The following is a 72,089-nucleotide window of genomic DNA, read 5'->3' on the forward strand; positions in this document are numbered from 1 at the left end:
TTTTTGTTTTACGTTGCAGAAGTCAAATAAAGCAATAAATTACAAGAAATTACTTACATTTGCGTTCTTGCTAAAAAAAAAAAAAAAAATGTCCACGTTCGAAATCGCTGGTGGTCATTTCTGTTGTAGACAATAGCTACTCCTCCTTTTCTAAAGTTGTTTTCTTTTTCTTTTCCTTTTTTTCTGCAATACACTCTTACCTTGATTTGACTTCAAACGAACGCCCCCAAACATTCAGCCTGGATCCGCCCCTGGCTCAAGTTAAGAAAAACAGTTTCAAAAGTTATTGAAGTTATTTGCAGAACATCTTAAGCAACAACAAAAATACACCCTCCATATTAACTTGCGAACAAACTAGCGAGCAGCGTTTTACAGGCTGTCTCTGTTTTATATTGACATCGAATAAAACGTAACCAATTTTTATACAATCTGCTTAATACACGGTAGAAGCTCACTGGATTGTCAATTGTGCTATGTTGTTCTTAAATTGGTAATTTCCATTCATATATCTTTTCACAATACATCTACATTACTGCAGGAATGGTTAACTACAACCAAGTAACTTACGGCGTTCTTTAGTAAGTGGAAAGAGATTAGGATATGCATAACATCTAAACTGCAACTTTTAAAAACCGTTGGATATACTGCAAAGTCAAACTCTCCGCCCCCTGTCCCGCCGCGCTAGCCAAGAAACTGATGTAAACACAACAGCAGCGCCATCCTCCCAAAACCGCACTGCTATCCTGGTCAGGTTATAGTGGGTCGCAGTGAGTCACGTCCTGTTGACCCACGACCCATTGACCCACTCCATCTCTCCCCAGAAACATTCACACCAAATGGCGAGAGAGTTGGCAACAATGCTACGAGGGATCATTTCTTAGTTCCATAATATAGAACTTAATTAGGATAGATTTAAATATTAGTTTCACCACAATAAGTACAGTAGTACAGTTCTCGTACGGTGTCAAAATTTTTAGGTTTCCAAAGAAATTACTCATACTTAATTTTCTCGAAAACTACGCATGAGTTTTTACACTCACCCACAGCATTTTGTTCAGCTAAATAAGTTATATCTATTAGTATATATCTCATCCTTGCATATTTTTATTACCTTAAAATACGTTTGTTCCAGAATTTTAGATCTCAATTTTTATTTGCTCATCCTAAAACTTAAATCTTAAATTCTAGTAATTATCTACACACGTATGAAACTTGGAATATAAACAAGAGATAAAAGAAGAAATATTAATAGCGAAATTTCCATTTGAGAAAAAAATTAGTAAAATTGATTATATTTTTAAGGTATTTAGAAATCTACCCATAATTTTGTAATGACTTAATGTCAGTTATCTAGATATTTATGATATCGCTGGAAGGCAAGGTACAAGCAAAAAAGTACAGCACATACTATTTTCGTATCGTACTATCCTACTTATTATTATATTATAGACGTATTACTTTGGTCTCCTCCGGGGGCACTCTAACAATTCCGGGGGGGGGAGTGCCCCCCAAAATCATGTCTGGTAGAAACACTGCTCACAGAAACTTGTTTAATGGCCCATGGAATCTATTAGAGGTCCAAGTCTCGATGCACTGAATAATTCGACAAACTGGAGACGAACCCGTAACCGTTAACATTGGGAGTAGGCCTAATCTGTTTAGTAAGTACCTCTTTGTATTTTTGAGTAATAAAATTTACTATGATAAGTACAAAAATAATCTATAATTTTTTCAGCGTTTGTAGTAAAGAAGGAAGCAGTAAACTATATTGACTTTGGTTTTGCTCTGGTTGACCTTTGTCATTACACAAAGATAACATTTTAAAGAGTATATATTACGTGATAAAGAAGGAAAGATAAAACTGAGAAATTAAATAGTAAAAAGAAGATAATTATTGTTTCAATTTGTATTATCTTAATGTGTTGCCTTGAATGTGGTTTGTGAAGGTTATGGTTATCGTGTTATTCACAAAGTATTTACAAATTGACAAACATGGTAAGTTATTGCATGAAATTTTATTAATGCTAACATTCTTTGCCTTAATTCAGAAACAAATCACTTACCTTATATACGGATATATAAACAAGACAACGTTAATATTATCAGAAAAATACACGAAAATCTGACTGCTGGACTGCCGGAGACTTAATTCCTGTTTGCCAGCTTGCAATGCGAATCTATCAGAGTCGATTCACTGTTTGCAAAGGGCCGCGGTGGCTCAGTCGTAGCCCTCCTCGCTAGTCTAGTGGCTACCACGTGCGCCTTTGGTGTGCGAGGTCCTGTGTTCGATACCCGGTGGGAGAGCCTTTGTGATTTTAACTGTCCTCGATGTTTCTGTGTTTGTGTGCCTGTCGTTCTAGCTGATTGGAAAAAAAGTCAAGTAAACGAGTAAAGCAAGTAAAACTAAGTAATAAGTAGTCCAAGTAAGTTTCTGAGACACGTTCGGTGAGTCAGTTAACTTTAAAAAAGAGTGGTAAACCGTTCACCTCTGGTGCATGGGGTCCCTGGTTGGATCCCAGCTCGTGCCAAGTGAACTTTGTGATGGACAAATACCGTGTGCGTGTGTTTCCTCGGTGTTCTCCTGTTTCCTCCCACTTTCTTCATTCCACCATTTCCTTCCTTCATTTCTCATAATCTCCGCCTCCTTTAGCTAGCCGGCATAACTGTGGGACGTATAACTTGAAGATTTCATTTCAGGATCACATAGGACGTTCATGGTTTATCTACCTCTGTCAGTTAACTGTGCAGATTTTTCTTTGTTTCTCCAATACATACATTGTAGCATCCTTTGCTTTGCTTTTGAAGTGATTAATTTAAATTATCGTTAACCACGTCCTAGTGTAGTATTTGCTGAATAATAATAATAATAATAATAATAATAATAATACAGCTATTCCATACGTTTACCACGACTAAATTGAAGACACATAGCAGTTAAAATGTAGATAGCTGTGAAGCGAAATATTCGAGGAGTGATCAGAGAGTAAGGTTACAAAGCCCAGGGGCGGATCCAGGGGGGGCGATCGGGGCGATTGCCCCCCAGAAGAGGAAACTTTCTTATTTTATATATATATATATAAATAAAACTCATCCCAAAGTTTGGAGTCCTTATAAGTAGCAGTATGACAACCCACCGCCTCCCCAGAAGTCGATCCTGGATACGCCCCTGGCCTGCAATGACAGTTGTATATACTATTTCATACAACCAATACAGCCAACAGATAGTACATACATTAGGTTATTTTTCGACCTGCTCTCCATACTAGTAGAAGCACTTATCACATCGTAAGATGAGTTTGAAGATTCCCTCCTGGCAAAAATGCTGTCATTGCATGTTCAGCCACGTTGTCACAAAGTGTTTCATCTCCTCATCTAGAGCGAAGCGACGGCCTCCTAAGTGCTTCTTCAAGTGCGGGAACAGGTGAAAGTCGCTTGGAGCGTAACGTGATCCTACTGTTGTCCTGAATCAACTCCTCCACGCGAGCTGTGTTCAAATTTGGTGACATTTTCTCTATCACTCGCAAACTTTCGACACCATTTTGCGATATGTTGATGAGACATTACAGTCTCTTCGTAAACCTCTACCAGCTGCCGGTGAATTTTAGCCGCGGTTACATGTTACGCCCACAGAAATCGAATAACTGACTTCGCGAGACCAGCTTTCTAAACGAGTTGCCATTTGTGTTTACCTACAGCTAGCGCCGTAAATGGTTGAAACTCTGCACAGTTCCCAACTTCATGAATTAAAATTACCGCACACTCCTAATCCCTGTATAGCAGACAAAACTCCAGAAATATCGTCCTTGTAATCTTGTTTTCTTATCCTTCCTCCTATATAACCAAATATATCGTTAAGGAAAAGTAAAAGTAAAAACTGTCCTATAAATTTACAATTGGTTTATTGAAGAGATATTTAACTTGTAAACCTTTGCACGGCCTTAGTAGGAAGGTGTAGACACTACTGACTATGGATGATTCCATACCGGGATCAAGTACTACCATGAGCAAAATAAATGACGCGTCTCTTTATTTTGAAGTTTTTTGAAAATATCTCCGTTTTCTATATATGTTCGAAATTTCGGAAGGTTTCCCCAGCAGGACAGGTTAATAACAAACCCGTTTTTAATATTTGTGTTAGATATTAGCTTAAAATAAAGAAATTAGAAGCAAAAAACATTAAATCGACAGAAATCTCGAGAATTACCAACTCTGCTAAAGTGGGAAATTTTCAAGAACACGAGGGAATTCTGCAGTTCAACACGAAGCAGCGACATCTATGACATTGAGAGAAATGTGGACTAAATCTACAAACTAAACTTTTAACGAATATTTCTAGTATGTCTTATTATATGCATTATCTGCAAACTCCAAATATATGAATATATGCTAAGTATTAACATAAAGATAGAGCAAATAGTGGAAATTATCTATGGAAAAGGACGAATTGGTAGGACGATCGTAATGAAATATCGTCTTTACCGGAACAGGCTCAGTTCACGTAAAAAAACAAATAGCTCAGTTAGTTAAAGCAACGAGTCTGTATGCTGAAGGTGGCGGGTTCGATCCCCTGGAAGTACCGTTATCATTTTTATCACTACACTACGGTTATTTTTTTTTATTTTTTTATTTGGGAAAAATCAAATTGTAACGTATGTGTAAAACTCATGACGATACCAAAAAAAGAAAAAATGCTGTTGTCGCACTTGCAGTAGCGTCCTTAATTTTGTTTGCAAAGTTTCGTAATTATTTCCCCTGTGCTCACTGCTCACCATATGCTCGCTGGCGCATAACGAATGTTTCCCAGTAAATGTTAATTCTAATTTGGAGAATTTTATAAAGTTTCACAATATTTCTCACTAGATAGTCTTCTATCTACGTGTTTGGATATTTTGATAACAGATTTCCCTATTAAATGTTTAATTTTCCCTAGATGTTTAATTACGGAAAAGTTTTACAATGTATTTGTATTGAATTGAAATTGTTTTGAATTTACTACATAAGGTAAGTAGACCGAAGGAGGAGAACTCAAGTAATTGATATTCTACGTAAAAGCAACCTATTGTAGAATGATGATGCTTCTTACCTTCAGCACATAATCTTTACGTTAGAGAGTCAGACAGAGAAAAATCCTGGTTTTTCCTCCTCTATGACCACCCATCTTAAACCTCTACATATCATTGTTCGTCTCACAAAATTTCGGTGCTCCAAAAACATTCAAATAATAATAATAATAATAATAATAATAATAATAATAATAATAATAATAATAATAATAATAATCCTGAATATGCCATCCTTACATAATGTAGGATATCTTAGTTTCCTAGTTTAAATCTTAAATATCTTAGTTTAAAATGCTTTCTTTAGTACTTATTTGAGCAACCATGTAGGAGGGGGTACGACTTTTTATTTTGCCCCTCTCATTTCAGTAGCCTTCCAACAGAAAGTAATTTTTGATAAGCAGGACAGACAAAATGAATAAGAAATATATTTACAGCATCCTCTCCCCTTTCATGATTGGAATATCACGTAATATTTTTTATTCTACGAAAGATGGCCCTGTGCGGTTAGGGGTAGGTAACTAAAAAAATACCTAATATATAGCGCCCCTTGATTGTAATATTACCGCTTCTTTATTTGTACGAGGGAGCCCCTACACAATCAAGGGTGACAAAAAGAATAGGAAGAGTGTCTATTGATTCCAGTGGTGGATCCAGCACGAACTCCTGGGGGAGGGGAGGGGAAGTGAAACATTCTTTTGATGATGTGAAGCTGTCACAAATTACCACTTAACTAAACTAAACAATAGTGGGGGGAACCGGAACCCAGTCAATTTAAATTGATGTAAAAGTTTAATTTTTGGCTTCATATTAAAGTTTTGGTTTCAAATGAGAATTTCAGTCCAAGTGGTCAATGATCAAATCTCGTGGGGCTCTTCAGTGTAGGCTAATACGGCACCCTTATGAGAAAAGGCAAAATTATTAACATGTTTATAACTTTCGAATTTTTCGTCTATTTTAAAGAAATATTTTGCTTCGTATTAAAGTGTTGGTTCCAAATGACAAATTCAGTCCGAGTGGACAATGATCAAATCTCCGGGGGGGTCTTCAGTATAGGGGGCTACGGCTCGCTTATGGGAAAAGGCAAAAATATGAAAATGCTTATAACTTCCGAATTTTCCGTCTATTTTAAAGAAATTATTGGCTTCATATTAAGTCTTGGCTTCAAATGACAATTTCAGTCCGTGTGGACAATGATCAAATCTCGGAGGGCTCTTCGGTGTAGGGGTTTCGGCTTCTTTATGGGACAAGATTCACGTAGTTGATATTGCAAAATTGTTTTGTATATATAAGTGGAAACTTGCACCATTTGGTTAATTTTACCTCTTATGTTTTGCAGATTCATATTCCAAGCAATAGTTACTTCGCAGAGCTAAAAGAAAGCACTTACTAGTTTCATTAAAATGAAATGTCTTTTATGAGAGGAGCAGACGAACGAACAGGCACCCAAACGTTGGTTGAGTCGTACGGTTGAAACTCGTTTAGCTCGCTTCAATTATTATTATTATTATTATTATTATTATTATTATTATTATTAATAATAATAATAATAATAATAATAATAATAATAATAATAATAATAATAATAATAATAAAGCATTACAGGGACCTTTGGTGCAGGGGGTTCGTGGCTCGATTCCACTTCGTGCCAAGTGAAATTTGAGGTGGACAAATACCGTGTGCATGGGTATTTGTTTTCTTGAGATTTTCCATTTTCCTCCCACTTTCTTCATTTCACCATTTCATTCATCATCATTCTCCCTTAGCGTAAGTGCATAATCGTCCAACGTTAAACTAGATATTGCAATTTCAATAATAATAATAATAATAATAATTAATTCAACTGAAAGGACTGTAATTTATGTGGACAGCAATTATCATAAATATGCAACCATTATAAAAACAATGCTTTGAGTTGAAAGATAATCCTTCCCAAGTGTTAACGAATGCGCACGAGATAAGACATGTCTCGAGAAAGAGACAAGACGCGCTTTGTGACATCCAAGATAATACGAGGCAAATGTTTTGGACACGAGATAGCTTGTAAAATGTCTCGTCTTGTCTGGAATGTCTCGAAAACAAAAGTCTAAGTTTTAAAATTATTTTTCAAGATCTATTCTCTCAGAAGTAGTTCTCTGCCTTAAAATTAATAACGACATTTGTGATTTAAAAAAAGATAAACAATGCCTAAAGTTAGTAGTTAACTTTTCGAAAAGAAGCTTCATTAAGGGTGAACCTGAAAGATGTCCACAAACTTCGGGAGGTGATTCGTGACATCAAAAGGAGACAAATGGTCCTCTTGCAGTTTTCGAATTCAGCTTCGTTGTCGAGATACAGGGTTGCCAACTGGTCGTGTTTGAGAAACTCACTGGGAATAAATTCAAGTCCAAGAATAAACTACTACTCATATATTTTTCAGGTCAATTGACTTATACCATGTTGTAAGGTCAAATATTTATTTATGAAGTGTGTACAAAATTCGCCAGGGTCTTTTCTGAGAAAATCGTCGAGAAAAAGTCACCTCCAAGAATAAACTACCCCTCGTAAATTTTTCTAAGAGAAATATCTGATACTGCAATATAGGGTTGTTAATTAAATATTGATTAATGAAAAATAAAATTGTTAAAACCATTTTTGAGAAAATAGCGTTTTTCGATTTTCGGCTGTTTGTAAACCACATTTATTTTAGGTGGTAGGAAAAATGGAAAAGCTCCTGTAAGAATACTAAGTAAACCCTAAGTTTAAAATTTGGTGTAGATAAGTTGAACGGTATGGCCTCTAGGCGAGTGCATATAAAAGTGTGCCGAACGGACGGACCGGAAGGACGGGTGTCGAAAAGTCACATATTCGATATGTAGACGCAATGAAACACGTAAATCCGTTGAAATCTGAATTTGATATTATTTTCACAATCACTATATTTTCTTCTCTCTTTTGTCGCTCGAAAAAGAAAAGCCTGAGTTTACCACAAAAAGCTAGGGAGTTTCTCAAAAAATATTCAATTACAGGGCCACCGCACTAAACTTTTTCAATTCAATTTCTTAACTGTGTTAGGCCGCAGTTGTTACTGAAGTGTGTATTTGGATAATACGAATAAAATTATCGTATTATTCAAATACATCGAATGTCAGATTATCGAATAAAAAACTTCGATTGAAGAAAATCCATACTACAAAACTAACTCACACTTTGAGCACATTTTCATTAGACATATAATAGACCAATTAATGCAATCATTGTTTATGAAATATGAAAAAAATCAAATGAGTCACTTTGGGAAAGTCATTCAAAAAGAACACGTCAGGAGTAACCTACCTCTTGTGAATTGTTTCGAACAATGAGTTAAGGTATACTTTTGGTTATTAATGAAATATTTATTTGCGAAATTTGAACAAAATCGCCTGTCGTTCGAGAAAATTGTCGGGGAAAAAACTTTGACCCCAAAAATAAACTATCCGTTGTAATTGTTTTTCATAGAAATGACTTATACTAAAATATAGGGTTATTAATGAAATACTTATTTATGAATTATCAATAAAATTGTCCGAGTAATTTTTGAGAAAATCGTGAGGGAAAAATAACTCCCCGAATAAACTATCTCTTGAGGATTCTTTCAGGGTAAGCGAGTTATTCCATATTACTAGGTTTTTAATGAAATATTTATTTCTGAGTACGAACAAAATTGCTTGACTCATTTTTGAGAAAACGGTGGAGGAAAAACACCCACAAGAGTAAACTACCCATCGCATATTTTTTCAGGACAAACGAGTTTTGCCATATTGTTCGGTTATTAACGAAATATTTATTTTTGAAATATGAATAAACTCTTTTGAGTCGTTTTTGAGAAAATCGCCCAGACAACACTCCACCAAGAATAAACTACCCCTCGCATTTTTTTAGGACAAACGAGTTATGCCATATTGATAAGTTATTAATGAAATCTTTATTTATGAAATATGAACGAAAACATTTGAGTCCATTTTGAGAAAATCACTGAGAAAAAACTCACCCCCTTAGTATAAACTACCCCTTGTAGATTTTTCTCAGATAAATGCCTTACACCACAAAATAGGGTTGCTAATTAAATATTGATTTATAAAAAAAGAAAGAAAACAAGATCGTTAGAGCCAGTTATGAGAAAATATTTTTTTTTTATTTTCATCGTACAGGAAACTACCCTTGTTTTGGGAGTAGGAGAAATAAAAAAAAAACTATAGGAAATACTATAAAAATCTTAAACTAAAATTTGGTGCAGATAAGTTGAACGGTATGGCTTCTAGGCAAGTGCATAGAAAAGTGTAGCGAACGTACGGACGAACTGATGGACATGTATCGAAAAATAACTTTTTCGGTGTTAGGGGCTATAATACGTGTAAATTCGTTGAAATGTCAAATTTGATTTTTTTTTTGAACACCATACTTTCTTCTCTCATTTGTCACTTCAAAGTAAAAGGAACTCAGAACTACAGATAAAAGACACCTACTTTTACACATAGACATTTATTGATTTAAAACTGTTTTAGTTTGTGTCATTTCACTTCCAATTGAAAGGTTTTACAATGATTAACGGCATACCAATGACGAGACGGAAGTTTTCAGGAAGTAAATGCATTCAGAAGTCTAGACTGCATTACAGCCTGTTTTTATTTCTGCAATTGTTAACAGCTGTAATTTCGTCCAAACGCTACATGAAATAATTTTTGGTTGACGTCAATGTATTACTATTTTAGTATTGTTCTCTTCAGACTTGGTTGAAGTTTTGTCTTAACGGTTATACATTTTTTCTTTCTTATTTCATCGTTACACATAAGAACAAAATGTTATGGTGAGTGTATATATTCGAACCTACGAACATTGAGTTTATATTCTTCCAACACTTTACCAATGGACCAAGCTTTGTCTTCACGTTAACGCCCGGTTACAGGGTTTACTACGATTTAAATAAAATGGCTGGCTGTTAGAATTCCCTGCTCACATATTTCGATAAATAATTTTCATTGCTTCGGAGATACGTAGAGCAATGTTTAGATACACATTTTAGGAGAGTGAATGTTGGTGTATATAATAATTTCATGCCAGGTAAAAGCTAGATAAGTTTCGATAAAATGTTTCATATGTAGTTCTCAATAATAAGCTTGCTGTTCGGAGTGAAGTTCCAAGGTTCAGCATTGCCTAGCAGTTTTTGCTATTAATATCCCTTCTAACAATATTGGCAGTGGACAAAAGTTAGCCCGTGTTGAAGCTTTTTGCTCCTAATTTAGTTATTTTACTTACTTAAGGAATATATTGAAAATTGTCAGCAGGCACGTATGCAGTAATTTATTTCGGGAGAAGTCCGACTTCAATATTAGAATAAATTATAATAAAATTTAAAAGATAATCCTTAAATTTAGGCTAAATTTACAGAGAAGTTGGGATTTCAGAGGGGAGTCCGGACCACCTGGACCCACCCCTAAATACGTCCTTGTTTGTCAGTAACGTTTCCTCACTTTGAAACCCTCAAAAACTTCGGATATATAAAGGAAAACGAGTTATTTTCGATAAAATATCACTTCAGAAGACGCGACAGTTTTATTGCACATGGTGGTATCCCAAGTTCACAAGGGCAAGAATTCATTAATTTTGATTCTCTGTCATTGTGCTCTATCGAAAGGTTAGGTTTGTAACATATTACTCCTACGAACAAGCATGACTGGCAGATAGGAGTACTGAACACAACTCCAGAGAAATGCATGCTGAACTCTACGCTTTGGTGATTTGCCCTCAAGGTCAATCGAGTGGTAATTCAGTTCCGTCTCTGTTCTTAAGCCATGTTCGTATTACTTCGAACAGTTTTGATAATGAAAAGCATGCCTCTTAATATAACAGACTTCTTTCTCGTAAGAAATCGAAACTCAGTTGGTCAGAGCAACTAGTCTGTAAGAATTAGGTTGTTAGTTAGTTAGGAGCCCAGTACGAGTAAGGGTTTTTATTACTATTGTTTTTATCTTTTTTATGTGAGGAAAAATCAAATTGTGACATCGCGATATCAAATGTATTTGATTAGGTAGCTTTGTCTTAGCTAAACTTTAAACATCAGTAATCGTCGAAATTATTTCACCAACTGATCACTTACTGAACATTTCAAACACGTCAAACCAGTGGCATAACATGAAGGTTAACCTCTCCTCCGCAGTCCTTAGTTATGCGTCCGTACTTTCAAGGGCGGACTAAGGGCCGGGCGACTGCCCGGGGCGCCAGAGAAAGAGGGGCACCAAAACGAGCCTCAAAAAGTAAATTTTATAATGTGCTTTCTACTGACGTTTTTGGTTTATATTCTTGTAAAGTAGTGGCAATTATATGATATTTTTCCATTTCACTATGGAAGAAGAGAGTTTCATAGTACTAAGGGGGCTGTATCGAAAAATTGAGAGATGGCATGTAGAATAAAGAGTGTTAAATAATAATAATAATAATAATAATAATAATAATAATAATAATAATAATAATAATAATAATAATAATAATAAATATGAATGTCTTTGGAGAGCCGAAATTATGTGAGACGAACAATGATATGTAGAGGTTTAAGATGGGTGGTCATAGAGGAGGAAAAACCAGGATTTTTCTCTCTCTGACTCTCTAACGTTAAGATTATGTGCTGAAGGTAAGAAGCATCATCATTCTACAATAGGTTGCTTTTACGTAGAATATCTATTACTTGAGCTCCCCTCCTTCGGGCAACTTTGCTTATGTAGTAAATTCAAAACAATTTCAATTTAAGACAAATATTTATAGAGAAAATTAAACATTTAATAGGGAAATCTGTTATCAAAATATCCAAACACGTAGATAGAAGACTATGTAGTGAGAAACATTGTGAAACTATAAAATTCTCCAAATTAGAATTAACATTTACTGGAAAACATTCGTTATGCATCAGTGAGCACAGGGGAAATAATTACGAATCTGTTTGCAAACAAAAATTAGAGACACTAATGCAAATGCGACAATATTTTCTCTTTTTTTTTTTTTTTTTTTTTGGTATCGTCATGAGTTTTACACATATGTTACAATTTGATTCTTTCCCAAATAAAAAATAAATAAAATAACCTTAGTGATAAAAATGACAACAGTACTTCCACGGGATTCGAACCGTCTATCTTCGGTATACACACTCGTTGCTTTACCTAACTGAGCTATTTGCTCTCTTACGTAAGCTGAACCTGTTCTACAGTAAAGACGATTTTTCATTACGATTGGGCTAACAATTCGTCTTTTTCCATAGGTAATTTCCACTATTTGCACTATCTATACGTTAATACTTAGCATAGATTCATATATTTGGAGTTCGCTGATAATGCATATAATAAGACATACTAGAAATATTTCGTTAAAATTTTCGTTTGTAGATCTAATCCACGCTTCTCTCAATGGCATAGATGTCGCTGCTTCGTGTTGAACTGCAGAATTCCCTCGCGTTCTTGAAAATTTCCCACTTTAGCAGAGTTGGTAATTCTCGAGATTTCTGTCGATTTAATGTTTTTTGCTTCTAATTTCTTTATTTTAAGCTAATATCTAACACAAATATTAAAAACGGGTTTGTTATTAACCTGTCCTGCTGGGGAAACCTTCCGAAATTTCGAACATATAAAGAAAACGGAGATATTTTCAAAAAACTTCAAAATAAAGAGACGCGTCATTTATTTTGCTCATGGTAGTACCTGAGGAAAACCTATACACCGTTTGAAAGCTCTTGCCATGAGAAGTACAAAACCGTTTTCAAATCATGGGCAAACTCGCTACCTGACCCTATAAGGGGCCAGTTTATTGGTGTTTATGACCCTATGTATGACATATTTGACACAAGTAAAAATGAATGTTACGATGCATCATGCGGAAGCGCCTAAGCCCATCATGTTCCTTTATGGCTCATTGTTAGAACGTGATTCGGGAAAGAGTTTGATAATATCACTTTGCACTCAGACATACCCATTTGGTCAGTGTTGCCAACAAATTGTAAATACAATGTGCCAGATGGTTTCTGTACCACCGGATGTATATCCTTGAAACGTGGCATAAACATCATTCTTCACCAGAGAAAATATATTGTGGGCGCATTCCTCTCTCAAGGATCCCAGTTTATCAGTGGTGCCAAACAAGTGTAAAAATGAGAAATTGCAAAACAGGTTCTGTACTACAGGTTCTGAAACGCTTGTACACCAAGCTTAGCAGAAACATCACATTACACTATAGCTAAAAGGCGTTGAGAGTGACCATCTCCCAAGCATTCTAGGTTGTCAGTGTTGCCAACAAATGTTAACATCATAATGTTGAAAATGGCGTGCGTGCCATTGAACAAATATATAATGAATGTGACAGAGCAGCATTGGACAATTGAAAACATAGTGTCTCTGTCTCTCAAGCACCCCAGTGTTGTAGTTTTGCCAACCAATGCGAACATTCAAGATTTTCGCATGAAGTCTGCCGCATTGGCGGACATAACTGGCAATATGAGTGTTTGTGGGTTTACTCTAACATACTACAAACCTAGTATGGGCCACAGTCTAATTATGTCCGCCAATGCTGTAGACTTCACGCGAAAATCTTGAATGTTCGCATTAGTTGACAATACTACCACATTGGGATGCTTGGGAGACGGGAACACTCACACTGTTTTCCATTATCCAATGCTGCTTCTGTCACATTTGTTATATATTTGTTCAATGGCACGCAAGAATGTGGCCATTGTTAACAATGTGATGTTTACGCTTGTTGGGAACACTGACAATCTAAAGTGGTTGGAAGATGGTCACACACAACGTCTTTTTGCTATAGTGTCGTGTGATGTTTCTGCCAAGCTTGGAAGCGTTTCATCATGCGGAACCTGTTTTACAACTTCTCATTTTTACACTTGGTTGGCAACTCTGACAAACTGGGGTCCTTGGGAGAGGAATACATCCACAATATATTTTCTCTAGTGAAGAATGATATTTATGCCACGATACATCCGGTGGTACAGAAACCATCTGGCACATTGTATTTACAATTCGTTGGCAACACTGACCAAATAAGTACGTCTGCGCCGAATGAAACAGTAGCAATAAATTTACCAGATATGCAAAATATTGCAAAGTGTAATTAAAAATCTATTGTTATATTAATATAATTAATATACGTTACAATTTTTAAATATTATATGATGGTTAGAATTATTGCGGTATAAAAATTTTCAGTCAGACGATAGAACAGTAAATTTCCATTAAATTTACCGTCTTCGGTCCCATATATAATATATAATCTCTCCGATACAAGCATATGTGTTTCACTATGTTACGATCATTTACTTTCCACGTACCATATTGACCTTATTTATATAGTATGTTGTACAGTTGTATAAATGTTCATGGTTTTCCTTTGTGTTAAAGAAGAAACACCTCATCTAGTTATTTTCCATGTGGTAAGGTGCCAAGAACCGACAACACGTTGCCACGTTGGATAGCAATAGATATGCGTTGAATTAGGAAAGATGTTGAACGAACATATCCAGTAACGATAGAAATGCATCTGCCTACTTTATTTGCTTGATGATCCCACAAAATCAACAGTTGTTTTCATCCATACCTTCGGTTGTGTTTGAGGAGACAGTTTGAAACAAACTGCAATTCGTGACACTTATTCTTTTAGCAACACTTGGCTTTTGGGATGTGGGTTTGGAAGAAGCAACAGCAGGAAAAGATATGAACTGTTTAACTGAGGACTCTGAAGGCGATTGGGACGTGTTTGAGGATGAGTCTGAAGACCCAGAAGAGGAATTGTTTGCAGCTGCTGGCGGATCATGTTTATTCAACAAAAGAAATTAATGTTCCCAAACTTGTTGTGGATCAAATGGGAATATTCCAGATGATGTAGCCATTCAGTAGTGTAAAATTTTTGAGCACCTTATGATTAGCATTTTGTAATTGGTTTGTGTTTGTAGATCCTAAGATAATTTTATAGCTTTTTCTGGTGGTTTCTCGGAGTCCATTTATGGCAAAAATGAATAGATGCTAGATATAATCAATATACCTCACGTACTATTTCACACTCATAAACGTGTAAAGCGAGAGAAGAGTGTGTTCCAAATCCTCTTAGTTCATTAATTACATTGTCCGAATTCAGCTTAACGTAATAAACGTGTCCGAATTCACCCTTCCCTAAAAGCCCGGATTCACCCATTTTGAGCACTGTACATTTGAGCACGCGTTGAGCAGGCACTCGCAAAGTAATAGAATTCTTCCAATATGCAACGAGTAAAGTAGGGTCTTCGCTTCGATATATGTCTTACTTAACAATTTGCTGACAACCATTTCTGTCTGAAACCTTTACATATTCCACTAAAAAGTTATATCAGGTCAAAAAACGTGCATGAACTTTCCTCTTTCTCCTTCTTTACACCGCCGTCGAAACTACGTATAACACTCTTTGCACTTCCTACTCAGCATGAACTGTAGGAAGGTACGGTGCTTCAAATAGGCGTCACAACAAGTCTCCACATTACACATGCGAAGAACAGTATTACCGTAAGCTTAGGATGTCCGGATTCAGCGATTGTCCGGAATCACCCAAACTTACTATATGTAGAAATAAGACATCAAATGAAGAAACTTTCCTCATTAACACGCAAGAATCAGCACAGAGTCATACATGGAAATAAGAAAATCGATGTAACAGTTTATTATATTATTGAATGTTGCATATTGTGTTCGAAATTTGGTGTTTATTTATTCATTGCCATTACTTTTTTATGCTCCTGTTGAATTTCTTAGCCAAGTCCTATGCATGATAACCTTTAGTACTCTTGTTTTTATATTCAACAGATGAGAGTACAGATTTTCCTGTTGGTTGATTGTTTGAAGTATGACATTCCGCTTCAGAACCAAGGCAATATAAGACAGAACCTATTACTTAAAATGTAATTTGACCACTATTTGTTCCTTTATCTGAAGTAGGCACATTCACTAGGGATCGACCACATAGATCACACGCATTACTTACGGGCCACGAAGGAGCAAGGTTTTTATTCAGGGTTCACTAAAAGTTGTATGGAAATGGCAGAGCTATCTGAGTTAAGACATAAAAGAAATATTTGGTCTACCAGGCTAAAAAGCCAATGCTTTGGTCACACATCTCCCGCATCTTCCAGCTGAACATGCACCATCTAGCACCTTCCGGCAAGAACTCTTTATATGTTGCAGAAGGAAGTGGCAAACTCCTCAATAAAATATTTCAATCGAGTTTAGTTAAAAGAGCATCAGTTCAATTTTATGGTACTTTTATTCTTTTTTTAAGCATTTTCAAAACTACTTTCCTAGAGCTACTGAAACTGGTTTTCAGTATAGTTGTATTAACATAGGTAAGCGTTTAGTATGACTGTAATATAACCAAAATATTATGATTTTTGTTATAGGGGCGTTTTCTTGTGATTTACCAAAGTTTTGTTCTGTTGACTGATGCTCTTTTAACAAAACTCGATTCATTTAGAAAACTGAGAACGAAGTGTGATTACTTCTTTTGAGCTACAAGTTTATTTTTCAAAAGTTTGACAAGATTGTAATTTGCAAACGATACAAGTACCAATACGAAAGTAAAGTATGTTGATAATACCAAAACATTTTCAATATTTGCAGTAAACAATCAATGGAGCTACAGATATATATATATATATATATATATATATATATATATATATATATATATATATATATATATATGTGTGTGTGTGTGTGTGTGTGTATACTTGGTAATGAGCTTTGTACTGAGTAGGACACCCGAAAAATGATGTATAATTAGTTTATGTATAATTAAATATAAACTTCTCACTTGTCAGAGGAATGCCGGAAGTAGCACTATCAGAGATCACACTTTATTTAAAAATTCTTTTTCATCCCCGAGGATATACAAGACATTTACAATTTAGCGTGGAATCCCAATGGAATTGAATGTGTTAATGAAGTTATTTCAGTTTAAGATCCATGGTTTTTATAATATTTTAAAACTTACATCAAAGTTTTACTGTGAGATTACTGAGTAAATTTAGTAAGTGACAATCACAATAATTTCCATTGTATTGATTACACAGCCAAACACACACAAAAAAATTAAAGTTCTGTGCAGCAGATTCCAAGCTATGAATTCAATGTATTTTGTTACACAGAATCCAAATTTCAAAATCCCAGGACAATTGACCGAGTCAATTTTGTTTTATTGTCAAAAAACATATGCCATCCCTATCCAAATTCAGTCAAATTTTCCGTCCATAAAACAATGACAACTAACCACTTACCCACCTAAATAAAACCTATCAGGTGAGCTGAAGACCTTTCTTGATTGTAATGCCATGGATTGAGTATTAGTTTTAGTAGGCCTACATTTTTAAAACTATTGTTTGAAAATAGATCTGAATAGGTCTTGTTGAATGTTACGAGATTTTTTGTTAAAATTCAGTAAGAATGTACTTAAGAGATTTCCAAAATTTGAAGAAAAGAATGTAACATGATGCACTAATTACATATATTTTTTTATCTGTTAAAATGTTGTATATAGATGTATCTATTGAAACGTTTTGAAAAATAGTGTCACTATATATTTTTTTTTCTCAGTACAAACCGAAGTTAAAAGGGAGGGTCATTTCTCTATAATAGGCTTTCCAATTACATTACTACTGATCTCAAATGGGATAGCATTTTTGGAAGGCGTAATCAATAAAAGTACCAGATTTGAATTTGGTTCTACTCGTAGATCTGAGTGCGGATGACGGATGGAATATTATATACACCCAAGTATTGTTCACAATTCGGTAACGGATCTTGGTAGCAGTATGTTTGTAATGGATTTAGAAAAAAAGATCCGAATTTTCTGTTTCAATATCTATTTTCAGACAAATTTTACTAAAACCACTGGCATTTTTCAAAGCGGCTTCTTCCCCAAAACTCCACATTTATGGGGTAGATGTAATACGTTATTCAATTTTTCACTAATACTCCATATTTATATTTCTCAACAGGCAGAATTATCAAGGGCACAAGAAGTTCGAAATGAGTTTGTGAAGATAGTTGGTGATAACAACGTGTCATCAGCAGAAAAGATTCGAGGACAATATGCCGAAGACCATGGTCCATATGGTCCAGTGCTTCCAGATCTCGTTGTTTGGCCACAGACAGTAGAGCAAGTAAGCCAGATAGCAAAGCTCTGCCACAAAGAAAACATTCCTATCGTCTCCCGAGGCACTGGCAGTGGACTAGAAGGTGGTTCTGTAGCGCTAAGTGTATGTGCTTAATGTATTCATTGCTTCAATAGTTTAAGAATTACCTAACATCGTAAGTAAATAATGAAAAGTATAGACATACATCAATCATAGAACATTCTGTTTGGCATCTATGTTTCATTCTTGAAACTATACTAAATCAGTTTTAAAATCTGTATCTAATATGGAAATATAGGCAAAATATAGTATCATGGCCATCTAACTTATTTTCGAAGCATTCGCCACAGTGACACACCTTGATTTGAAAAGGAAAGTCGGAAGAAAATATCAAATGCACACACACTTGATATCTTTTGAGCCAGGGGCGGATCCAGGATGGACTTCTGGGGGGGTTGTAATACTATGCTACTTTTAAGAGCTCCAAACTCTGGGATGGGTTTTATTTATATATAAAATAAGAAAGTTTCCTCTACTGGGGAGGGGCAATTGCCCCGATCGCCCCCTGGATCCGCCACTGTTTTGAGCAGAGTTAATCGTGTGAAGAATATAGCTTTTTTTTTTTCATTTGCGATTATACAAGGTGGGTCACAAGTCCCTAATACTAGCAGTTATTCAGTCCTAAATTGATTGCACTAGCAGTAGCACATTGACGTAAACATTATGTTATGGATCGTGAATTACATGATGCTATTAAGTGATTTTTATAAAATTTAAACCTTGTTACATTTGGCGTGTTCAGTGCACAAGAGAATCAAGTGCACTTTTTGGGCATTTTGGGCATATTTTACCTTTATGATCTCTATCTAGAGTTCCTCTCACAGCTGAAAAGATTCGTGTCTTGATATTATAAATAATTCTTATAATGTTAAAAAAACAGACACAACATTTTTATGCACTTAAGCGTACAGTATAAACTTTATGGGTCTTACGTCCTGACGCGTGATTAGTGCCATACTAAAGATTTCGACTAACATATGCTTCCTTCAGTAGTCAGGCCTTTAGTATGACGCTAATCATACATAAAAACAACTCTGCATAAAGCCCTATGTCTCTTTTACTCACAATTTTGATAAACGACTTCACTTGATTCCCTTGTGCTCTGAACGTCCCATATATTCGAATTTTTATCCTCACTTTCGTATTTCTTGTATGCTGATTGTTTCTGACTTTATATAAATGATTTAGGGAGGAATTTGTCTGGATTTAACCAAAATGGATAAAATTGTAGCATTTCATCCGGAAGATTTTGACGTAACTGTCGAGCCTGGCGTTACAAGAAAGGCTCTCAATGAATTTCTCAAGGACAAAGGACTATGGTTTCCAGTAGGTAAGTAGGCTATAGTCCTAGATACAAGTTAAAGATGGTAATGTTCCAAGGATTGTATGATAAGCGGTGACTCTTTGATTCTAAGTCAATTGAGTCACAAGAGGAAGTATGTCTTTTTTTTTTTTTTTTTTTTTTGTCTTGGAATGGAAAGACGATTTTGCGTATTGTGATTTGTCTTGATCTTTTTGTGCAAGATTTTTATATTGGCTCCACGTAATTCGACAGATCATCGTACATACTAACACTCAGAGAGCTAAATATATTACAAAATGTCTATTAAAAGATTGACGCTAAACCATAGTAATGTGTCAACATGTAAGTGCATTTTATAGATAAAAATTAGCGACTATATCAAGTCACAATGGTGGTCAACATTTTCTTTTTCGAGTCCCTCATTCCGCTTCATCCATAAAAAAAAAAAAAAAAAACTAAGATAAGTGAATGACTTCATACTGAATCAAAGCAAAACAAATTAACAATGGCAAAAAGTCTTCACATGTGAAAGTTCATGTCTTTATGTTCAACGGTAACAGTTGTAAAGTTTAGGACCCCTTTAGCCCTTTAAGGGAGAAAATTCAAAATTTGTACAAACGAATGAGATATCATTCTGTGTATCGAAAAGACCTCTTATAGCTTATTACCCACCCTAAGTTTCGAAGAAATAGCTATTAATAGTGAAAAACCTTTCAGCCATTATCTAGTTATATGTGGCATTCATTTGAATTATAAAATACCCTTTAGTATTTATTTATACTATAAGATACTCTTTAGCATTTATTTGTGGTGTAAGAAGTTCTTTTAACATTTATTTGTACTATGAGGTGCTCTCTGCCATAACATACTCTTTAACATATATATTATGAGATATATTTAGCATTTATTTGTGTTATAACGTACTTTTTCGCATTTACCTGTTCTATAAGGTACTCCTTAACACTTACTTTTACCATAAAGGTACTTTTTTTAAAGCACATTTGTGCTATAAGATACTCTTGGCATTTATTACTTGTGCTACAACGTACTTTTTAGCAATTATTTGTGCAAACTTTTAAGCATTCCAATTTATTCTTTTAGATATTGATTATTTAAAATAATCGTTAGAGCAACTAAGTTTTAAGATTTTTAGCATCTAAATCTTTCTATCAAAAGACCACGTAACTATCTGTTAAACCTGGAGAAACATCCGCATTACTTATGCATAAAGTAAGGCTGTAGCTTCAAGTTAGGGAGCCCGAGATAATCTGTGCAGGAGACAACTTAAATTCACCTCAATTCCTGACTGCTTATTTCTTGAGCATATTCAAATTTTATTGTGAGCTGCGCCCTTTTTGGTCATCCCTTAGCATAAGATTTATTAGTTTAGGTACTTGATTCTCTTGAGTGTTCTGCAAGAAGTCAGATTCTACCTTCCTTATACTCCTATAGTAGCTACTATGTGAGACCATTAAGCTAACCAGAGTGTAGTCAATATACACTATGTGATAAAAAGTATTCGGACACCTTCTAAAACATACGTTTATCATATTAGGTTCATTGTGCTGCCACCTACTGCCAAGAACTCATTATCAGCAACCTCAGTAGTCATTAGACATCGTGAGAAAGCAGAATGAGGCACTCCGCGGAACTCACGGACTTCGAACGTGGTCAGGTGATTGGATGTTACTTGTGTCAGAAGTCTGTACGCGAGATTTCCATACTCCTAAACATCCCTAGGTCCATTGTGTCTGATGTGATAGTGAAGTGGAAACGTGAAGGAACACGTGCAGCACAAAAGCGTACAGGCCGACCTCGTCTGTTGACTGACAGAGACCGCCGGCAGTTGAAGAGGGTCGTAAAATGTAATAGGCAGACATCTATCCAGACCATCACACAGGAATTCCAAACTGCATCAGGATCCACTCCAAGTCCGTGAGGTGAGAAAACTTGGATTTCATGGTCGAGCGGCTGGTCATAAGCCATACATCACGCAGGTAAATGCCAAATGACGCCTCGCTTGGTGTAACGAGCGTAAATATTGGATGATTGAACAGTGGAAAAACGTTGTGTGAAGTGACGAATCACGGTACCCAATGCGGCGATCCGATGGCAGGGTGTGGGTATGGCGAACGCCCGGTGAACGTCATGTGTCAGTGTGTGTAGTGCCAACAGTAAAATTCGGAGGTTGTGGTGTTATGGTGTGGTCGTGTTTTTCTTGGAGGGGGCTTGCAAACCTTGATGTTTTGCGTGGCATTCTCACAGCGCAGGCCTACATTGATGTTTTAAGCACCTTCTTGCTTCCACTGTTGAAGAACAATTTGGGGGTGGCTATTGTATCTTTCAACAATATCGAGCACCTGTTCATACTTCGCGGCCTCTGGCTGAGTCGTTACACGACCATAACATCCCTGAAATGGACTGGCCTGCACAGAGTCCTGACTTGAATCCTATAGAACACCTTTGGGATGTTTTGGAGCGCCGACTTCGTGCCAGGCCTCACCAACCTACATCGATACCTCTCCTCAGTTCAGAACTCCGTGAAGAATGGGCTGCCATTCCCCAAAAAACCTTCCAGCACCTGATTGAAGGTATGCCTGCGAAAGTGGAAGCTGTCATCAAGGCTAATGGTGGGCCAGCACCGCATTGAATTCCAGCGGTACCGATGGAGGGCGACACGAACTTGTAACTCACTTTCAGCCATGTGTCCGGATACTTTTGATCACATAGTGTATATCCAATGTAATTCGAAAATTGGAAACCGAAGACTGGAAATTAAATCGGAATTATATGTACCAAGTATACAAGAACAGTAATAATGTCTTTATTACAGAAATAGTCTGTTAATACGACTATTAACATTCCTCTAATATGAAAGTACCCTGACTACTTTCAGGGTATCAAAAAGAGCTGTCTCGTGGCTATACAGTGAGCTTATGCATCTTGAGAGCGGGAAACCCGCGTTCGATTCCCAAGGGGAGCTCATGTAGTTCAACAGTAGTCCTACTCATATAGCCTCGCTACTGAAAGGTACGCTAAATTCAAATCTAGCCAACGAACTATATCAAAAGGAAGCTCAATACATGCATATTTTGAATCATGTATTATGATTTTTAGTTAGTATTAAATCAAGACGGTGATATAGCTTAAGACAGTCAAAGATGAGCTATTACTTTTATGTAGTGTATTGTATTAGATTATTTATTAATTTTATATTTTTTCTATTTTAATCTTGAAAAACAGACCCAGGAGCTAATGCTTCCGTTTGTGGTATGGCAGCTACGAGTGCTTCTGGAACTTACGCAGTCCGTTATGGCACGATGAAGGAAAATGTTATAAATCTGGAAGTTGTTTTGGCAGACGGAAGAATTCTTCACACAGCAGGCAAGAACAGACGAACGAAGTAAGTGATTATCGGGTTTTCTTTACTTAATTTGCTAAGTAAGATATTATTTAATAATGTCTTCAATTATTAAATATTCAACTTTGCACTGATTGTTCTGACCTATACTCTAAACTAATGACTTGTGACAGTAAATTAGGTTTTCCGCTTTTGCAAATTTTAATGTATAATGTGTTTTATGTTTCTAAGGAAAAATATTGTACCTTGAAAAGCTGAATTTCTATTTCATCTAAGGTTGGATGTTGCTCTTTCTCTGCTGCTCTTTTTCCTACTTTGAGGCAATGCTCTTGCTCCTCATTATCTAAAGTTGTTCCTCATAATTTGCAATATAGATGAGTCTTTCGTTTCACTTAGAAAGAGATTCACTTACAAGTAAGGGACCATATGGTTGTCGCGCGAATCAGATGCAGACATACGCCATCTGATTGAGCATGAAAAGATATGGAGAACACAGAAATTTAAGGTGCTAAGGGCCATAGGGAGCGGAGCGAGGAAGGAGGAAACATTGAATGTCGGCAAAATTGGAGAAAGTCAGGAAGTTAATTCCGTGCAAACAGGGAAAGAAAGTCAACAAAAGGAAAAAAAACTAAACATAACAAGGGCATCAAGGACGAAGAAAGATCATAGTCAGGGTTGCCATCCGGACCGCAGTGTTGCCAGCGCTGCATAACATTGATATGGAAGATTACAACGACTCACCAAAGGTAGTCGTCAACCTGGTTCGGCTAATGATATAAGTAAATCTTGAGGGTAGTAATTGTTTACACATAAAAATATCTTCAATAATTATATACACTATTATTCTCACCTTTTCTATCGAAATTACAAGTCGATGATCGGTATTAAATGGTTTATTAGTTGATACTCTTTTAACGTATTTTCACTCAAACTGTCTTGCAAACATACATGTTGATTCAGTATCTATAAACAACTACATAACAACTAATTATACTATAATGTATGTTTCTTACATATATTAAAAACATTCTTCTTTTGTTATTTTTAAATTAACATTATATCTGGTATAGTGCTTATGTAGAAGCACTTTCTGCCCAAAAATACAAGTAATTATCAATTTATACAAAGTATCTCGTTGTATAAAAATGTCGCCCGACGATGGGACTGAATATAAAAGTTACAAGGGAGCTTGGTTTTTATATTTAAGAACCACTGGTCCGTTTATAAGAACAATATTCCATAATTACGTCCTTTACATTTTGATCGACCCTCGCATATATATAACATTATTTATTTTCATTCATATAAATATATTTATAATAAATCTTTCATTTCATTATCATTTATCTTTTATTACATTAATATATATTTTATTATTAAAACGTCGTCGCTTATTTATATAATTAACGAAGGGTACGAATTCAAAATAGTAAGAAGCAATTACATTTTAAAACATGAGTCACCATGATCAAGGGCGCATTATATATTAATTACTTTAGATGATATTCTACAGTATGCATTGTATCAATCGGGCGTCAGAATATAGAAGAATCTTATTCAAGTAACATATAAGATTGTGCATGAAGACAGTCGTCGAATAATTAGCTTAATAGAATGAATCATTTACTTAACATAATCTTTGACAATTAAGTTTCAACACAAATCAAATATACTATAAATAACCTTTGCTTTTAATGAATCGAACTATAATTCTTCATATTAACAAGAAAGAGTTAAAATCATTTGAAAATTATCATTTGTTGAAACAAATGTGATAAAATATTTATGAGTCCATTAACCAATCCTATCAAGTATAGTGCTTGTATATCGAAGTCATAAGAATTGTTTTCATTATTGATATTAACACATATACTTAAAAATAAATATTCACAAGAATCTATAGCTGGTATGGGTTTAACCCTTACTTCATTAACTAGAGTCAGTTTAAATTTGTATTAGCATATGATTCTAATAAAGTACATTGTACTGCATTATCATGATTAGGTTCCGCAATATTTTGTACATGTATGGCGTCGTGATTCTGATTTTGATACGAAGTGCCATCTCTTGAACAACGATTATGTCTATACATAGAATTTGTAGCATTTCTAGAATTTCGCCATGTATTTCGATTGTTTTTATGTCTACTTCGGTTGAGTGATCTGACATAATTATTGTCACGATTGGTTAGGTTAGGTTGATTCCCAACATAGCTTTGCCTATTTTGCTCGTTCTGATTGCTTGAATTTACTCGGTTTAGGTTATGTTCCGTATCGTTCATACTACGGATATTTAGATTCCGAACAGGTACAAAATGATCTGAATTATTTTTACTTTTACCTATTCCTGCTTGTTGATTCAGAGCATGGTATTGAGTTTCATAACATTGAACAAGCATTAATAAATGGTTAAAACTCATACACTGGGTAGAAAACAGGATCTGTTGTAACTTAAACGGTAGCAAATTTCGAATTGAGGCTATGATTCTAGATTCCGATTGCAATGGATTTACAACTTTTAATTCGTTGTATGTATTTACAACAAACTCGACAACAGATTTGTGCAAACGAGGATTGAAATGTTGGTTTCTAATCGTGGCATCTCTATTTGCAAGCAAAAAGTCATTTTCGTAATTTGCGATTAGCGCTGCTTTGAATTCCTCATACGTACTAACGTGATCTCGTACTGCTTTAAACCATAAAGAACATGGTGGGAGTAATAAATGAGGGATTAGTTTCATATATTGTGATCTATCTATACACATTATATTACACTCATCCTGAAATTTTTCTAGGAAAGAAGTAGCATTCTCATTACATTTACCACTGAACTTACTCATAGCACGTATTTCACTCATCTTTACGCTTAACTTTACCTTCCTTTTATCATTCCGTGTTCTTGTTGTGTGACAATTCCTACCTATGGCGTGATGTGTAGTTGCACCATCTCTTTTCCGCCCATCTGTACTCCTCGGATGAATTTCTTCCAAAATAATGTTCTCATCAGATACGGGTGAAGGCGAAGTCATCTCTTGTGAACAAGGGAATTCTACACGATCATTATCCATGTTGTTGTGGTATGTGTTGTCCTTGATCTGTAGTGTCCTGATTTTCTCTTGTAAGGTAGCTATCAACTGTGTATTCACACGTATCTGGTTGGAGTTATCCGTGACCTGAATCTTTTGTTGCTGTACAGAAGATTCTATTACTTCCAAATCCCTTTTTACACCACTGACTTCTTGGATTAGATGGTTTTGATTATCCTGGCAATCCTCAGATATTCTTTTTAATTTTTCATCAAACTGCGAAGTGATGTCATTCATTGCCTGGATAATAAATTGTTTCGTCTCATCTGACTTCTGCTCCAATCGTCTGTTGGATTCCTCGGACTTCTGCTCCATCGTTTGCTTTAATTCTTCATATCGTCTGTTGGATTCCTCGGACTTCTGCTCTATCATCTGTTTTAATCCTTCATATTGTCTGTTGGATTCTTGCTTCATGGCTTCCATATCGTCTTTTCGGCTTTGTTCTTGCCGCTGTAAGACTAATAAAATTCGGTCTTCTAATGTCATTCCTGGTGCTGCATTTTGTTCACCGTTATCACTATCACTGCTTTCTTTCTGCATTGCCTCACCGTTCATTTTTCTTGTGATTATTCTACCACTTCTAAGTCTTGTCAAGTTCGTAGTCATTAACCTTATTACAGAAGTAAATTCACCCTTACTTTACTTCGGGATTTGAATTTACAAGAGTCCCGGGTTTCGGCACCAAAATTTTTACAACGACTCACCAAAGGTAGTCGTCAACCTGGTTCGGCTAATGATATAAGTAAATCTTGAGTGGTAGTAATTGTTTACACATAAAAATATCTTCAACAATTATATACACTATTATTCTCACCTTTTCTATCGAAATTACAAGTCGATGATCGGTATTAAATGGTTTATTAGTTGATACTCTTTTAACGTATTTTCACTCAAACTGTCTTGCAAACATACATGTTGATTCAGTATCTATAAACAACTACATAACAACTAATTATACTATAATGTATGTTTCTTACATATATTAAAAACATTCTTCTTTTGTTATTTTTAAATTAACATTATATCTGGTATAGTGCTTATGTAGAAGCACTTTCTGCCCAAAAATACAAGTAATTATCAATTTATACAAAGTATCTCGTTGTAAGATATAGCACAGTATAGCAATTCATGCACAAGGAAAAATATTAGTAACACAAAAGACAATTGAAAAGACTCTGTACACGTGCGTAAAAAGGTTTAACGCAGTCGTGAGTGAATATTATACCCGCGTGAATATGCAAATGGAGAAAAATAGAGAACAGTACGCACCATTTGTAGTTTAATTGCAGTTGAATGAATGCGTGGTCAACACACAAACATTTCTCGCAGTGAGCACAGCGGATGAAAGCAAGCTGGTCACACGCGTCTCTGCAGCATTCCTCTGTGACTCCTTTTTCAAAGCAATATGCGGAAGGTGTTTCAAACTGCCCAGGATGTTCATTGGAGTAGCCACATTTGAAAAACGCAAAGCGTATCATCTTTTGGAATCGCCTAGAGGAAAAATGGTAATGAACAAATGACTGAAGGCGGAGAAAGTTCTCACGTTGCCACACATTAATACTGGAGAACACTAACGTATCTGTGATGAACTTCACCATGTTTTTGAATGGACGAAAGAAGAACACATCAGCAGGTTGTATAAGGAATGTACATTTCGGATGAATCAGCTTTTTGTAGAATTGAACACCGTTAGGAACTGTCATGTTGTAAAGAGTGTCATCCTTGTTTGGAGTCCAGGAGTCAACCAAAAGCAAAGCACGATCCTTACCCTGAAGATCGGGCCACAAAACTTCTTCCAGGAAGATTTGCAAATCCCATATCGAACACAAAAGGTTCGGATCCCTCGTTAAACTGTAGCTCCCGTCCTTTATACGTCATTATCATCCCATGGAAGGCAATAGCAAACCACCATGGGTTCATCCAGCCCAGGGACCTTCAGGTCAAAACCTGCTTTCGGCAGAACACCGATCATCATCATCATCATGGAACGATGCTCCCAAACACTTTCGTTTCTGTGTTATCATGTGTACCCCCTTCACTTTCATGTCTATATTTGTCCTTCCTCATATACATTATTCACTCACGACTATCGTTAAACCTTTTTACGCACTGTACAGAGTCTTTTCAATTGTCTTTTGTGTTACTACTAATATTTTTCCTTGTGCATGAATTGCTATACTGTGCTACACCTTCCATATCAATGTTATGCAGCGCTGGCAACACTGTGGTCCGGATGGCAACCCTGATTATGATCTTTCTTCGTCCTTGATGCCCTTGTTATGTTTAGTTTCTTTCTTTTGCTTGACTTTCTTTCCCTGTTTGCAAGAAATTAACTTTTCCCGTCATTCCTGACTTTCTTCAATTTTGCCGACATTCAATGTTTCCTCCTTCCTCACTCCGCTCCCTATGACCCTTAGCACCTTAAATTTCTGTGTTCTCCATATCTTTTCATGCTCAATCAGATGGCGTATGTTTGCATCTGATTTGCGCGACAACCATATGGTCCTTTACTTGTTAGTAATAATAAGCCAGAGCTTGAAATCAGGCAGCTTTCTTCACTCTATAGGAAGTGTTATATCGTTTTAGAAGGCTGATATTTTATGTGTGTAGTTTACACAGTTTAGATCCGGATATGTCAATTAACAGGCGTCTTTGGACAATTAATGTATCTGGAAAGAGAACAAAATGCATTCAGTATTTGCTCGAAACGATTTCTAGCATTCTGAAAATTTATGGTTGGAATTTGTTCCCCATTCGTGTACTGTACATGCTACAACCTAATCCAACTGTTGTGGTCATTGTCGTTAGGTAGGTTTCACCATACGGCTCCAATGCGTCACTGTCAATGTGACCATCAATATTGAACCATCACCTCGAAGGAAGTAAATTGAAACAAATTAAGAAGTTTCCATCCATTACATCACTTCACTAATCTCTTACGTTCTAATGCGGTTACTCCATTAATTGCCACATGAATACTAACCTATTATATTCTACTATACCCATAATGCCTTCGTAATTAACCGCCTCTTCTTAACTAATCTTAACTAGTTCCCCCTCGCATCACTTTGAAAGAAATCAATTCAGAATTTTCCATTTACTACAGCTCTCCATCGTACGAATGTATTTACCTAATCAATTACCATAATCTCCTAATCTTTCTATTCCATTCTACCATACCCATAGCGCCTCCATAATAAGCCAATTTCTAAACCAAACCTAACAAATTCTTCCTCCCATCACTCCAAAGAAAGTCAATAAAACATTCAAAACTTCCCATTCACTACAGCTCTTCGTTCTAGTGTCTCTACTCTATCAAATTGCCACCTTCTTACAGTCTACCATACCTATTAATATAACGTCGCCGCAGTGAGTCAATTTCTTCTTAACCAATTTTAACCATTTATCCTTTCATCTCTTCAAAGGAAACCAATTAAACAAATTCAAAAGTTTCCATTCACTACAGTTCTCCACTAATCCCTTCGTTCTAATATATTTATTCCATCAAATGCTATCTTAAAATGTTCTTATTATATTCCACAAAAAGTATAACGTCTCTGTAATAAGTCAATTCCTTCTTCACCAATATTAACCAGTTTTTTCCTTCCTTTCCTTCAAAGGAAATCAATGAAACAAATTCAAAAGTTTACATTCGCTACAGCTCTCCATTAATATCTTCGTTCCAATATTTTTATTCCATCAATTACCACCCTCATTATATTCTACCATACCATTAACATCTCCGTAATTACTTAATCTCTTCTTAACCAGTTCCCTCTTCAATCACCTCAAACAAAATTAATCGAAATAAATTTAGAAGTTTTCATTTGTTACAAGTCTCCACTACTTTCTTCGCTCCATTGTATTTATTCCATCAAAGTCATCTTCTCTCAATATTTCTATAATGTTCTACCACACTTATAACGTCTCCGTAATAACTCAATTTCTTCTTAATCACTCATAACAAGTTTTCCCTTTCTTGAGAAATTTCCTGCAGTAGTGTTGTTCTATCCTGAACATTTCTTACGAGTACATGGTTTCTTTTATTTCAGCTATTTTTAACTCCATCCTATTCTCATATTTCGAACGTTTTCATTTGTTTCTCATTTCTCTTTCATAGTGTTCACGACTCTGTTCTGCACAATACAATACTTCAAATTAAATATAGAATGTATTTATCTTGTATTTCTTTATTCAACAATCCATTAGCATGTTTTGTTCTTGAGAAATGGATCTGTCTTAATTACTATCCTTATTTTTATTTCTCTTTCGTGTTTTAGATCTCCACTAATAATCCTACTTGAATATCGAAAACTAATCAAGTGTTCTACTTTCTTATCTTCTAACTCTTGTAGTTGACACATTTCATTTTGTTTCCTCCACCATTGTTTTCATTTGTACACTTTTTTTTTTTTTTTTACTCATGTCGCATTCTTCCCACGTATCCTTCATAGATGTTTCCTATCCTGCTGATTTTCGTTTTGTTTTCCACGACGATATTTTCTATCCAAACACTACTTTCAAACAAACTGAACAAAGTTAATGAGAAGCCAATTTTACTTTTTTTCCTATCACCATCTTCCCAAAGTTCTATCTTGTCCATTGGTTCATACTCAACTTTGGTCGATCCTTCAAAACATTCCCATAAAAAATATTAGTTCAATGAAGCATTTCTCTAAATTAATAAACTACATACGAGGGACACTTAAAAAGATCCCAGAATTCTGTTGTAACTCTTTATTACCACAATATAAGTATACATTTACTTAATCGCCTTGGCACCTTCGGAACACACACACACATACATACGTACGTACACACACTCATTCTACCGCTCCTGCGATTGGTGGAAACACCGACGAAAATATTCTTTTTGTATCTTCCGAAGTTCAGTTGGTGCGTTGGTTTTGATCTCTTCTGCGTTGGCGAAATGGAAAAAGCCCATGTTTAGCTTTGGAAAGAGCCAAACATTCGACGGTATTAAACTGTCTTTAAGGCTATCAAAATCTCTGAAGCAGATTTTCCCTAATTTGCAAATGAACTTGATGTTTGCGCGTTGCTCGATCTGTGAAATTGTACTCGAATTGATCACCACACACTTCTTCGTTCAGCTACATTACTCGTACACTGCCTGTTATGACTTGTCAAATTCATAATTATTTAACCTAAGGACTGTACTATTCAAGATTTATTGTGACTGCATCAAAAATGCCAGAACTAGAATAACATTCCGGGGACTTTTTGACTGCCCATCGCATATAGTCAGTATTTAAGTATCTAAATGGATTACCTTCAGCAGTGCCATGCTCTTTCTCTTTCTGAACCTTTCAATTTCTCTTTAATTTTACCATTTGCTCTGATGTTTCACCGTAAATGTGTTTGAAGCAAACAACAAATAATGGTATTATACTGTCATTTTTCAGAATCAACTTCTTCCGCAACGTTAACGTGTGATCTGCATATATGGGACACAATTCTACTCTTTGCGCCGGAAGATCATAATAAATCTTCCTAATTTTTACTACAAATGTGGATTGTTTTTAGTACTTTTTAAACTATAAGTAGTAAGCGCAAAGCACTATCTTACAGTAATCAAAATTTTTCACTATTTTTTGTTTTAAATATGTGCTGGACGTTTTATTTTTAACTTTCAGGAAAACGGCAGCTGGATACAACCTAACCAGTTTATTTGTGGGATCTGAAGGTACGCTGGGAATCATTACGAAGGCTACAGTTCGACTATATGCTTTACCAAAACATTCACTTGCGGCACTTTGTTCATTCCCATCTGTCAAAGCAGCCATCCAGACTACAATGAAAACCATTCAATCTAGTATTCCTGTAGCACGGATAGGTAAGTTTAAGTTGAATTTCATTTGGTGTATAACAGTTTTGTTTTGATTTAGTTTAGTGACTGTATTTCAAATAGAAATCAGTAAAAACAGTACGTTTAATGTGTCCTTCTCTCTTAGTATTTACATAGATATTTTTTTTCAATATATATTTGAACACGGAATGGATTTACTGGCACCTTTAGTGCAGGCGTCCAGCTTTGGTAAAGCTCATGTGGTTCAAAACCCATGTTCAGTTGTAGATTCATGTCTCATATAGCATAGGTACTGGAAATGGATGTTAAACTCAAAACTAACCAATGTTCAGTCCTATGTATTTAGTGATATGTAAAAGTAAAGTTGGAGGTAAAAGAACGTCTCTACTCGATACAAGCCATGGGAGAACTAAGGGCCATGGAAAGCTCAGGTTCGGTGTTCCCTAGCCTTGGGCATACGTGCGAAAGGTGTAGTAGTAAAACTCACGCCTCAGCCAACTCTTAACCACCAGGGCTTCTCAGGAAGTAGACCTTCCTATTTTACAGCAGTTGGATGAATTCCTGAGCAGCATTGGAATGAGAGCAAGTGAGAAAATAATTTCCAGTCCCGTCAGGGATTGAAACCTGATAGCTCAGTTGGTGGGTACAGGCTTTAGACACTACGTTACCACGCCTCTAAATTAAGAAATGTATAAAATACAATTAACGATATGCTCCTACAATTTGTTTTTCTACGTCCCACGGTTATGCCGGTTAGGCTAAAGGAGACGGTGATTATGAGTAATGAATGAAATGGTAGAATGAAGAAAGTGGGAGGAAACAGGAGAACCCCGACGAAACCCGTTAGCTTAAATTTATACTAGAGAAAAACATTATAAAATATTAAGCTACAATAAATTAAGATTTTAGAGGTGTGATATCGCTCCATCTCGCGCATCACATATCACATATAATAGAGTGTTTTATGTTAAGGTGCATATATGTTGTTACGGAACATATCTTCCTCGCTGCTATTTAAATTTTTATACGAATAAACTATCCATGAATTCGCTTTTTACAAAACCCACAACGATCCTTACCTTTCACAACATTTTATTATCTTAATACTGTTTTAATTATTTCATTCATACATTCAATTGAGTAAATTTCCTAGTTTTGTGGATGGTGGTTGATTGGAGTTTAGCGTCTATTTCAGCATTGAGGCTATATGAGATGTGACATACAGATTAACGTGTGATCCGAACCACATGAGTCTAGCTGGGAAGCGAATTCGGGTCTCCACTGCTGAAGACATGAATTCTACTGTTTCGTTACATACCATTTGTAAATAACAAAGAAATTATCCTTTAATGTTGTCTAATATCTAACATAAACACAGAAGGAGTCACTATCCAATTGTATTCTTATGATTTCACCCGCCATGAACTAAACAAACTACTGTATATACAACATTTATTATTTCTTGCTAAAGAGCATACAATAGTTTGAAATGGAACATGCTAATAGACAGTGAAATCCTACGTGCTTAGTACACACTAGTATACTATCATAAACATGCATGTTACATTAGTTACTTTTCAAGATAAGTTTATGGTTACTACCATTGCATGATACCTACATATGGACAATTAAACCTCATATATACAATAATTACGGCGCAAGAGACGTGAGTTCGAATTTTGGTGAGAGGTCATGTAGATCAGATCTCTTGTTAGAGTATCAGTCCACGTCTCATATAGCCTATCTGCTCGAAAGAAGGCTAAACTCTAATCTTACCTTTACATACCGACGAACACTGTATCAGCTATATCTCTGATAAATAACATTACTATGCTTGGAAATCTTTACCGTGTGAACTCTTTTGTATGTCGTTGTCATTATGAAGACCACAAGGGAGAAAGGCGAAATGTCAGTTTTTGTTCGAAATTTAATAATGAATTTCAGTTTGTAAGCCTTGAGAAATAGAACATTAATATAAATAGTTTTTTTTTTTATAGTAAGTAGGCTGCGGTTTCAAAGTTTAAAATTGAATTTTCTCAACATGAAAAAACGATGATCGTTTCGCTTTTCTTCCCTGCGCCCTTCATTTATGAACTTACCTCAATTTTGACCAAATTGTTTCTTTATATCGTTATGGTTACACCAATTCAATAATTCTTTCTAAGATTATTTGCATCTTGTAGGTGTTAATACTTAGTCAAGATAAACTTGCGTTGCTAATGAAATTTAGAAAGGCATTTTTCACTTCTTTATAGTTAATTGGTGTTATCTCAAATAAATAACGGAGATAAATTATTTTGCAGAACTTCTGGATGAGTTTGGAATTGAAGCTGTGAACAAGTTTAGCAATATAAACTTACCTCTTGAACCAACGTTATTTCTGGAGTTCCATGGTTCATTGTCGTCCATACAAGAAGATGCTCAAATAGTAGGTAAGGAGTTTGGTTCTCATTACGCAGTTGTCTGCTATAGTTAAGGTGGAATTTATGTTGTCCTAACGTGTTACAGTTTTATCAATAACATGTAATAATTGGGAACCTAATGATTTTAAAAACTCAAGTAGGTTTCTTTATATTTCTTAGATTGTACTGTTCTTACAAGGGGCATGTTTCGGTTCGAACACGAGGATCAACATAAAAGTTGGTAGACATATACGGGACTAAGTACTGACCACTGTAGGGGGAGTCATTCCCGTGTAAAATAATTTTCCGTCGACAGCACCACCTATCCTTCAAAACACTAACAGTTAGATTCCGCGTTGTAGGCGCTGAGTGAATATCGGTTAGGTGCGTCAGTGTGTGGTAGTAAACTCCAATTAGTATTTGGTGTGGTAGTCAGTGTGGAAAAATGGGGCGGGCTGTTGACATTAACTCTTTTCCTGTAGTTGAACTGTTAAAAAAGCAAACTAAGGCGCAAAATTATGGATCGAACGGAGCTGAAGATGAGTCATTCGAGACATTTTGTGCACTTTAAGTATCAGTGAGTACGAAAATGAATTAGAAATGATACGCAAATCGACACTCTACAGATATTATGAAGAAAATATCAGGGCACAGGAAAACATCTATGGTAGCAGTTCAGAACGAGAATAAAACAGTATTCCATAGCGGGAACAACACAGTAGTCAAAGCGAATACGACGTATCTCCAGCACGAAAACTGAAAAGTACAGATTTTTTTTCAGTTTATGGAAGACGAAATCCGGAGTATCCACAAAGATTATTATGAAGGAAGATACAACTTGTATAGGAAGCTTCTGGAAACTTATTTTGTTAAATAACTGCAAAACTATTTTGATTATGGATACGCGCTGTCTACAAACTTTGCTTCATTCAAAGGGAATCGGAAAATGAAACTCCAAACAGTCAAATGTGAAGTCATCAGAGAGCATGGTGTATCAGTATTTACGTTGGAATTTTCAATTTACTGGCATTTACATTGGGATTTCTAAGCTGTAAGAAAAGTTGGTTTATCGGAGTACAAAATGTCGCCGATTTTCATTGAAAATCTTTACAAACAAGCAAGAATTATTTCACGAACAATTCATAATATATGTAGAGTATCGATGTGTGTATCATTTCTAATTCATTTTCGTACTCACTGATAATTACATGGCACAAAAATGTCGCAAATGACTCATCTTTGACTCCAACTGACGTCTGATCCTTAAATTTGCGCGTTTGCCCTTTAACAGTTCAACTACATGAAGGCGGTTAATGCCAACAGGCCGTCCTATTTTTGCACACAGTCTACAACATGTAACACTAATTAGAGCTTACTACCATGCACTAACGTACCTGACTGATCTTCACTCAGCACCCACAACGCGGAATCTAACTTCTAGTGTTTCGAAGGATAGGTGGCGCTGTCGGCGAAAAAAGAATTTTACACGGGAATGACTCCCCCTACAGTGGTCAGTACTTAGTCCTGTATATGTCTACCAGGTTTTATATTGATCCTCGCGTTCGAACCGAAACATGTCCCTTGTTAGTAGTAGATCTTATGATGACATTTTTGGAGACTAATCTTGTGTTAAGAAATTAGCCTGCTAATTAGTTTCTGTTTAGAATAATGATATTTAACATACGAATGCTCACAGAGATGAAGGAGAAAATATCTCTTTTAATTGTGGCATTACAGAAACCATATTAACCGTATACAATTTTAATAATGCATTAGAGAGAGATTCTTTCTCTTTCTAAAAATTTCAATTACCTAACTTTGAGCACCATATTTTGAAATTAAACTTCATAAAACAATAAATGCAATATTATGAAACTTCAATGGTGTAGAAACTTCAGATGTAGTCTTGGACTTTATGTAGGGCTATGACATGTGTACAAATCTATGTTTGGTAAGAAAATACCTAGGTAATATTTCATTTATGATTACTAGAGACCGGATGTTAGGCAAAATGCCTATTCTTTAATATTAAAGATATGATCAAAAATAACGTTTTAAAGTTTATATGGGGTGTTATAGTTTCGATTTAAGCCAATTTTATTTTGCCTATTTTGCCTATTTCGACCTTTACTGCCTAAATAATTGCTTTAGTGCCTAATATTGCCTAATCTATGTATTTTCTTCAAAATAAGCCTTCATTGGAAAAATATATAATTTACGTAACATAATACACACATATTTACTTATATTATGTGTTTGTAAACACAAGCTCGTGGTACGTTACAATATATATACAGGATGAACTTCAAAGATGTTCACATACTTCGGGAGGTGATTCGTGACATGAAAAGAAGATAAAAGTCCTCTTGAATTTCACGAATCATCATCTGAAGTATGTGCGCACCTTTATGTCCCCTTTCAATTGCCAGGATTCTATTTCGATTCCAATTTGGTACCCTTGTCCCTCGAACAGGACGCAGAATTCGACAACATGCAACAGCACTTTTTGTCTTCTTTTCATGTCACGAATCACCTCCCAAAGTATGTGCACATCTTTCAGATTCACCCAGATGTGCAATGCATAACATGCCTCGTTTTTGTATATACAGTAAAAAAAGATATTATTTAACAAACAAGTATGTTTCTATATTCTTTGAACGTTATCTATGACTTGAATCTATTTTTTAATGGTATTGAGTATTTATCTTCATTATTTCGAGTTACATTTTAGTGCCTATTTTACTGCCTATTTTTTAAATTTTAAGTGCCTATTTGCCTGCCTATTTTCCAAGTTTTTAGTGCCTAAACATCCCGTCTCTAATGATTACTATTTATTTTTCTCAAGCCTTCTGCTCGCTATACGCCATATATAGGTTAACATCGTGCTTAGTTAAATGTTATAATAGTTTACGTTTAACTTTCTTTTCTAAATTTGCCCACCAACTAACTTGCGGTTACACAATGCTCGAATCTAAATATGGTTAACAGTAATGATCTTTACATGTTTGATGGTCAAGCTTGTTAAATATGGCATTGTCCTAAAGGTAAACGGTAACAATTGTCTCTAGTTTATATTATACTGTGTTAATGTTACTTAGTTAATAAATAATTATGGATTTTACATAAGGAATTACAAGCTTGTTTACATTTAATAGACTTCTATGTTAATAATAAACAACAGGGGATATTTATGTTCAACATCGTCATTTTTGAAATAATTAAACTGAAACACTAATTTTAGTTGCAAACAGGAAGTGTACGTATAGAGGCATCTGTTAACTATTAGACACTAGCATTAATCACAGAGTGAGACATTTCCTATTTATAATAGGACTTGAATATCTATGAGTTGAGTTGAGTTGATTTTGAGTTTAACGTCCCGTTCATCAGCGAGGCTATATGAGACGTGGACCTACTGATTAACGGAATCCGAACCACATGAGCTCCCGCCGGGGTTTTAGTGTACATGATTGCTATTTTTCACACATATTTTCAAGTTAAATATTCTGTAAGACCCACTATGAGTAATTACTTTTGTTATAGTACGAATTAATGTGATACTTTCTTCATTTGATTAATTCTGGAATATAGATTCCCCCCTCACCGATTTAAGCTCCGTATATGTGTATGGTACTAAATTATTTTACCATATAATCCTAGATATAATTCCTCTCAACTTTAAACCCCAAAATTTATTTTCGGTCATGTCCATGAACGCGATAAAAAGGTTATAATGTCCCTTTAATGTTTTAGTTTCATTTTAATAACAAACCCACTGGATACATTTAAAGGAATGTTCAATTCATGGGTCAATATGAAGTTACATCTACACTAGCTTGAATCACAACCTTGATTTTCTTTGGCATGCAATGAATTTAGGAGAGGATGACATTCAGGTCCAGCTTGATCCATTCCACGGACACTTGATTCCAATAAGGAGCAAAACTGGGAGAGTGTTCATGTCACTTCTTAACAGATAGCCCCAGCATGTCCAATACTTTTTCAATAACATTGAGATGAGCCGAATTGACGGACCAAGTAAGGAGATGAGCCGAATTGACGGTAATATCCACCTCATGTTTAACGAACAAATCTCACACAATTACATCTCGGTGGACATTGTAATTGTCGTCTTGACATTGTAGATTTTCAGTGGCATCATCTTTGAGGAACTATACAAATGGGAACACAGTATTACCGAAAAGTTGCCAGCAATAAAATGTTTTTATGCGATTGGATTTCTCGGTGGCCATTCAACATTTCTGCGACGTGTAATAACGCGGCCTGGAAAAACATTGTCAAGCTATTCTCGCGTAATCAACGCAAAATGGGGAGGTACCCAATCATGCACAAAGTACAAATTGTCCACTCCGTTCCAGATTGAAACAATGGGATAAACAAACGTTTGTAGCATGTGCACATACCTTTTCGCATTTATTGTTTCACAAAGAATATAAGGATTGATAAGAATGCCATCATGAATACCACACCACACAGTCAACGAAGGACGTAACTGGAATTTATCAATTGTAGCTCTAGGACTTTTGTTACTAGGGTACCAGTAATGTCAGCTATGGCAATTTATGAATCCACCCACATGGAACACTACTTCGTCGACCACAGAATGTTACTGAGAATATCTGGTTCTTCTTCCATCCATTGTAATGTGGATTCAGCAAACTCCATCCTAACATCACAGCCTGCCGGTGAGAATGCCTGAACAAAATGTGGTTTCCATGATCTCCAGTCGGTCTCCTTCATTAGCTGTTGGACCAAAAGATACGAATAACCAGATTCCCTATGATATTGTCTCAGGGACTTCGTCTGACATTGGACAAACGCCACAGCAGCTTTGGCTTTAGCCTCTTCAGTGACAACTATCTTTGGGGGCCCAGCACCCTTTTGGTGACTAACCGAACCCGTACGCAACAAATTCGCATGCAATTTCTTTATTGTTTTCACGTCCTGAGTCCGTGTCTATTCTTCCTCCGTCTCCATCATCTTTGTACCATTACAGGCGACTGCCATACTTCCGTCGTAGCTGCAAACGATCATGGTCAGCAATATTCAGTCTCTGCGCCATCTTCACTTAATTACTTTTTAGACCTGCAACAAACAATAATGCACTTTTTAATGTACGTTTAATAATATAATATCAGCCACTGTTAATGGATTAAAATAAAATCTAATTTCTAGAAAACTATCCTTTATAATATCTCCAAAAATTTTATTACAACAGTTTTAACAATAACTGAATTTGTTGAAATATAATTCTTGAAGAATGTAATTAATATATAATTACAATAATATAACAATAATAAAAATAAAATATAAAGTTAATGAAGTCCTGTAAACATTTGACCAAAACTGAGTACTCTTTCATTTCAATTTTAGTCTACACGTATAGAAATCAATGGTGGGCACAAAAGCAGGTTTTTCGCTTTTCGGTTTTTAAGAAAACCGAAACCAATTTTTGAACATATTCGAAAAACCGGTTTCGGTTTTTTTGAAACCCGGTCCGATTTTCAACGTAACCGGTTATCGGTTTTCTCCAAAACCGGTTCTGTTTTTAACCGGCTTCGGTTTCGGTTTTCTTCAAAACTGGTTTCGTTTTTTTATTTTTTTCTATTTCTGACCAGAATAGTATTTCGTTCTTCTCCGGAAACCGATTTCGATTCCACAGAAATAGTTTTATGTGTTTTCCAAAAGTTTTCACCGAAAAATTCAGTTTCGGTGAAAACCGAACCAACTCACAAGATATTGTTAACAATGGTAATTACATCTTCTTGGCATCCAAAAGTTGAGTAACACTTATTATACCTGATATTATCTATTACACTTAATAGAAACTTTAAACTGCTTTCGATCGGTTAGATATCTACTAGTTTGCAACTGACGATTGGAATTGTATTCGAATTACGATACTAATAGTTCCCAAACTCGCCACAATGGACGGACGCTACAAGCTTTAATAACGCTAGCGGCCAAGCTGATACAAATACAAGTTCACTGATCAAAAAATTTCTCTTCCAAATTGAATAACTCAAAACACAGACCACTACCATCATGCTATTTCAGACATCAGTACTGTTCACTTACGAGGTCACTTTGGAAAAGATAGTATAATCAATATACATAACACACAAACTTGGACAAATGCACATCGTCATGTATGATTGTCCCTCATCATCAACAGCAATTTGGATTCGATTTGCGGAGTGGACCAGATATATTACCTGTAAGATTGAATGAAGCTCAGAATTTGACTTTCTTTAATGATACAATGCCAAAATTACAGAAAAATGTTCTCCTAACGATTTGCGTAACATGTGGTACATGTACGATGGCGCTTTCTCGCACTTCAGTGTAAATATATGCTGGTAGTTGAACAACTAGTTCCGAAGAGGTTGGGTCAGGCATGGTGGTCTAGTGTATTAGTCTGCCCGCTCTTCTGACCTGAATTCACTGGGGTTTTATTAAAAGTGCGGTGTATGCTACTCCTGTCAACGACTTGAAACAGCGTGTCCATAACGCCTGTGCGACTGTTCTCCATGACCAAGGTATCTTCGAGCGGGTTCGCCAATCCATGATCCAGCTTTGTCATGCATGCATTGTTGTCCATTGTGGACACTTTGAACATCTCCTCTGATGTGCCCCATGAAGTATGTTTGTATCTCTCTGCACGTCGATATCTACTGCTTCGAACTTACTATTCCCACTCTATAGGCCGTCGCTAGCTCTACCAATATCCCAATGTTCTATATGTTCATAGGACTTTTCTGCTTCCGAACTGTTGTTTCTATAAGTTACATCCTTTATTAGCATCGCCTTATGAAGAGTCGCTTTGACGTATGATTAGCGCCATACTAAAAGCCTGACTATTGAAGGAAACATATTATTCGAACTCTTAGTAAGGCACTAATCACGCATCAGAACGACTCTGCATAAGGGTCAGAGTGTTTAAAGCAACAAAATGTAATGACGACTTCATTTACTTTTAAAGCCACTTTACTAATTTCTGTATCTTACCTTATTTCAATATCTCACAACACGAATTCATATTTAAAGAATGGCGTGAGACCCGGGTTCGATTCCCGATGGGAGCTCATGTGTTTCGGATTCCACGTTAATTAGTAGGTCCACGTCTCATATAACCTCGCTACTGAAAGGGACGTTAAATTCACAATCAACTCAACAAATTCATATTTCATTCCATATAACTCGACAAACATTGAGGATACGGTACGTGTTGCTGTGACACATATCTGAAATATTGCAAATATTCATTGATAGACGGTAGGAAGATAGCTGATTACGTCAGCTGAAAGTTGAATTTGGGTCCTTGAGGAACGTGGTTGCAAAGCCACCCTTTTCTGAGGATGACAATGTTCATGACCAAACACTATATATATGGTATATAGTATAGTATAGTATAGTATAGTATAGTATAGTATAGTATAGTATATAGTATATAGTATAGTATATATAGTATAGGTATATATATTTTGTCACTTTGTCACATCACCTTTCTGGCCCACAATACTACCTGCAAACAGAAATAAAACTGATTACACATGTTGGGAATATATCTCAAAAGGCTAAAATAACAAGTAGTGTTAAGTACTTTATATGCATTATTTACAAATTTCGTTAGTCTAACCAGTAGAGTCTATACATTTTGTATCAAGATGACCGCATTCTGTAATATTTTGTCCGATATGGTTATCACATATTTCTTGAAAAGTAAAGGCAAAAGGTGGCCCAACAATCAAGACAGCTCAATACAGCCAGGGATGCCAATCTCCTCCAACGGCTTGGGAGCAGTTCCAAAATTTAAGATTCTTCCCCCCAAAATTTATCATTCTGCCCCAAAATTTACCCCAAATTTAGAATTTCCCCCTAAATTAACCATTCTGCTCTCCTCTCACATTTGCCATTCTTCAGTTTGATTTTACAATTTTTAATTAAAAATTTGTTCCCAAAAGTATTCTCATGAATAACATACCCTAAAACCTACTTGTGGGCACCTGTAAATGTAGCACACTAGCGGTGTGGACGTGTGGGCACCTCCACGGTCTAGGCATAAAAGAACTAAAGAACTCATAAGGTTAGCAGCACACTTCGACTGGCATTGGTGCCAGATTTATCCATTTAAAGAACCTTGGTGATATTCTGAGCCACTTTGGAACAAAGGTAGAACGGGAAATAAAATGCACCTAACTGAGATCGAATCCGAATCATTAAGATAGTAGATAGGCACCTTATAAACTACAACAGGGGACTCTCGATATTTAAATATACAACTGAGAAAATATTAATTAGCGTGTTTTTTTTTTTTTTTAATGCCATCACTGTACTTAAATTTAACCCATTTCATCCATGCACAGGATCTAGATCTTCTTCGGTCTTACTTTAAACAGGTTTAGAAAATTCATCTTGTGGTATAAAATTAGTTCTTTTCAGAGAAAAAAGAAAAACTACTTCAGACAATGCTACTACAGAATTCTGTACATGTTCAATACCATCATCATCATCATCATCATCATCATCACAGGTATTCTACCATTATTGGCAGGTTCCTTACCACAACTGACAAGCTTCCACGCTACATAGTGTTACGCTAACGTCTTTTTCTTCGCATACGATTTTCCTGTTTTGATATCGTTCATCCATTGTAGTCTCCTTCGTCCTCTCCCTCTCTTTCCTGCCACCATACCCTCTAGCACGTCCCTCATGATACAGTTTCTTCTTACCCAATGTTCCAACCAGTTTCTCGTCCTCTTCTCAATAATATCTAAAATCGCCATTTTCTCCCCCGCCATTTCCAACACCGTCTCATTCGTTTTCCGCTCGAACCACCTAATTCCCTCGATTCTTCTATACACCCACATTACGAAAGTTTCCAGTCGTTTTCCATAATTTTTGTTTTTAATTCCATGTTTTTGCTCCATACAGTACAATACTCAGCACAAAGCATTTTATGAGTCTTTTTCTCAACTCTTTATTGAAGGTCCAACAAAACAGACTTTTATTCCTCCTAAAGGCTTCTTTCGCCATTCCTTTCCTTCATTTTATTTCACGATTGCACTTCATATGGTCAATAATAATACTACCCAGGTATCGAAAACTAGTTACCTGTTGTATTTATTCCCAGTCTTGATTCTATATTTGACGCTTAGGCCCTATTTTTATGTTTGATATGAGTAAATTTACGAGTAAAATGTAAATTTCAGAAATTGAGCTTTGTAAGCTTAAACAATCCTACAAGTTATTCTAAGACACATTTAGCGATGCTATGTTTTAGTAAGCCTGGAGCAGTACACACTTATCGAACACTGGTTTTTCAAACATAAATTTGTATAGAGAACAGTTTACTAAGAGTAACAGAAATTCATACTTGCATTCATGAGTGAAAATTGCAATAAAAATTTAAACCCAAAACACACTAAGAGAAAACGAGTAGCGTCAGTTCTTTTGGCGGTCAGTTGAACACAGTGTTTAATTCAAATATGTTAGAGGTGGGAATCCTTCCTCCCCTCATTTCATGTTGGCTTAGCATGTAGTGTAAAGATAAAAAAAAAGTTATTTCGCTTTTTGTGGAGATCTGTATTCCATTGGCCCTCACACCGTTAGTTGAATGCGAATGGAGATAAGGCGAAGGTCAGTTGTTGGTGTGAGTATATCTAACATACTGCCTTCTTGTGGCAGTTCAGTTACACCATGAACTTGCGTAAGGTCAGAGAGAACATGGGACCTTCACAGAGCTCAAACTTTGGTCAAACGCCGCTGCAGTGGGCGGAAGATATTCCAGGCCCTTGGTGAGGGTATCATGACTAGGCAGACAGTGCAGCAGTGTATTAATAAGTTTAACCGCTTCCCGGTTTAACCCGAGTTATTTCGTTTTATTAAAAAGGTCACTTCTGGTCAATTTTCTTCCCAAACGTGTCTATGTTGTACATGAAATATCTCGCAATAAATCATGAATGAAAGTCGACGAAACAAAGTGCGAATTTACTCGTGCTGATCTAAATTGAAACAAGTGTAGAAAAAATAATAGCTCGGATTGGCCCTAATGACTTGGTTAATTTAGATAAAATGGACCGGGAAGTGGTTAAGGACGGTGATGAAACTCTCGAAGACGCAACACTTGCCGGAAGATCAACACACGTATAAAATGAAGGTCTTCAGCCAGAAAGTGAGGCGAACAGTTCCCAGCCATGTGCGGAACTGGGACTACTGATTGGAGAAACCATTCGGCAGCACCTCCATCAACTTGAAAAGCATTACAAGTTGGGTCGATGGGTCCCACATGATTTGACTCCGGACCAGAAGGCAACGCGAGCAGACACGTATGTTTCTTTGCTGTCTCGTCAGGGTGTTGACATGTAATGAGACGTGGATCCTGTACGAAGCTCCACGGCGCCGTCATCATTGGTTAGCATCCCATGAACCGGTTCCAAAACAGCCGAAACCAGCACTGCACCAGAAGAAGGTCCTCCTGTGTGTTCGGTGGACTGCTCGCGGCATCGTGGATCGGGAACTGCTACCTGCTGGTCAGAGCATCAATGCAGTTGTGTACTGTGAACAGTTGAGACGTGTTCAAGAAAAACTCAAAACTCTGGAGCCAGCATTTTTGAATCGCAAAGTGAGTCCTTCTGTTACAGGACAAGGCAAAGCCCCGCGTAGTTAGGTTGACCCGAAACACCATTCTACGTCTTGGATGGGAAATACTATTGCATCCGCCATACTCATCGAAACACTATCTGATTATCACCTGTTCCATTCCTTGGTCAATCACATTAGAGGACGCCAGTTCAATTCCCTAGTAGAGGTACAAAATGCACTTGATACTTTCTTCGTTTCACGGCCCATCAAGTTCTACCGTGATGGAATCCATGGCCTTCCAGAACGTTGGCAGAAGGTCGTCGATGATGATGGGAAATTGTTTTAATCTTCCATATGTGTTTTAGGTGTCATATCTTTATTCGAAGGTGGTGGTTGAAAAAGCGACAGAACTTTTCTTAGTTACCTTTATATTTAGTATAGCACGTAGGCCCAGCTTATGAATATGGTCTTCCCCTAGCACTGTAGGTTCCACCCTCCTCCCAACTACCCCGAAATCGAAAAGACTGGATAAAATACAGGTTGAACGTAACTTATGAACCATTAAACTAATAGAAAGAGAAAATAACATCATTGATGGTAACTTCAGTGCTGTAAACACGAAAAATTTTAGGAATACAAGATGATTCTTTTAAATTAGTAAAAACTATGTTATACAAATGTATAATCAACGTAAATTAAATTCTGATAAAAATCCTTCTTATTGATTTTGTAGAAGCTATAGCGAGAGAACACGGAGCATCAGATTTTAAAGTTGCTACAGAATTAGAAGAACGCAACAAACTGTGGCAGGCGCGCCATGATTTGCATTATGCTCTGGAAGCTTTGGAGCCTGGCTGGAAAGTTATGCCAACAGATGTCTGCGTTCCTATAAGTAAATTGGCTGACGTAATCGTTGCTACGCAGGAAGATCTAAGGAAAAAAGGATTTAGTGGTAGGTAACAAACACAGTCAATAGTTAGTGATAAGGATAAGTTCTTTGGTTAAAATATATATCTTCCTTAATAAGTAAGTTGCGTTGCGAACTTAATACTCAAACTTGAAATAGTGCATCTACAAATACCAGTTGCAATAGAGAAATAAAATCAAAGATAGAACTTGTTTCTCAGATACTGAATCCATATCAAAAGCCGTTATTCACTATTTCTTACTGTTTTTGCTCTGTGGAGATCAATATTGAAACCAGAAATGGTAGTAAAATTTATTTCACTTCCGGTTTTGGTAGACACACGCCAGTGAAGATGATATATTTTCTTGAGGCAATGAACTGATTCCAAAAAAAAACCGCTTTTCGCTACCAGTTACCGTTTTGGTACTATGACGATCAATCTTGAAACCGGAAATGGTTAATTTCTACGATTTTAGGTGTTAATGTATAAGATGATTTCTATTTTTGGGACACTGAATCAATTCAAAAGAAAGAAAAAAAACTCTCCTAGAAATCTATTACCGTTTTTGCTGTGATACCTGTCGACAGACGGATAGACATACAGCTGTTCTATAAGACTAACGCATAGCACAGTTTGAAAGTTTTAAAATACTATTATTAAATTAAAAATAACAAAAGTTTGGAATTCAAAAATTCTTTATAATAGATTGAAATTTGAGTTGTTCAGAAACACGGCTGTATGATTTGGAATAGTGTCATTATTTAATTTTATAGCTTGCTTAACATTTTAGAAATCGTGCCTTAAGGCTCGCATACCAGCTTAAACTCCTCAACTCGTTTACTATATATATTCTCCAGTGGCGTAGCGTAATTTACTACTCTAATACAAGCCCTGTTAACGCGAAACTTAAAAGTGAATTTCGAGCTACATCTTCAGTTACGAGTGAGCGCGATTCCCAATGAAGTTCGATACCAGAAGCATGAGAGAGTGTGAACCATATTAAGGATGACGAACTCGAACCCTATAGGCTAGTGAATGCGGACCTTATTTCGGACAGCGAGGCAGATCATGACCAAATGCGAGCCTGGGATAGCATAATAATAATTGAGGTTAGTCACCGCAAGTCCAAACGAGCCAAAGTAAACCCAGGTTACAAAACGGCCGTTTGCATTATCCAGTTTACTTAGGAAAAGCGGTGCTACCACAGCTTACATGAGCGATGCATCAATTCTCCATCTATTAAATACTATTTTCACATTTCCAAATATTTCCAGCCCAATGTGTTGAAAAAAATCAGTCAAATGTCCCAGTCATTTATTCAGAATGATTTATAAGCATCATCATAATACTTGACAAAATTTTGTCACACTTATCGATTTCATTCGCGGTCACCCCCTGATCATTACCTTTTTGAGTTTCATTTTTCACATATCTATCATTCTTTAGTGTAAACAACATGTATCACAAAAATTATATCCAGTAAAATCTGTCTTCAATAGACCTCTTATTAAACGGAAATTTATCTTAAACGGAAATTTATCTTAAACGAAAATATTTCACGGTCCTATAATTTTAAGGATAAAGAACGTGTTAAATTCCCTTCATGAAACAGAGACTCTGTTAGATGGATAATGGAAATCGAAATAAGTATTTGACGGAAAATTTTAACATCCGGAATACAGCATATAGAAAAATTCCGGATTTTTCCGAAATCCGAAATTTTCTAAATTCCGCAGCTTTCCGAATTCCGGAATTTTCTACATTCAGAAAATTTCTCAAATTCCATAATGTTTCCAAAATCCGGAATTTTTCCGATTTTACTTTTCAGATTCCAAAAAGTAAAAATTCCGGAATTGGCCATGCCTAGTATTGACCTATCACTTCGATCAGTAGTTTGCATTCAACTTTTCCAGGTGTAATTTTGGGTGTAATTTTATCTATTTGTGCATTATATTAGTACTGTTAACATTCGTTTGAAATCACTTGCGAATTCAACTTTCCATGCAAATTTAATAAAACATGGAATAAAGTAACCAAACATTAGTAAAATACTACACGTTGACATTCAAAATCCCGCGAAATTCCGGACCTGAGAACTGTCGACTTTTTCCAAAATGCTGGATTTTGATTGGTTGGGTACATTGCAATTTATCATAAAGTTTTTACGTGTATATTCTTGTAAAAAAAGAAAATTAAATGCTGAATGAAAAGCAAATGAAATTTTAATATATATCTAAATAAAACGGTTTTACAGAATTTTTGTTCAACTGAGTAAAGTAGTTCGACAGGATTTTAATTCACCTAACTAAAAATAGTTCCACTCTCTTTTCGTTGTTGAATCCATAATGGAGCTATACAGCAGCAAATAAATGATTGAATGAGAAGGAATGGCCAGAAATGCATATTAGCAGATCGAATCAAGAGCCAACACCTAACTAAAGCGCTATCAAAATTTAAATTGTGTCTGAACTGAACAGTGGTGCACCAGCGCACTAGATTTGAGAATCCTCTCCGTATTCCATGTTGGAAATCTGAAAGAAAAAGATTTTTGAATGTCAATATGTATGTCAAAATTATGTAACAGTTTGAGAAAAATATTTGATTCTACTGAATTATAGAGTACTTTCAATACTATATAGTCTATTATACTATTTTATTTATGTAGGCAGTATTATAGGACATGTTGGAGATGGCAACTTCCACAGTCCAGTGATCTTCAATCCTGACGAACCAGGAGCATTAGAAAAGGCTAAGAAGTTGGCGATTGATGTTGCTAAGTAAGTATTGTTACTTTACTCTAGCAGGGCCTTCTTGCGCCTTAGTCTCTATAACTGCTACGCCGTTTATTGTAAACTAAATCGCAAATTTTGCGTTGAGTTAACACAAATTGTTACAGAATGAGCACATTGGTCATTTTTCGGTTCTCTGAACTCTGGAGCTTGTTCGGAAGTAAGTCGAAGCGATGTGTACACTAGTCCTCAGAAAAAAATCATAATAGGCCTATTTCAATTAATTTAAAATATATATTGAAAATTAAAAAAAAAAAATATTCGTCACTGAGGCAGAATCAGGATTGAATCATTGTCGGAGTATGCTTCTTATGCAGAATAAGTTGCACTTGTCAGTAATTCAATACTTGTAATACATAAATGAGAAAATGAAAATTACTTGAGCGTTTCCTTATTTATTTTACCTTGCACTTAGTCCTTCCAATTTGAGCGATTTAACCAGTCTTTTCTAAATTTCTGCACATCTCAAGGTCTTGTTAACCGCAAATACATTCAAAGAACACCAGAACATTAAACAATTAGCAAACATTGAAAAAAAAAGAGACGATTCTGTTTAGCAACAAATGACAAGTGACATAAGCTGTGAAGAAACAAACGAAGGACATGGGACAGTTACCAACTAGACTAAGAATAATCTTGCTACCGCTCTTATATGCATCTGAAAGCATCTGTAAGGCACTTATTCAAGCATTCTAGATTAGGGTTGTCAGACGTGCCATTCTTAACCGGATCGTCTCTCTTTTTTTTTTTCTTTTTTAAAGACGTTCGCTGTCCTGAGAAATATTCAAAGAGGGTGCAAAATAAGTGTCCAATTTTCTTAAGTGTCCAATTTTTCGGTTGGTAGTTACATAGTATATTCTTTAGTGTTTTCACAATAGCTGAGTCTTCGTTCGGCAAAATTTCAAAGTTTTGTAAAATAGTACCATACTTTTCGAACAGATGGGAGCTTAGTAAACTCCATGTTTTGATATTCAGTAACTTTCCGTGGAGAGATAATAATCGAAGGTTACTTTCTCAATGGCATGAATAACATAACAGTGCAGGTGGATTGTCAACCTACACCAGTTTGCCAAGTGCCCCGTTTATCATTTTCTAAATCTGATCACCTTACCCTAGAGGCAGCGGTATAACTACAATGGAGCGAATGGAGCAGTTGCTCCAGGGCGAACAATAAAAGGACGCAAGGGGGGAGGGGAATAATACAGAACACTGTTCCTTACGCAAAGAACGTTTGAAAATCTTTTAAAAGGTACGCTATGACTATTAGCAGTTAATTGGCAACAGCTGATATTGGGGCGGATACAGGAATTTTTGAGGGGGCTGTAGGTCTGGAAATAAACTTGAGACATTTTTCGATAATTGGTTCGCTAACTAAAAGTGTGGGCTGCAGTGTTTCATAATACTTATTTAACTCTGCCCTTCTGGACGCGGTATTGAGGAAAGCCATGTTGTTCAACACGAGAGAATCCAGGATTACCTGGAAACGCATACTTTATCTACAATGAATGGAGAACGCACTCAGAATCTTCCTTTTGAGAGAAACTTTAGTTTTTTTTTTTTTTTTTCATAGCCTTTGAATAAGCGCTTCATTAAACACTAATTTATATATTTTACTTCTCATGGAGGGGAGCGCGAACCCCACGTCTCCTCTCTGGATCTCCACTGGGCGATACGCGGACAATCGTCACTGCAATGTTTGTCTAGCTAGCTGCCTAGTGAAAGTTTTGTATTATGAATCAAAACGCCGCGCCCCCTCCTGGGAATAAAACGAAAGTTGGGCCTGTTTGTAACCTAAGTGACCCTTATGAAACTTTCCTGTATTCCTTATTTATATTAAGAATTATAAGCAATGATATCATTCTACCTTTAAAGCAGTAAATAAATAAATAAATAAATAAATAAAAACTTTCGCTCTTTCCGTCTCAATCACCCTAATTAAAATAATAAATAAACCTGTGTACTAAAGTAATCATTGATAATTAAATATAATTTACATTTTTTACAAACCATATAAAAGAATTTTTCGCACGCTCTCTTCCTCAACACAGTGGGAGAAAAATATTTTCCAGAGTAAAATCATCTATAACGAATCATATAGGTACATAAAAAAAGAACCGAGCAAAGTATGCATTGTATTATTATTTATTATTATTGCCAACCTGGGTTGCTCTTGATAAAAATTTAGTAAGACTTGAATATGTAGAGCACTCTGAGCTCCCCAGATTGATCTAATTTGCATGAAGTAAATCTATATCTACTTGCATTTATATGAGAGGTAAGTTTGGGGATACTCCACCACTGGTTGCATTGATTGAGGGCCAACCAGAGCCCTATTAAAATGATAACAACAATGTCTACTTAAACATGTGTATTTTAACAGAACTATTAATCATTTATGTGTGAAGTGTTGTTTGTGTAATGAAGACTTAAGAAAGTGTAATTTAATGTGTAAATCATGTATAACGAATTGGATTAGCACAGAATTTGGTTGTGACACATACCTGTTGTTGATGATTAGTCGAACCAAGCACTGAATGATCGTATACCAGTAACAGCAGTCGGTTGTATTTCAACGTTGAACTTCTTAGACTGTTCTCTTAGTATTTGAAGTTAATAATGTTTTAACTTGACGAATTGTAGAACTTTAAATGCTACTTCTCTAATATTGATCCTCTGACAGTGATCCTCTGATAATGCTACTCTGATAATGATGTCATTGAATAAAATAAAAGGTTTTTATACAACTCAAACTGCTGACGATCCAGTAATACGGTTTCAGCACTCGGGCCGATTTTCGTCCACGTGCGTCCCAGATCTAAAAAGATCTTATTCAACCAAATTCTCATAACCTCAATTCAATCATGATGACACGAAACAATGTCACTTTCTTGATGTCCTCATTGTCCGAAGAAAAGTGTGGATGTTAACAAATTTATTACATAACATTACAAGCTCTTGTTGATAGACTAGAATTCATACAATTTGAAGTATACACATACTGTATTCTTTGCACATATCTCTTTAAAGATAAACAAGAGTAAATTAGGTCTCCTGAAACTCAAGACCATACTACAATTAAACTAAACAAATTAAACCAATAATTAATAATTATCTATGGTCTTGACACCCCCGCCGACAAGACTCCAGCTTGCCGTCGCAAGTGGACGCCAAGAGCTATATATGAAACATCAAATCTTTAAGATATATGTAAAACAGTATTAATAAATATAAAATTGAAAATAATTTACTAAAATACAATATTGCGTAAGATAAAACCCATAACCTCAAAATTAAGTCAAAATTTATCAAAAGTGTATAAATATTGAGATTTTACTGTATAAAATTTACAATGAAAATTAACTCATTACTTGATTTCTAAAAGAATACTATTGTTACTATATTTACATAAATTTTGCAGTACTGCTAAGTATCTGCGTGAAAAGGTTGGAAACCAATAACCAATACATAACATTTAGTATATATATATATATATATAGCATATAATATTTTGAAAAATAAACAGTTTATTAAATGCATTGAAACATCTTTTCCATCCATGGCTCTCTCATTTGATTTAAAACCAAGTCTTTTAAAGAATAAGCTTGAGCCATCTGTTGATTTTTTCTCGTATTATGTTCGTTGAACAATAACTCACACATATCACACTTGTTGCTGTTAATTCTTCCTCTTAAAAGAAAGAAAGAAATGCAGTTTATGCAAGAGAGACAAAGATGTGTATATATCTCAGTTACTCTTCTCCTTGCTGATGAAAGGGAAAAGAAGTGCAATGAAGAACAAGAGATCCGACAAAGTCTCTGATAACATAGGTGTGGTTTTGCACTTTGTACCGATGTGGTCTGACTGAGTTACTGCTGACTAAGGGATCTCATGCTATAACTCCACCAGAGTAGAAAGCTCATTTATTTTTTCACTACGTTTAGACACCAATGAACACAGTGGGAAATAAAATTTCACTTTTCCCTCTTCTTCTATTTTTAACGTAACTAGGTACACTACACAGAAACAAAATATAGTACATATTATTCTTCACTATAATGAATGTAATAAGCTATACAGGGTGGCTGAAAACACTAGTTTATTTTCGCTCATTGTCCCCCTGTAATTACATTAACTCTCATCATATTTAGCAACACTAGTTCACATCCGGTCACTCTGGATGATGAAATACTTCGGAAGCGTCACTTCAACATGGGGCTTCTTCCGTTATAGACTCCATGCTACTCGAAAGTCTGATTTTTAGCGTTTTTTGTAGAATAACTGGACTATATTAATCGTATATTGCACGGGATTATCGCACTTCCGTGTTGTAACTGGAGAAGATCCTTTTGGATGACGTTATTGTAAAATTTTACATATTTCGGGGTGTTTCTCGAAACACACTTCTCCACTAAGTCCAGTTCGGGCGTGGAAATCAGCTCGGTGTTCTGGCTCGACTTCTTTGCTTGTGCTGTGCTCATAGTGCTTTCATCGTGTGTCACTTCTGTGCTTTTTGTGAAATTTGTGTTTTCAGAGTTAAGTGTGTACAAGAAGTGAATGGTGTCTAATTTTGCTTGAGTAAGAGGGGAGGGGGGTGGTGGAAACGAATTTCAAATATTGTTCTGTTCGTTCAAGATGGCTGTATTGTGCATTAGTGACTCCTCATTGTGCATAGCTGTGTGCGTGTCTAAATGTTCCCCCTTATTTGTGTTCGTGAATGAAGTAGATCCCTTTTCAGTGTCGCAGTGTTCAGTGTTACTGTTAAAAAGATTCTTGAATGAAATAATGTCGTCATCATTCTTGTGTGTTGTAGAGCTTATGCTATTTCGCTCTTTGCTTTGTGGTGAGTCCACTATAAAAATATGTGGGATAGACGTCTCACAGGAAATTACCTTCTCCGCTTTTCTAGTTGCTTTCTTATACAGAAATATTCCTATCGCTACTAACATAATGCCTAGGAAGGAGGTTATTGCGATTGCTGCCAAGAAAATAATTACTAATTTTTCCATTTTTCTTTTCTGTAATAAAGACAAAATATGTTTTCGTCAGGCTTGTTATATCCCTAAATATATATATTGCTAAATTCTAAATACTTAATACTTTTAAAACTAATATATTTATTGACATATTCATGTACTTAAATCTGGCTTTTATTAGCTACTGAATCTCGCGTCTCACGAGATCATGCATTGAGCTAATTTACATGTAGGTTCTGTTTCGATATTATATACTGAATCAACCTCAAAATTGATTTATTAGAATAATATCTATTTTGATTTCAGACTTTAACGTAGTTACTTTTGATAGGCTAATACCTCATCTATTGTCTACGTAATATTTTCTTCTTTTTTTTTCATTCATATTTCAAATTTATTCTTCATATTACACATAATAGTCAATACTTATCATTAAATACTAATATAATATAATGGTAAAATAAATAGTAATTGCCATTATTAGTACAAAGAAGATACCTTAAACATCTAATACATATATATATAAATTCTTGTTACTATCACCTATAAAATTACATTCATAAATATCAGGCCTATACTAATAAATAATAAATCATCAATCGATTGATAGGTGATACTAATTATCAATAATTATTGATTGATTGATTGATTGATTAGTTATTGATTTATTGATTACTTATTGATTTATTGATTACTTTTTTTTTTACAATCCATTACCAAGTAACACATTCTTACTTTAATACTCTAATACTTATTTTAGCTTGACGAAAAACTATTAATCCTATTATTAATCCTATTTTCTTTGTATCGTTCATTTTCTCGTCTATTCTATCTGCTAATGTAAGAATATCATACGCGAAATTTATCACAGGTTCATCTTCTCTCTGTAACCTGTCTCTAATCCTGTCTTCTAAATCTAGGTTAAAATTAGAATTTGTAAATTCTTCTATCAAATCCTTTTGTAGATCTTTATAGGAAATGTCAGCTACATTTTTTCTTTTCAAAAATAGCTTTACCGATTGTCTACCTACACCTTTGAAAACTGTGGTTAGCAGTGTTTTCCTTTTGTCTTCATCGTACCCTGCTATTTCGCAAGCGTCATCGAACTCATCAAAGAACGCAACTATGTCTTGATCGTTTATTAAGTCAAACTTTGGTAATCTACTCATATCCGTAAATATTGCTACTCTTCTATCTGATGTCGCCATATCTTTATTTTCTAATTCTATTTTAGGTTCTTCCTGTTCCTTATTTATTTTTACTTGTTTTTCTTCTTTTATATCTGGATTTATTTCTTCAAATTCACGTGGGAAATCAAACGTTTTTACCGATACAGGACTACCTGGAAAATTTGAAACTGGACCCGGTCTAAAACTTGGTGTTCCTATTGTCTGATCTACTACACAGTCCTCGTTTAACTTCTTGCGTCCCCGCGGTGGTGTTAATAAACGTACTAACTTATCGACTCCTACGTCTACGCCTTCTAATGCTTTCTGTGCTCTAGTTATAATTCGTCTTTCCGTCATTAAACTATACTTATTCTAAAATATGTATACACACATTATATAATTCTAAACCCTTCGTATAAGCTTGTACACAAACACCTTTTGTATTAATCATGTAATAAGGCAAATATACTTTTATAACACAACCATTTCTTAATAATTCATAAGGAATTCTTATGTTTACTTCTAACTTATTAACTACACACATAATAATTATTGTTACCAAATGGAAAAATTAGTCATTATTATTATTATTATTTAACTTCATCACTGTTTTACACATTTCGCGAGGGTGGGCGGGAGGGTTTAGCAACTATCAAGCAAAAATGCGGGATGTAAACAACCATGCCTTGGTGGTTATACTAACCTAGTTCTACTTATAATTCTTGCGGGAATCGAACCCAAAGCATTCTCCACCATGCCTTGGTGGTGGGTTGGGCGGGACTTAATATTTACTGAGATCAAACCCTAAGCATCTCCACCATGCCAACCTGGGTTGCTCTTGATAAAAATTTAGTAAGACTTGAATATGTAGAGCACTCTGAGCTCCCCAGATTGATCTAATTTGCATGAAGTAAATCTATATCTACTTGCATTTATATGAGAGGTAAGTTTGGGGATACTCCACCACTGGTTCCATTGATTGAGGGCCAACCAGAGCCCTATTAAAATGATAACAACAATGTCTACTTAAACATGTGTATTTTAACAGAACTATTAATCATTTATGTGTGAAGTGTTGTTTGTGTAATGAAGACTTAAGAAAGTGTAATTTAATGTGTAAATCATGTATAACGAATTGGATTAGCACAGAATTTGGTTGTGACACATACCTGTTGTTGATCGTATACCAGTAACAGCAGTCGGTTGTATTTCAACGTTGAACTTCTTAGACTGTTCTCTTAGTATTTGAAGTTAATAATGTTTTAACTTGACGAATTGTAGAACTTTAAATGCTACTTCTCTAATATTGATCCTCTGACAGTGATCCTCTGATAATGCTACTCTGATAATGATGTCATTGAATAAAATAAAAGGTTTTTATACAACTCAAACTGCTGACGATCCAGTAATACGGTTTCAGCACTCGGGCCGATTTTCGTCCACGTGCGTCCCAGATCTAAAAAGATCTTATTCAACCAAATTCTCATAACCTCAATTCAATCATGATGACACGAAACAATGTCACTTTCTTGATGTCCTCATTGTCCGAAGAAAAGTTACAAATTAACAAATTATGGATGTTAACAAATTTATTACATAACATTACAAGCTCTTGTTGATAGACTAGAATTCATACAATTTGAAGTATACACATACTGTATTCTTTGCACATATCTCTTTAAAGATAAACAAGAGTAAATTAGGTCTCCTGAAACTCAAGACCATACTACAATTAAACTAAACAAATTAAACCAATAATTAATAATTATCTATGGTCTTGACATTATCGTTACTTTTTTATTAAATTAGATTAAGTACAGTAAATCATTTTTAGTTTAATTTCGTATGAACATAATTCGTATTAGGTATGTAGTGATAACTTAGGAAAAAGATAAGTAAAAACTTTATGTTTCTTAATAAAAATAATTTTGTATAATGTTACTATATATATATATATATATATATATATATATATATATATATATATATATATATATATATATATATATATGTGTGTGTGTGTGTGTGTGTGTGTGTGTGTGCGTATGTGTGTGTGTGTGTAACGCACCAGCTGAAGCTGAAATGCGTGGGGCAGGGGCCGGGTATGAGTAAATCGAGATCGATCGATCCAGGGCGTAGTAAAACTAGTTACGCCACTGCCTAGAGGCGGAGAAAAATTCCATATATTAGATACTATCAAAATTTCACTTGCTTCCTAAATACGTTTTAAATAGTTTTTAAAGAGTTTGGTTTACCAAAACTCTTTTATATGTTTGCCACGTCCGTCCGTTCATCCGGGAAACAAATAATCTCGATAATTACTTGATCAATCATCTCCAGATTTGGTCAGAATGTAGAGAGTTAGAAGTTAGGAATTGAGTTCGTGTTTGAGCCCGATTCTCCCACCGGAAGTGGTTTTCGGTTTTAACGTTGATCGCTATGGAGCAAAAACGGTAACAGGTAAACCTGAGGTGAATAAAATCTATCAGCTTCCGGTTTTAATATGATCTGCATAAAACAAAAGTGATAACAGACAGCGAGAAACGGTTTAAAAAAATCCATTTTGCATTCTAAGAATATGCACCATCTTTTCTCTTAACCTTGTGTTCAAACCGACCACTTCGAGATTTAACATTTATCGCCTTAGAACAAAGCCGTAAGAGTTAGAAAAAAAACTGTTTTGTAGTCAGTTAAACGTTTTAAAGACATATTCTATCTACATACTAGTTTGTCTACTAAAATTAGAAGTGACAGAAATCAACTATTTCCGGTTTTAATGTTGACCATTATAGAGTGAAAACGGTAACAACGAGCGAGAAGTGGTTTCCTGCAGTCAATTAAGCTTCCAATCTCCACTCTAATCTTTAAACGTGATAGTACTACTTGTTGAAATTTGCAAATTTCCCGCCAACCCACTAATGTCTAACTTTCATTGCTAAGCGTGATCCGCCATATTTAGCGAGAAACAACTAACATTAGCAACACTGATTAGCAGGGATTTCTTCAGACGACTTTAGGTGACAGAGATTATATTCTATTTAACTCTCCTGATACCGCAAGCCACTACATTGACAAAATAGTAAGTCCTTTGATACCGTAAGCCATTATATCAGCGTATGTAGAAGGCCCGATGTGACATGCGACTGGCCGGTTGGGGAACGGAGTTTTTGGTTCGTTTCAGTGTCGAATATCTCTTCACACATAGTAATAAAAATTTTTACTAATAATACTAATAGCATTAGTATTATTACTATTAGTATTAGTAATATTACTAATACTACTACTAATAAAAAATGTATAGTAATAATATTATTTTCTAACACCTAAACCAAACAGATTTCGCATTGGGAAGGTTGTAACTACATTTCAAATAAAATTATTTACAAAACAAATTGAAAACGAGGGTGTTTTGGGGTGGTTCCCCCAAAACTTATCCTTTTTTCTAGAATTTTCGGCTTTTGGCCCCGCGTACCCCCTGAATTTGAAAAAAATATCATGAATGTCACAAAAAATTAAACTAGAGAGCCTAGACAACAAAATACTTTTTACTTCATGTCTCTATGCACAATAGAAGTGATGCTATACGTTTTTGTTTTATACACTATAGACTATTAAGAATCATTTAAATGACCCGCGGAATCGCGAAGCATACTGGGTGTTGGCGGCGGTATCAGGAGGGTTTAACTATTTAATTAAGCTCTAATCAAACTAATATTAACTTCTTCTATCGTTGGTTTCTTCCAGACGTGGTTTAGCGTTAGATGGAACATGCACCGGGGAACATGGCATTGGTTATGGTAAAACATCCTTGTTGGAGGAAGAACAAGGAGAAGTAGGCATCGATATAATGAGACAGTTGAAGAAAACGCTCGACCCTACGAACATAATGAATCCAGGGAAGGTGATTAAATGCGAATGATAGTGGAAAATCAAAACATTGTTCAGGGTGTTTTATTCGAAGATAACCCCAGGCACTGCTGTGCATAAAAGGTAGGTCGAGAAATCACAACAGGATCTGGGAATGTTCTTCCACTAGTTCTAAATCGTGGCCAACAAAAACGTCTTTTCGTTGGCCATGTTCTAAATGCATCCGAACACTACATTGCAAGTTAGTGAATAGCTACCACTGCCTAGATTTTTGTAAGGAGGCTGCCTTCGAGTGGAACACCCGTTATGTTTAATTGTTTAATTTGTCCTGAAAAAAAAAATGGGATATTGACAGTTCTAAATTCCAATAAGAATACGTGAAGTCTTATATAACAGAAGAGTTGTACAGTATTTAACTTTTTTGCTGGAAGATTACTTTTTCACTTTTACATACACACGGAATACTCCACAAAAGTTTTACAATTATGTATTATTTTCCATATACAAATTTCCAGTTGTGAATAGTATTGCCAGTTGTATAGTAGATACATCCCGTCTCAACTTGCTAACACATAATAAATAAATATATTGCTATCTAGCAAACAGCGTTTTATTTATTTATTTATTTTTGTTTATTAGGGCCATGTATGTTTCCTCCCACTGAAGCAGGACATTAGTTTATGTCTAGTATTCCTTACGAGAATAGAAATTTCTCGTCTCGTCTCTTCTTGAGAAAGATACGAGATTCGAGATGAGAAGTACACTCATGTCCAAAATTATTGTCGCATGTCTATAAATATGTTGTTGTAGAAATATATTAATTTGATAACGAATTCGCTCGGTATTTCTTACAATGTTAGTATGTGTATTATCGGCAAAGACATATATGTGGAAAATTTCATGTCAAAAGAGCAGTAAATAGAACAAAACGAAAATAAAACTTTCTTGACCATTTAGTAACATTTTGTTTTACTCATTCTAATTATCGTATTTATACCGGTAATTCTTTTCCTATGAAATTTACCACAAATATACATTTCCCGATTATGCACATAGTATCAGTATTTAAAGTACCCTGGAAAATCATTATAAAATTATATTCCTTCAAGAAGACAGTTATAGATATGCGACAATCATTTTGGGCATGAGTGTACCTTGTTTAATTTGACACGAAAAATGACCATTCTTGCCTCAGTTTCTCGAGGCGAGATGACAAACTTACCGAGTCATGTGGACAACACTAGCTTAGATCCCAAGTTCTAGATCTCAAAAACAATTTTAGTATCTCATGATTCACTAAAATGATCATACAAAATCAATGAAGACTTTCTATCAACGTTTAAAGATGCACATGATTTAATTGTTGTTATATCACACCTTTTTGATGGATATCTAGTGCCACGGAAGGATTCTAGCAACTTCTTAATGAAATTAAGAAAAAAAATCAGGGCAAATTTTCTTCTTAAATTTACAAAACGATACAAGACGAGACGAGCTTTTCGATGATTAAGATGAAACTAGAGAGAATTATTCGAAAATCGAGACGAGACGAGATTTGTGTATAATTTACGAGACAGCACAAGAAAATAAAATTTTGTCTTACTTTGTACCAACATTAAATGAATCAGACTTATAGTTACCAATAAATCTTAAAATGAGGCTAACAAAAATGTTCATACTGTTGAAAGCGACATTCCGTTGTTTGTCTGTATGTTTAGTTGACATATAGTTTTGTCCTTGTTAGATTTTTCTACAAAATATCTATAGGAAAGAATAGTAGATAGGATTGGATAAGAAGACAGAGAAAATGATTTTGCAGTATCTAACGGAATGAAGCCCAACAAATCTAAAAAAAAAAATACAAGGTATACTGTAAAATAACATTCTATGTCAATTTAAAGTTTATTTTTTGTAAGATAAACGATCTTCGGATTTTTTTTTCTGAGCTCGGCCTTAATAGTTTACATCATATTATATAATAGATACCAGCAGTGTCGATTTCTGAATTAACACGGGGGAAGAGGGACTCTTAGGTATGTGTGTTTTGTTGTCTGATATCCAGACAAAACTTCAAGTAAAAGTACCCATATTACAAGGGTCAAGGAAACTTTCGGGTGTCCGGGGCTCTTTGCCCCTCCCAAGATGGGTGGCCGTAGTGGATACATGATTATTGCAGGAACAGTATTTATATTTGTGTTATAAAATATGAAAATATAATACATATCAAGAAGTGTTGTTGCAATGTAAATATATTATCCTATACAAGTTGCGGTAAACACGTTCACAGTTTCAGGGTATGCCACAGTTGGAATATAATTTACACCATGTTCCTTCAAAATTCTGCTCGACCGCTTGAAACTGGTGAGTCTATTTGCTTAGACAAGCAGTCAGAGGTTATTGTGAAGAAACCAGCAAAGTAACGTCAGTGTTTCCACTTCGACACTTTGATGCTATATCGAGTAGTTTGAGTGAACCGAAATGCTTATGTAAAAACACAAGTCACCAATCCCAAGTTTACCCAACCCCTCTTGGAAGGATCTGTATATTTTTTGTAGAAAACAGAAATGGAATTTGATTGTTAATATGCTAAGAAATATTAAGGGGTTGTTCAATGAAGATTAAGGTCAAGTGACATTGTTCAACTTAGTATGGTAAATTTGAAGGAGAAGAGAAAGTCTTGCTTTTTTCAGAAGCGAAAAAAAGCTGGTTAACAAATGTCACTAACAACTATTATTATTATTATTATTATTATTATTATTATTATTATTATTATTATTATTATTATTATTATAAATCGTAAATATTGTTTTTACATTTTCAGCCAAAAAAAGAAAGTTTAAAAATGTAACTCCAATAAGTAAATATATTTGTAATTAATGTTACAAAGTAAAATCTTGTCAATCATGTCTTTCCGTACGTTGTGCAGATACACTTTGTGATTTAGTGTGTTTCTCGTTCGATACTTAGTAACTCCTTGGTACGTGATCGAGCTATCTTACACGTGTTTCATTGCTCTCTCTCGAAGCATCAGTGAAGCAACAGTTAGGGTCTAACAGCTGAAATAACTCAAACAGCTCAAATTTGATATTGCCTGATTTACATAGATTTTTTTAAAAATAGTTTTCTTTCTAGAGGAAGTCAAATTACATTTCTCATTATCGAAGTTATCTTTAGACTTCTTACAAAAAAATCTGTTGGTTTAAACATTATTTCAACCAATGTAGACAAGCGTTATCAGGGCTCCAATCTAGAACTATACATGCATGGACATACTAACTTAACCATTTAAACATTCAGAGTTATTACAGGTTGGTTAGAATTTCGTACACGTTTTCAGTAAAGAGGCTATTTAAAACATGAACCTACAGTGAAAATGAAATCCGCACCACCCTAATGCGTTAAAGTTTCAAGGCCTGGAATGTAATCAAACCCGGGGCTCTATGCACCAAAGGCGTGCTCACTAGCCAGTATTCTGTAAACCGCCAACGAGAACACAAAATAAGATTTAAAAATTATTGAAACAGAGTTGTTTATTTATCTTCTATATAAATAAAAATTACAGTAATTATGTTTCTAACTTAATAATTCTTGAACCACGCGATCGATCGCGTTCAAATTTTCAACATATATGAGGTTTGGACCTGGGATGGTTTTTTCTATCATTTCACTTTGACGGTGCAACTTTGGGAAGGGGGAGGAGGTGATACATAAAAATGATCGAAAATCACCGATATTAGCGTCGAATCGATTGTTTTCGGCGTCTCTGAGATGAAAAGTAACACTTCCGATGCCGTTTAAATCAAAATTGAGCCCCGCAACTTGGAGGAGGGAGAATGAGGAGATACATAAAAATGATCGAAAATGACTGATATCAAAGAGCGCTTGAGTAATGGTACAAAATGACTAACGGAGCATTTTTACTATTTTTTCTTATTTTAACCCAATGAAGCGGGTAATTGACTCTAGTTTTACTTATTGGAGTTATAGAGAATCTTGATTATGGTTGTTGGATTAGAGAAACTATGGAACAAAAGCAATGATTATTGAAGAAGAAATTTCATTATTGTATTTAGTTAGGTTTTGAGAGTAATTAGTACCAAAGATGTTTAGTTTCTGGAAACCAGAATGGTAATAAAGGATGTTTTTGGACGAAATAGCTTCTTGTTCGTCATATGCGTAACTAGTTGTTAACTTGAATTTCTTGGAACTAGTCTGCCATGAAAAGTACCCTATTTAGAGTTCTGAGAATTTAGGACTTAAAAAATGCTGTCTAAAAATTGAATTGAAACATAAAGAAGAAAAAAATCTGAAAGATCATTGTTATTATAAACTGTGATTGATCGTGTCACAGCACCGACCCTTCATTTCAATTTTCATTTCCCGTAACATTCAGCCAGAACCAACAACCCAGTACAGCATTGATTATTCTCTGTTAATGCTCGTGGCTGCTAAGCTTTCCGCAAAATCAACAATGTTAAAGACTGGCAGATATTTTCACAAGACCAGCAGTTTAATATTCCTCTATTCTGTACACTCCTTCGGTTGAATGCTTTTGCAAACATATCAGAATATCCCACAGAATGAATGAACCTTCCCCATCCCCTCTTCCCGAATGACGCAATATCGCCTTGAAAATGAAAGCAAAAGAAAATTACAGGGCACTCACTCTCTTTACATTACGTGGCCCTAGTTATCAAATACTAAAACCTCATTCCCAAACACAATAACCAGGTCTGTATGACTCTTGAGAAGAGGGAATGGGCTCGATTCATGTTTTAGCTAATGCAAACAAGTGGATTGTGATTAAAATTTCATTGCTATGATGCATAAGTAATGGCTTTTAAGTTTGATATTTCATAGTGGTAATTGCCTTGCTACTTTTAGAAAGAAAGTTGATAATCCAGAATCATGTTTTTAAGGAAGTACATAGACAAACAAATATGTATAATTAAAGCAGAATATGATAGTTTTAACTAAATAAAACTACTATTATCTATTTTTAACTAAATAGATAATATTAATAATATATTGTCAATAATTCAGAATCGTGCTTTTAAGCAAATAGATAAGGCAATCATATATTGGCAACAATTCAGAATCATGTTTTTAAGATTATAATGTAATAAGATATTGGTAATATTTCGCAATCATGTTTTTAAGTAACATATATTTATCAGTATGTTGGTAATAATTCAGAAAAATATTTAAAGCGAAAAGATAAGTGAAAATGAAATCTTTAAGTTTTACGTCCCACGTGATGCCAGCTAGGCTAAAAGAGACGGTGATGATGAGAAACGAATGAAATGAAGAAAGTGGGAGGAAACGGGAGAACCCCGAGAAACCCACTCACACGGAGTTTGTCTAGCACAAAGTTTACTTGGCGCGGGCTGGATGGAACCCAGGACTCCATGCACCAGAGGTGAAAATTCTACTACTTTTTTTGAAGTTAACTGATTCACCGAACGTGCCTCACTTCTTTTACTAGCTTAACTCGTTTTTCTATTAACCTACATCAACAGGGACACGAACACAGAAACATGGAGGACAATTACAATTCCAAAGATTCTCCCACCGGGATTCGAACCCGGGACCCCGTACCCCAAAGGCGCATGTGCCAGCCACTAAACCAGCGGTCAGGGCTACACTGACAAGTAAAGGTTCTCTCCCAAGAATTGGGGATCCGGAAACTGCGCATATATTTAGATAGAGGATGGCCACGTAGAAATACTGGTGAAATATGCCGGGCCGAAAGCAAAGGATAAATCCAAGATAGCCGCCCGAAGGTAATGCAAATCGACTTTTGCAAGCTACCTCTCATCCACTTCCCATGTGCAGATTGACTTAATGTTTTGTAGATTGATATATGTATGAACACTACACATCTATTGGTTTGAAATTTCGCGGACGTTGTAGTACTGAACGCAATATGGTTGATCAAAATGTCAATGTGTCAACGACTCGTGTCCGGAAAACGAATTGTACTATGGAAGTACAGTATCACTTGACATGTAGGAAAAGCATTAAACGGTTCAAAATATCGCCATCTGAAAACCAATATAGCCGAACAAAATCCTGAACCAAACAGCTCGTTCTACGAAAACGAAAATTGGTGTAAAGGTCAATTACCACTAGTAGGTGAGGAAAATAATACAAATGGATCACAATTTCTACATCGTGTATCCAATATAGCCGCGAAATACGCATACAAAATATACACTGTAAACAGTTCAGGTGGTTTCGCATGAAAATTACCTAAAATTCATTGAAACATATTTTGCAGGTGAAATGCCAGTAAGTAAAAAATCTTGCCAGTGCCTGTGTTATCTGTTTGAAGTGTTACACGCAAACATATAGGGTCTACTGTTCATTTGGGAAGGTCTAGAACGCACTAGCCACAAACGCCCTAGAATACGATTTTCATGCGAAACCACCTGAACTGTTTACAGTGTATATTTTATATGCGTATTTCGCGGCTATATTGGATGCACGATATAGAAATTGTGATTCATTTGTATTATTTTCCTCACCTACTAGTGGTAATTGACCTTTACAAAAACCTTCGTTTTTATAGTAGAACTCTTTGGTTCAGGATTTTGTTCAGCCTTAATGGTTTTCAGATGGCGATATTTTGAACCGTTTAATACTTGTCGTACACGTCTAGCGATACTGTATTTCCATAGTGCAATTCTTTTTTCAGACACGAGTCGTTGACACATTGATATTTTGATCGGCCATATTGGGTTCAATACTTCAACATCCGCGAAAATTCAAACCAAAAGGTGTGTAGTGTTCATACATATATCAATCTGCAAAATATTAAGTCAATCTGCCCATGTTAAGTGGATGAGAGGTTGCTTGCAAAAGTCGATTGGCATGACGTTTGGGCGGCCATCCTTTGCTGTCGGCCCGGCATATTTCACCAGTATTCCTTCGTGACCCTCCTCTATCTAAATATATGCGCAGTTTCCGAATCCCAGATTCTTGGGAGAGAACCTTTACTTGTGAGACACCGCGGCCCCTAAAGTGAGTTCAGTATCATGTTTAAGTAAACTGATAGTTTACCATACGTTGATAATAATTCAGTATCGTGTTTTTAAGCAATTATATACATAGATAATCGTATGTTTATAATAATTAAGAACCATATGATTGAATGAGTTATGAATCTTTTATTAATAATTAGAGCAACCCAAAAGCATAAAAACCATAACAGCAATTTACACATATGATTGGTACCTTGAACATGGTTGTGGTTGTCTAAGGGTCTAGAAGAAGCTAATTTTAAAAGCATAATAAAGCATAATTTTAGAAAGTAAAGCATAAAGCATAATTTAAAATATATAGCACAATCCTTGGAAAAGTTTGTTTAACTGCAAGTTTAACATACTGCAAGGTGACCAGACGTCCCGTTTTAGCCGGGACAGTCCCTTATTTTAACTGTTGTCCCGTTTTTTCTGATTCTCAAACGGGACGCCTCAATGTCCCGTTTTTAAGCAAAAATGACCCAGATATTCCGTAATTATTATTCAAAATATAAATGGTCAATGCAAATTCTACTCTTCCGTACCAACACTCAATGGTAAGGTTCAGGCGTGCCTAGAATTTCTGAATATTCAAATGAGAATGGAGTGTTTTGTGGTTTAAGTGGGAATTCTGAGTGTTCAAGTAGTTAAAAGTATTGTTGGGTAGGTCTAGTACTTAAGTTAAAAACGTAGTGTTATCATTCTTACTTGTGTATTTTGTAAATTGAAAACACTGCTGTCCCAAAATGCAATGTAAAAGTCTCCCCTCCCCTCGCCGATTCGTATGCGTCCCGTTTTTTAAAGTAAAAATTCTGGTCACCTTGACATACTGTATTAATATTTTTAAAACCAATATTTACAATGGAAAATCATTGAGGACATAACAATGCAAGAATGAAAAGCTTATTTTAGTGTAATCCCTTGATATGGAGAAAACAAAGAAGGAAAAGAAGAAAAAAAAAACTTTCCGCCGACAATGAATAGTAATTACACAAGAACTCCACAGTATATTGTTATGTGTACCTCTTGAACTTGACCACTTTCTGTACTTTTTGGTGTCATCTTTTACTTTCCCTTTCTGTATATATGCACCTCTAAGTCCCACACAGGTGATAAAAAAAAACTGACTCGAGTAAAGCATATCTCTTTATAGTACATTATGTAAAAAGTTCATTAAATATGAAAGAAACTGGTTGCATAAAATATTAATAAATAGATCAAGATATTTAGAATATTTAATGTCTAGTAAATATTATATATTATACACGATTAATGTAAAACACTGATTGAAATTAACAATAAAGCATAATAAAGCATAATTAAACAAATAATAAAGTATAATGTGGGTTGCTCTATTAATAATAATAATTCAAAATCACAAATTAAGCGAATAGATAGATATACATTTAATGATAATAATTTAGAATCAAGTTTTTAAGCTAATGTATTGATATTTATGTAATGATAATTCAAAATAATGTGTTAAACCAATAGTGTACATATTCAGATGCGAAATCACTTATTTTCGCAAATCTATTTGTCAGGGTCAAAAAGTGATATGATATGACTAGTGTACTTATGTAATATACATTAACAATGCTCTTGTTAAGTATCAATGGTAAATGTAGTAATTTCTAAAGTTTCTTCTTTTATAAACAGGTCTCCTTAATCCTGTCATTCATAATTTGGTTATAAGAAATCTTCAGAAAATGACCAGTTTGAATACGTTTAATTGTGAAAATGACTATTTCCTCACTGATTATATCCTAGATATTTTCTCTTTAGTCTCTCTAATGTAAATTTATGATTAATTTACGATTAGATTTAATGATTTTCTTATATCCAAAATGGCCTCCTTGAAGGTGTCCTCCATTTATAACCACGTTTCTAATGATCTTTAAGAGATTTGTGTATGACCTCTTATAATTCTTCAAGTAAAATTCAGTGTGTCTAAGTAGTCCTGGCAAGAAAAAAAAAAAAAAAAACAGTATAGTTATATGTAAGTCCCGAAGTAATCTCGAAATTTCTGTCTATGCCTCGTATGCTCATTTAAGAGTTATATGTTGAAACACGAAATAGGTACACAGCTGTTTCGAAGATTGGACATCAAGAAGAAATTGTGGAAATGTGTTTACAAAATCAGGATTTATAGGGCACAGTATGCCGTATGAACCATTGTAATTTTTAGGGGTTAAAATGTGTGTACCTAGCATCGTTTCATTTGATGCATGGAATAGTGGTGCGTGAACAAGAGGACTCTAAACCTGTAATACGTGGTGTATATAAGAAAAAAAGGACCAATAATTCTTTTACGCGAGGTTGGGAAATACTGATAAAGTTGAGCATGCGCAGAATCATGTTTTAGTATCCTGTGCTTGCAACTGAGATAGGATTGTCCAAGTGAAGTTGAGTGCGTGCGGGTAGCAGTAAGATAAAATGGCTGCCGAAATAGAAATCACGCCAAATATGAAGTGAGATCTGTCGTACGATTTCTGAACATCAAAGGACAGAATACAGCTGACATCCATCTGGAATTTACGGACACTGATGAGTGAAGGGAAGGTCAGGTGATGGTGCAAAGAGATACGGGACGGGAATTCCAACGTTCATGACAATGAGCTAAGCGAAAGGCCTCGTATTCAGACGGACGATTTTCTGGAATACGTTAACGAGAAAGTGTAATCCAATCGCCTGTTCACAATAACTAAACTCGCCAAAGGGTTTCCAGAAATGTCTGCGAGAACATTGCATTTAATTGTGACTAACAAGCTGGATTATCATAAACTGTGTGCAAGGTGGATATCAAAACTGCTGACAGACGCTCACAAAGAGCAAAGAATGATAGCTGCACGTTATATTTTGGTCCACTTTTGAGAGGATGGGAATGGCCTCTTTTCTTACATAGTGACGGTAGATGAAGCCTGGATATCGTATGCCACTGGGAAGTGGAAGGAGCAGTCAATTCAATGGTGGCCAATGGTTTTCCTAAAACGAAGAAATGCAAATAAACACCATCAGTTCACAAAATCATGGCAACCGTATCGACCGAAAGAGTGTGATTCTTGTGGAATTCTTGGAACCAGGGCAAACAATTATAGCAGATGTGTATCGCCAAACACTGAATGATCTGCGACATACCATCAAAAATACTGTCACACAACCAAGTTTGTGTCAAAAGTAATATGTTAAAATTAGCTGCTGCAATCCTGTGTATAGTTATGTAATTTAGTTCGAGTACCTCTAACATTTTCATAATTTATAAGTAATGGGGGATCATTTCCACTCATATCTTAACGTTAAATGTCTGACATCGTCAACAGTAGTAAGAATATACTCGTATACAAATGAATCATAGCATTTACCTTCAATTTAATATTTCTTGCGTATTGAATCCAAAGGAAAGCAACGGTTTTCTCTTTCTTAAATTCCTGATCTCAGTAAAGATTATGCTAGAGTGTAATGTTAAAATGTGATTCACGTAAATTGTCCCACCCACCGACAGACACAGATCCTCACAACTGAGATTTTTTTAACTTTTCCTTTTTTACTAAATTTATTCTTGTCTGATTTACTGACAAATCTGAGAATAATACCTGGTTCAGGTTAATTGACATATTTTTCGACCTGTGACATGAATCTTTCACATCATTGTAACACTTATGTCCAATGCTCTACCTACTTTCTTAATTATATTATTAGCATCCTCATTTGGCAAGACAGGAATAAATTGTATTTCAACTGTATTGCTCCTAATTATGTATACTGGTCTATTTCATCTACTTGAACCTTTCATTTATCAATCTGTGTTTCTAATGACAAATTTTGACTCTTTAATTCCTCAATAGTAATCACACATTTTATTAATTCCTAACTTTGTGTGATGAGACAATTCTCATAAAGTTTTTCATGGATGGAATTTAAGGAAGTGTCCAACTCATCTTCCAGTCTTTTATTAAAGCCCTTAATTTCGTCAACTTTCTTTTAAATTCTGGCAAAGGGGGAAGTTTTCCATTCATATCCGAAACACTGTGACAAGACATGGATTTGTGTCGAGCCTTACAGTGTACCTTTATATAAAGCATTATGTGAAACAACACATTATAGATTTTTTTACTATTGCTTGTATTATTCTATAGGCCAGTTTTATATTATAAATTCATACAGTTGCTATTGATAGAGAACAGATAAAGAGTACAATCACTTTTAAAATGTACGTATAAAGTTACGTATGTATAGGACAAAACATTTATACTACCGCCAGTAAAACACTTAATATGTAGGTTTGTTTGGTAAGATAAAATTTGAGTTATTTTTTGCTGTTACGCATTTATTCTAAAAAAATTCAAAAGCTAAGAGTAATCGATTATGACATAACTTAAACAATTTGTTTTATTTTCTTTTTTTAAAGTTTTTTATTTACAAATTTATTCCTATGTGTTTTAGAACAGTGTTCGGATATTCAGTACCTAGCTATATTGCTTTGTTGGTTCATGACGGGGGCAAATAACCTCGATGCTGGCGCCCTCAATAAACCTCAATCAATCAATCAATATGTTGGTATATCTAGCTCTATTTTGTTGAGAAAAAAATATTTCAAGAACTAAGAAGTATTTCTCTAGTAAAGAGGTTTACGTTACTAAAACAATTTTGATTTTAATATATAACATGTCGCTTAATACATACACGCTGTTTCAAAACAACACCTACAACATTTGGGAGGTTATTCATGACACCAAGATAAGACAAAAAGTATAGACCAATCTGGGTGCACAAATGCTATCGTTCGGAGTTACAGGCTACCGAAAACATGAAAACATGAAATTTAAAGGTGCATAGCTCCAAAACTATGGGACCTACCGAGGTCTGGTCAAGACTTCACTTACAAACTAGTATGTGCTCTATCCAAATATCCAAGTTTAAGAATCCTACGGTAGTTCCACAACAATTCTTATAGAGGTAGTTGGTGAGTACTTCACATTCTATGATACTTCATGGTCAGTAGCCAAACTCCCTCTATAAAAATTGTTGCAGGAGTACCTTAGGATTCTGAAACATGTCTTTGTGGATAGCGCACATATTAGTTCCTAAGTCGTCTTGACCCGACTACGGTAGGTCCCATACTTTTCCAGCTATGACTCTTTAAAGTTCGTTTTTCGTGTTTTCGGCAGCTTATAACTCCGAAAGGAAGCATTTATGCACCCAGGTTGTCTATATTTTTTTGTCTTACCTTGGTGTCAGGAATCACCTCCCAAACGTTGTCGGTGTTTTTTTAAAACATCCTGTGTATATATAGGGTAAGTCCAGTAGAGATGGACCCTCTGGGTGAGACGAACCAGGGCCATAATTCGTAAACTATCCAGCAGTGTGAGTGCGAATAATGGTATAGTTTCATGGCGGATGTATGCTAGAGTGTGTGTTTTCCTGGAGGAGAAGTTCACACACTTCTTCAGTAGACGAGATCATTTTATTCCAGGTAGATCGAAACTTTCTTTTATCACATTGGCTGATAAGCATACTTTTCGATGTGAAGTAGAGTGTCAGAAACCGCATGTTCCTGTCTATTACTGTTCTTAAATTAGCAGAGGTATGACGGTCACGTCAGAAGGGCCCGGAGAAAAGGGCGAGGACAGAAAGGCCCGAGTCAAAAGTTCCTCGCGTCAGGAGTTCCCCGCGTCAAAAGAACCCCGTGACAAAAGGGCCCGAGTCAAAAGGACCCAAGGCAAAAGGGCCTCGGTCAAAACAAACCGCGTCAAAAGGGACCGGATAAAAAGGGCCCAGGTCAAAACAGCTCCGCGACAAAAGGCCCCACGTCAAGAAATTTGAGATATAGCCTGAAAAACCTAAGAAGTATAAAAATACTTATTAGGTGAAAAATATTCTGTGGACAGTATTTGATTTATTTGTGGTGAGAGAACATACATATGGAAAAGTATAGGGTTAGTATTACAGCAGACCAGCAATAACGATACGCGTGAACGTAGGTAAAGCAAATATTGCAGATGGGTATTGATGCAAATACTTTGGATTCCGCGATATTTGATATTACACAATATTTTTGAATCGAAAGGGGTAGGTTTGACACATCACTTGAGGCGAGAATCTTCCCACAGATGAGAAAAAGAACTAATTTTTTTAAAAAAAATATCTTCATTCGTTTACGTGATAGGGGGCTACGTCTGACATTTGTATCTAGTAGTATATAGTCCGGTGGTTAAGAACCAAAATTTTAGTGAACTATGCATTTTGTGACTAAAAGGTAATACTTCACACAGGTATTCTTTGGGCTCTGGTCAACCATTTGCGAAGGGGAGCCAAGCTGAAATTCTTGACGGGTGACTTTGCCAGGTACGGTTGCATACCTATAGAAGTGAATTACTATTTGGTGCATTTGATTCGGTATTTGACATGCCCACGTATCCGCTACGATACAAAATGCGTAAAATGCTAAGAATTAGCCATTAATTGAATCCACAAACAATATCGGCATTACTCGGTT

General features: G+C 35.4%; 1 protein-coding gene across 1 annotated transcript; it reads left to right on the top strand.

Moving 5' to 3' along the window:
• The first annotated feature begins 1,861 nt into the window (after positions 1–1,861).
• Positions 1,862–59,174, top strand: LOC145687347 (D-lactate dehydrogenase, mitochondrial-like). The gene is made up of 9 exons (XM_081760805.1): positions 1,862–1,995; positions 18,085–18,345; positions 19,471–19,612; positions 22,829–22,988; positions 31,686–31,885; positions 34,162–34,290; positions 45,599–45,817; positions 48,439–48,550; positions 58,449–59,174. Exons 1-9 carry the CDS (start codon positions 1,993–1,995, stop codon positions 58,621–58,623), a joined length of 1,401 nt encoding a protein of 466 aa, XP_081616931.1. The 5' UTR covers positions 1,862–1,992; the 3' UTR covers positions 58,624–59,174.
• The last annotated feature ends 12,915 nt before the right edge of the window (positions 59,175–72,089 follow it).

The sequence above is a fragment of the Thermobia domestica genome, chromosome 1 (genome assembly GCF_964235325.1).
Source record: "Thermobia domestica chromosome 1, izTheDome1.hap1.1, whole genome shotgun sequence".
NCBI lineage: Eukaryota > Metazoa > Arthropoda > Insecta > Zygentoma > Lepismatidae > Thermobia > Thermobia domestica.

Bases quoted from the DNA above. Each gene is read 5' to 3' on its own strand.
- LOC145687347 (XM_081760805.1), top strand. The intron at 18,346-19,470 runs GTATGTGCTTAA...TAAATGATTTAG, and splicing joins GTGGTTCTGTAGCGCTAAGT to GGAGGAATTTGTCTGGATTT. The intron at 48,551-58,448 runs GTAAGTATTGTT...GGTTTCTTCCAG, and splicing joins TTGGCGATTGATGTTGCTAA to ACGTGGTTTAGCGTTAGATG.